This window comes from Haliotis cracherodii, unplaced genomic scaffold, assembly GCF_022045235.1.
Source record: "Haliotis cracherodii isolate W230 unplaced genomic scaffold, xgHalCrac1.p SCAF_4, whole genome shotgun sequence".
Taxonomy (NCBI): domain Eukaryota; kingdom Metazoa; phylum Mollusca; class Gastropoda; order Lepetellida; family Haliotidae; genus Haliotis; species Haliotis cracherodii.
Genome location: NW_027266297.1, coordinates 18,019,257 through 18,091,345, shown reverse-complemented (window position 1 = coordinate 18,091,345; position 72,089 = coordinate 18,019,257). Strand labels below are relative to the sequence as shown.

General features: G+C 38.6%; 1 protein-coding gene across 1 annotated transcript; it reads left to right on the top strand.

Annotated features, from left to right (window-relative positions):
* The first annotated feature begins 16,574 nt into the window (after nucleotides 1-16,574).
* LOC139480160 (orexin receptor type 2-like) lies at nucleotides 16,575-68,977 on the top strand. Its single transcript, XM_071263194.1, has 5 exons — nucleotides 16,575-17,089; nucleotides 36,358-36,727; nucleotides 63,007-63,145; nucleotides 65,222-65,346; nucleotides 68,582-68,977. Exons 1-5 carry the CDS (start codon nucleotides 16,715-16,717, stop codon nucleotides 68,755-68,757), a joined length of 1,185 nt encoding a protein of 394 aa, XP_071119295.1. The 5' UTR covers nucleotides 16,575-16,714; the 3' UTR covers nucleotides 68,758-68,977.
* The last annotated feature ends 3,112 nt before the right edge of the window (nucleotides 68,978-72,089 follow it).

Here is a 72,089-nt window from a genome sequence, read left to right as displayed (position 1 = left end):
ACAGACATAACGAGGACGTTGAAACCCAACCAGGGATAATGCTTCCTCAGGAATAATTGTCCGTGGATAATGAATTGTCCGTGGACAGTGACCAAGGGCATTGTGAACTAGGATGTACTGTCAGGAACAATGATTCTTTGTTTGCATTGTTCACCGGACATTGAAATTATAGGAAACTGGCAACTACGACACCGGTAGACGTGTGATGCTATCCAGATACACAATGTGATTTTACAGTGAGTGAGATTTAGTGCAGTAGATTCTTATGAGTTTAAAGATTCCAGTACGTGTGTTTTTTGTCCATGAGAAAGATGTACAAGTAGCGATAACTCTTCGGTCTTGTAGTATAATAACACGGTCTGAACTCGAACAATTCACTTGAAAAATAACGTTAGTCATTTCTTTCTCCGTGGCAGAATGAGTCCCCAGTACCCAATGCGTGCCGTCAGCGCCAAGTGAAGGGCCTGGCTGATTTTTTTTGTGATATCGTGTTTGGCTGGTACATTGCTGTTTTCTCATCCAATACTGCAGTGAGTTCTGTAACTCATGAACATACACTTCTTTGGGCACTATGATAATAATGCCTCTTCAAAAAGGTTTGATAAGAAATATACAGTGTACGAGACGTCACGATTAAAATAAAAATCAAATAAAGTACGTGGAACACTTACATTAATATTCATAAAAATAAACTGAGGATGCACGATCTATGATTGTGGGATCGAACCCCGGTTCGCCCTTTTGTTTCTGTGTTTGTCAACACCATGCCCGTACGCGTGCATGTCACCAGTGTCATTTCGGGCTTAACACCCAGACCAAGCAGACACGCCGTACAATAACTGCACAACTTGTCATATCGTTGTAAAGCAATGGAGACAAACTCAGGCAAACTGAAACGATTAAACCACTAACTGGTGTGACTGTAGGAATGTTGTATCGTTACACAGTCCTTGCATCGTCGTCACGTCTGATGTTGGGTCTGATGTTGTTTCTGATGTTGATCCTATGATAACTCTGTTGTTTGATTTGGTACTGAACTAATGTTTGATCGAATGTAGGATATTAGTCCAATGTTGAGCCAGCTTTTGTTAATCTGACGTCCTATATATTGACGTGATATTTTGCTGAACACGTGTTTGATCTAATGTTTGATCTGATGTTTTATGATATGCGATGTGGGAGGTGATGTCTGGTTTTATGTTGTATCTGATTGTGTATCGGAGAATGTATGTGACATTGAATGAGATGCGGGGTCTAATTGTGGATCCCAGGCTGTGACGAGACAACTCTTTAACCATAGAGTTACACCGCTGCTGTCGTGGACAGAATGCTATGTTAAATTGGAAACTAAATTATTTAAATTAAGTGTAAGCATTTTTTGTTTCGAGTGGCTAAAAACTCTATTTCATTTATTCTCAATTTTAAACCAAATGATTGCTACCTCTTACCATTTGACCGGACGAAGAAAAAAACAGTGGAGGCAATTATTCGCGTGCCTTTCAGTTGTTGGATCATTATTTCTTATTGACAACATACACATTTCCATGGGTGGAGAATATTGTCAACCTTTTCTGTTTTCTGTTCCAATGGTCTAATGCAAGCATCTCTCGTAATTATTAAAAGCTATTACGCCATTATTCATTGATACTTGCTTTTTCGTTTTATTCCTTAATAGGAAGTCCAGAAATAAAACAAATTTTGAGAAGCTTGTTTATTTTATTATTGTTCGTAATTAGAAAGGAAATTAGTTTATGCTGTGACAATGATCTCATTGACAAACAGATACTAGATGCCAATACACGAACACCTGTCGAGGATTCGAGGATCCTGGCTGCTACGGAACACACCTTGGCATGGGTCATGTAACTTACTTCACTTGGCAACACAGCAACCGAGCAGTACATAAACTGAGATAAGCTGTTGTATGTTTACTGTGAAGTTAATACGAAATACAACTTTTCCATTAGGCTAACATTCATCAGCGTATGAATGATAAATATTGAAGTTGACGGTATTGTATTGCTTTCACAAGACTCTATTCTTGAAATGGTCTGTTTCCTGGAGAAACCCGCGGGACTTTCCAAGCGCGAATACATAAAAAGCGTTGTCTATGATCATTTGTACACTTTTATCTATTCTTGAACTTTAGCATCTGCATTCAGCATTAAACTGACTGTTGCATATATTGGAAAAAGTCAGAGTCGTTGACTGCGTTCTCGTGATCGAATATCCTCGCTACGACCCATCCTATATGTATTGAACAAAAGTGAGAAATGCATAGGGTCACCTTACAATCACATATGAGCGATCGGCCAATTTATCAGTGATAACCAGCTGAGACATTGGAGCTTGTGATGTTCGTACAGTTCACACAGTTTGACTCTTTGAAGTTTTATGAACTTACAAAAAGTGCAAGTGAATTCTTAATTAAATGTGTTATTGATGGCAACTAGCACCTAATCTCAATTTAAAATAGACGGCTGTTTTTTTTTATCGCGGTCAGTGAAAGATGAGCGTTGCCTTTCCATATTCATAAGAAATCTCTGCTAAAAGCAGTTTATACGATTCCGACTATATCATGAGCGTGTGTACCCGTGAAGACCCGGGATAGATTAGGTCTTCAGCAATGCTTGCCATAAAAGGCGAATATGCTTGTCGTTAGAGGCGATCGGGTGGTCAGACTTGGTTGATGCATGTCAGAGTATTCCAATTGCGTGGATCGATTGTCTGATCCAGACTCAATTATTTACAGACCGTCGTCATATAGCTGGAATATTGCTGAGTGCGGCGTTAAACAACAACCAAACAAACAAACATGAGCATGCTTTTACGAAACTATTAAATAGAAATGATACAACCTAAAAACAAGCAAATCACAAGCCCCACAAAAAGCCATAAACAAAGATGTCAAGTGATGAAGGCACATATTAAAGATGTTACATCATTTCGAAAACAAGATGTAATTACTTTGCACGTAATTATTTGGGATAAATCATATAACAATATAAATATTCTGTAATGACACGAAATACCATATGTTTAAGGTGATCAGGAGAAGTGACGACTAATAATAGTCTATTGTACAATTTCGACGATCACTTCCTATCAAAAAGTAAATAGTAAACACTAAAGATGTTTGTGGAAATGTCACCCTATCCTGCCCAACCTGTGGCACCTGTCACAAAACAAATGCAAAGGCAAGGCAATTGTTAACCGAAAAAAACCATATCCCTTAAAAAACTCTTTTAAAAGTTTTCCTATAGCTATTGCATTACTATTGCATTGGACCCGTGAAGGTCACGGGTGGAATAGGTCTTCAGCAGCCCATGCTTGCCGTAAAAGGCGACTATGTTTGTCGTGAAAGGCGACTCACGGGAACGGGTGGTCAGACTCGCTGACTTGGTTGATGCATGTCATCGATCCCAACTGCTTGGATTGATGGTCATGATGGTCCAGACTCGATTATTTACAGACCGCCGTCATATAGTTGGAATATTGCTGAGTGCAGCGTTAAAAAACAAATAAACGAACAAACAAAGCATTGAATGTTGCAACACTGCTCAAACACCTTTGAGTCGTATAGCGCTCTTTGAAATATCCACAGAGAGACCCTGCCCGATTGTACTTCAAAACTTGTGAAAGACACGAATCGGTGGTTTTGCTAGAATATTGCTCAACATAATGGGAAAGTTGAAGTCATCCTTCTCGTCACACAGACTTGTGGGTAGTTTTTGGTCACTATGAAACAGATGAGGCGGTTTCACTGGTCTTCTTCATTTGTACCTCAGGTGGGGAAAGCAGTGGACGGGATTTGGCTATTTGAAGGTTATGGAACGATATCATCGCTATACCTAAAACTTAAGTTTTACTGTTTGGCCAAATCTGACTCTTATGCATAAGGAAAGATCAAGGAGTGTAGCACAATCGGTGCCAATTGAGATGCCTACTTCTTACCGAAATTACCTGTCCCAAAAGTTTCACATAGATGTTATCGTTGAGATATGTTTGACAAATTGTCCTGAGATTTGGAAGATAGAGATAACTTTATCTGTATCTACCACATTTAATGATAATTGACCCATCGATCAGGGAATGTTTGACAGAATCGTACTTGTTTTTTTCTGAGATTGCAAATTGTTTTTAAAGCAATTCCTTTCAGTTTTTAAGAACCCACATGGTTTTAATTCCCCTTGTCTCCTAAACTTCCTGTGAAAATAAAGACAGCTCTTTCTTGGTAATATCAAGGGTAATGGTTAATCTCTGAGATAGGGATTTGGTGGTACATTTGATTGACCCCACCATATATTTCTGCACCGTCTTTTATGGAGTTTTGGAATCCAGTAAAAAAAAAGAAATGACATGTTTAAGAGTCAAGCCAAAAGGTGATAGAACTGATGCGTAGTTTGGCAGATATCTCCCCCAGTTAACGTTTAGGATGTCACTTGTGCCAAGTCGTTTGACCAAACAATAAATGTAGTGATGCTTACATATAATGGTTACATTATTTGAGAAGTTGTTAGTGGGAACAACCACAAACCTTTCATGTAGGGGTGCCAGCCTTCTGACGACAACTGGCTGGGAAATAATTGGTGTATTCTAAATCTTTCCTCTTTTTCAGTTTGTGCGTTCTACAAATGAAACTATCACACACTGTTTGAATCCACCCTGAAACACATTCAACAGGTTCATCTTATCAATGACCCATTTTTGGCATATGTTTCGCCAGCATCAATAATAATCTTAAAGTTGTCATGCCAATTAGCGGCAAGCTGCTCACGATATTTCGGGCAATATTTGAATAACTGAGAAGTTTGTTTGTCAACAATAGAGAAGCCACCCGTCAGGATTCCGGTTTATAATAGGCCTCTAGCAACCTTGCCGACCGACTAAATTGATAGAATGGTCAAGCTCTCTGAGTTGGATGATTGCTTGTCATCGTACCCAACGGCGTGTGACGCTGCTCATTACATCAATCACTGGTCTAGATTATTTATTGGCCGCCGTCATAGCTGGAATAATGCTGAGTGAAGCGTTCAAAACAAAAACACCCTTCCGTGAAAGGTGTTAGTGCCCAAAGAACACAAAGACATGAACAATTTCAATAATAATGATTTCTGACAGTAATCCCAGAAGCATTTGGGAACGGTCAGAGACACTGAGGAATCATCAGTCTAATAGATGTTATTAACTTGTCACAGGAGGATAAGCAGACCTTTGATATATTTATCCGACGGAGGCGTAGGTACTAATAATGGATATAAATGTCATGTTCTTAGTGGTTAGAATTCCAGCACACAAGAACATATGCATGTATGGAGTACTGATATCGTGTTTGTAAGCATTCGGGTCATTCATAGCCATTTAGTATCATCAGGATGCGTAAAAGAATGATGCAGTGGTATTAAAACGGAATAATCGAGTTTATCCATCAACTGATAAATGAAGCATAAAATAATCAGTGTTTGAAACAAAGTATGGGAGAGATAAACTCCCATAGTTCTATGAGTTACGTTAATATGAAAATAATAGTAACTATTAGAGTAATGCTATTAGAATAGAGTATGGGAAAACCAGTAAAAAGTGATGGTTTAACTTTAATTGTGAGACGTTTATTCAACATAGCTTAGTGAAAGCATGAATAAGTTAACAAAGCTACCATCATAATACCGTCAATGTACACACACACGTATTCATCAGCCAAATCTGAAAGATTATGTTATGGTTCAAATATATTTCATAATGAAGTCTACGAATCTATAAAAGATGACACCCGATCCCATTAGTCGCCTTTTACGACAAGCATCGTCAACTTTTACGACAACCATTGTCACCTTTTAAGTCAAGCATGGGTTGCTGAAGACCTAATGAATACGGATGAGAGCGTCAATTTTTAACATGTTTAAAATTTTATTTTACCCAGAGTTATAGATTAATACAGTACATCGTCAAAATCATATTTCGTATGGCATAGAATGACACAATACACTCTTTAAAAATTTAAAGGGTTGGAAACAAACATTGTCAAATTTCAAACCGAAACGATTGCGGCACAAAATCAGACTCAGACATAGCATGTCTCAACAAAGAGCAATGAATCAAATGCTGAGAATAAAAGTGACCATTGTTTGATAAAGTTATTTTTGTCATCCATTTTTATAGCAATAAATTTGTCGATTGATTATATGTTTTTAAGTAGTTTTAAAAGTATATCTATTTTCGGTTTGGTTCCTTTGATTCCACTTACATGAATATGGCTTTTTCCGAATAATAGTATATAACTGATTAAAGTATTAGAGTAGTTAGAACCAAACCAAATAAGATATTTTGTCAATTTGAATGACACTATTTCAAAACCTATATCGAAATAGCGTTATTTGAATTTGCCTTCTCATATTTTTAATATTTATCTAATTTTGGAAGTACATGTATATGTATCAGTTATAACATGTATCAATCATTTTTGTGTGATTTCACTTCATGTAAGATCAGTCAAACGGACATATACACATACATCTACACGTAATTCTTAATACTTACATTTTGACTTGTGTTGTACTTAATTTTCACTGACAAAGTGTCACAGAGGTGTGAAGATAAAAACATTCTTTGAAGCAAAACATCAGACATGAGGAAGGGAAAACACCGTCAGAAATTTAAGTATTTGTTATGCATTCTGGATATAATGCACGTGAAATTGATATGTTTGACTTGTTTTCGGTATATTAGAAGATAAATATATTTACAGTCATCAAACATACTCTTGCCCCGTTCATTTATCAACAATAAATATCAGATCTAGAATCAGAGCCTCGTTATGTGTGCAACGAGAGTTGACTCCAATTATTCATTGATTACCACGTGGACCCCCAAATAGATCGCCAGTTCCAGCTGTGAGAGGCGCGTGAACCAGATAGGAAAGTTAGGTTCAGTGACTATATATTTGTATGTCCATATTTATAGATAGGAAAGTTAGGTTCAGTGACTATATATTTGTATGTCAATATTTATTGATAGGAAAGTTAGGTTCAGTGACTATATATTTGTATGTCCATATTTATTGATAGGAAAGTTCGGTTCAGTGACTATATATTTGTATGTCCATATTTATTGATAGGAAAGTGAGGTTCAGTGACTATATATTTGTATGTCCATATTTATTGATAGGAAAGTTCGGTTCAGTGACTATATATTTGCGTGTTCCAACCTAACATGAGATTTGTCATCATTTGCTTCATTTATAATTCCAAATCTATAAAACATATAATGGTTTTACATATTTTATAAATTAATTAATTACTACATTGCCTATCACATACATGTAAAATTAACGACGAAAAGCAATCAGTTATATATGTTTTGCGTCTATTTTAGTGTAAAACAGTATAATCTGTTTCATGTAACGAAAGGTATGTCTCGAGATGTTGTCACATTACCAGAGTGACACTAAACTGAAACACTTGATATAGTTTGAAATTTTATCTCACTAATAGCTATGATACCTATTTTGAACCTAAATGGCCATCGCGTTGACCAAGTGGACCGGGAACATCGCAGCAATAGCTTGCAACGTAGCCCAATTACTATTTGATTGGTCCAGCGAAGCATCGCCTATCCCAGGGGTAAAGCATGTTCTACGTTTAAGTTTCCGCATCCCCACTAGGAGGGCATGTTAATATGGGTCTAAACCACACTTGTCCTTCGTCCCGTCAGCTGATATAGTTATTCATTATTCAAATGTTATTCAATTGTCCATTGATAATCTTGTCACTATAATGTTATTAGAACGTCCAGCAGGGAAGACCTTAGACAGGGAAACACATTTGACTGGTTCGTAATGGCCACAGGGATTTGATTGTGAGAACATAGTAGTTTGGGATAATGTGTGATGCACCCACGAAGGCTCACAGGAGAATCAAGCAGTGCATTACATGCATATGACAATGTGAGGAATGATCAATTACTTGGAATGGAAGACATGAAATTGCACATGGATGCTGTTATACGTTGGTGTACTGCAGAAATTACAGTTTGAACGCATATCTGTCCGTATGAAGAAATATTAAATCCATTGGTTAGTAGGTGAACTACAAATCCGTGCCTCTTGATAGAATACATATAGAGAGGCATTCATTTTTACTTTTAAAAATAAAAGCGACGCAACCCTTTCCATATTTATAAAAATCACCGCCAAAATCAGTCGATTGTACGTTTCCAACCACATTGTGTTAATGAATCACTATAAAAAAAACCCTCTTTTTTCAGTTTGTGCATTCTATCAATGACAACATCACACAATGATTTAACCCTCTCTGAAAGATATCTAAAAAAAATAATAAAGAGGAATTGATATACCGAAAGCTTACGTCTAGATCTGCAACATACTTAAATGAAAAGAAATCACTTACTCGTTTGTGATGTATCATCAAAGGCTATGACTACCGATCCATCTCAATCTTCAGTAAACTTTGATCTTTCAAAATGAATATAATTGCGCAACGTGGGGACTAAATAAGAGCATAATATGTAGTGGACTGATTTGTGCGTTAGTATAGAATTACATGGCACAGATATTAGGAAGGGTGATGAGTGACTGTTACAGCAGGACCGAGGAGTATTCAGTCTGATAATTTGGCATCGAATGATTTAACAATAACACACCGTGATTGTTATTGGATTCAACTTATATAGGAACTCAAAAATGCCTTAAGGAACAGCAAAATAATTCCAATGACATTATTGAAATAGGAAACCTCTTTTAGCTTAAAGCTTGGATGAGAATATGAGCCACAAATCAAAGTTAACTAAACAAATTTTATACGAAGAAACTGTACTCTTACAAAGGTAATTTCGGTTGGATGTTATCACTTTCCAGCAATGTGAATGTAATTGGCCAAATAATGAATTACAAACAACACGACTAAACATTAGTAACTGCCAAGAAGACGATGATTTGACTGACTGCAATCGTTATTCTTTTTGAGCAGATAAAGGTTGCCTGTTCTGCATATCCATGTATAGTTACATTTAGCCAGGTCATGCCATATAATAAGTGGATATTTACAATTCAAACAAGAAAATAAACCAAACTCTCTTCACTGCCTCAAGGGTTAGGGCCCAGAATTGATCTCATTGCCACCCGATTGGTCAATTAATCATTATTCTATTTACATAATGTACGTTTTAATAAGTTTCATGTGATTAATTCAAACACCCTCAATCAGAATAATATAATATCTGAATATAATTTCAGATAATCTGCATCCTTCGCACCCAATGCTTTTCTATCAAGTCAACTTTTCTATCAATGAAGTCAAGTCTTTAAAAGGTTTCTTTTACCGTTTTTTGTAATGCTAGCAATTTATCATTTCATGTACAGCGTTGTTTGTTCAGATGAAGAACTACCCTTATATAGGGATTGTCTCAGATGTTCATGTAGGATACTCGAAGAAGAATATTCACACATATGAGGTCATTGGTTCGGAAGCTCTTTCCGAGAACTGTGTGTTCAGTTTGCCAGAAATACGTCACTCCGAACCAGAACTTGGGAATTAGTTTAAGAGACAGTCGGTAGTCTAAACAGAAGTTGTCAATTCACTCTCAGAGAAACTCACCACTTGGAAATAAGAGTGTTAAATGAATCCAGAAAAGGATCACTATGTAGCAGAACTGTGCATCTGACCAGTAGAATAGGCCATTTTTCTCAACAAGTACCATAATATGTGACTCAAGAATTACAAGACAAAGCTGCGTGAATCGCAGTCACTGCTCTATAATTTCTTCTTTGGAAGTTATACCATTTGAAGTCTTTTAAAAACCCTTCTAATTTCCATACATTCAATTCTAAAGGGAAATGGTATAGTATGTTTTAAGACTAATCTATCTTGAACATGATTTGAGTAGACTTAGTCACATAATTTCTTAAGATTATTATCATCTTGATGGAAAATGTTCATCTGTGATGGCTTATTTGCATATACTACCTTATTATTTATCATTACAAACTATGCAATGAGAACATATGTAAATTGGAGAGAACCATGTGTTTTTACACCGCACATGCATCGTCATGGGGTAAATGTCGAAGCAATCTGCATTCTCTATTGTTACTAGTTGTATGATTACGCCTTTGCCTTCCTGTGATTCCATGAATATTTTCGTCACAGCACAGTTTTCCCCAAGCGAAAAAAACAAGCTTTTTTGTTTTCGTAAAAAAATATCATTTGCAAGACACATTAAATGAAATCTTAACCCGACAAGATCTTTGATATGGTTTGGATTAAAGCCAATAAACTATCCGACAAAGAATGGAAAAGTCGTGTAACTTTATTTGCTACAGCTAAAATACAGGATGAAATCCAAACATTCATTTCTCAGCTAATGCATCTATCGATCTATTCACATTTGAGGTTTAAATTGTGATGCGATTACACCTTGATATGCTTTCGCACATTTAGAAGTGTTGGTGGACATTCATGGTATGGAAATTAAATCAATAGAAAGCTACAACCATTATCGGCGCCAGACCACACAGTTGTGTGTGGTGCCATGGGCCACAACACGGATTATGAAGCCTCGTTCTAGTGACATATATGTAGGAATTCTTATGATTTTAGTCCATTCGTCCTCGGATCCATTCAATACGGATCCGCAAAATGTCGATAAGAAGTTCATTGATACACGTTTTTGAGTTCATACAACCAACAAACAAACACCTTACCATAGTGGACATTATATTGTTTGTTTATTATCATTTACTTCTATTGTAAAACATAATTATTGTGGCTCAACTTGTTGTCCTTGACCTTTCAGATTCTCTATTGATTGTTTCGCAGGCTGAAATAGCATGATCAAACCCATAACACTCTCCATTTATTCTTTTGAACACACTACTATTTGGTTGTCAATATGTTTTTGTGCAGCAGAGGCACCTCTTAGTCTTTGGATAAAACTGTAATTTTCCATAGGTTAATAGTTTAACGGGGGCGGTGGGGTAGCCTAGTGGTTAAAGCGTCCGCTCGTCACGCCGAAGACCCGGGTTCGATTCCCGACATGGGTACAACGTGTGAAGACCATTTCTGGTGACCCCCGCCGTGATATTGGTGGAATATTGCTAAAAGCGGCGTAAAACCATACTCACTCACTCACTCCTCGTCACGCCGAAGGCCCGGGTTCGATTCCCACCATGGGTACAATGTGTGGAGCCCATTCTGGACACTTGTCAACGACTATTTTGGTATAGTTTGGAGGACTTTGATTGAAGAATGGTTAGGTGCAAGGTTCTGGGTCGTGATAAATTCATTCGAAATGTTAGCAGTGAATTCATCATACAAAAGCTGGTCCTGACGTGATAAAAATGCGTGTGTGTCTTACATACACACGCTTTTATCCCCATATATAGCGTCCAGCTAACTTCCAGGAGGTTCTCGGCAGTGCTGTAAAGCTCTGTACAACGCACGACGAGTCTCGCCGTTTCCGGATGTTACCACACCACCCAAACATCTAATTACAGTAACTAACTGGCGACTGCTGACATCAAGTAGTACTGACGACTAATCAAAATACAATACAATGAGAGTCAACCGAATCTCTACAGAAGCAATGTAACAGTTACAATCATTGTTAAACTATAACTACACTGCCATATAACAGAATGCCTACAGAGTTATATAAACAAATTATTGCACCAGTGTTTTTTCTCAATTACTACCTTCATCCATGATTTATAGTCTTGCCCGTCACTATGATTAGGCTAAGACGATTTAAAATGTCATTTGATATGTGTAATTCATGTCACAGTTTAAGACATACAATAACACAGTCTCGGTCATTACGAGAACTGGTCCGTCTTGGCCAAATGTCCGACAGTAGTTAGAGACCAGAGGAGTATTCAATTTGGCTGGGAAATGGTCTTTTGGTGTTGATAGCCTCTGCTCAATATCACTGAAGGTCCTCTTGTGGAGTTGGGGGCGGGCACCATGGATCATCTAAGCCAACTTGTATGTCTCGGTCTTTTTCCACATCTGCAGCCGGGAGCATTTTTCATGTAGACAGACAGACTTTGGATGGCAGCTGGCTGGGACAGAATGGGTATATTTAAATTCTGTCTCTTCTTCTTTTCAGTTGGTATATACTACCAATGGCAACATTGAAAGGCATTCTATTTTTGTCCATTTTGGGGCTTATTTTTCGGCAGCTTCCATAATATTTGTAAACGTCTTGATCCCATATTGTTGTTACTTTAAGTGATAAGAGGTTCCCTTCTGCCTTAGCAACTTTGGCTGACCTGCCCAGCTTTGGGATTCATATGAGTAGGGTACACATATCTATTGTCATGTTTAGCATTGATAAAATTGCTGTTTTGGTATTGATACAATTTCTTTTTTCGTATTGATATGATTTGATTTCTGATTTCTAGAATTTGACAAAATGACTCATTGTTTAGACACGTTCGAGTAGCTGACCATCGTCATAAATAAAGTTTCTTTGGCTTTCGGTATTGTATCTTTTGGCTTAAGGAGATCTACAACAGATAGCGGATTCAACTGCAATTCTGGTTTTAACGGAGCTCTGGCTGATGCATTGACTTGAAATTCCAGTCAGTCTCCTTGGGATTTAAGGACCGCAGTCGGGGTGGAGGTTAATTTTGATATGTTTAATGATAAGGACAATAAGTTATACATACCTGACCCTTAAAAATGTAAATTATCGTGACTTAAATTAATTTGTGAATAATGGTAAGGAAAGGATTGAAAAGAATGATACGTTAATAATGAATACGTACAAAAATATGATGGATAAAACAGAAAGGTAATGTGTAAATATGAAATAAAACTGACATAAACAAAGGCTAAAAGTAAATAGATAAACTGTAAATAGGTATTTAGGGAATAACATATGATTAGTAAGTAAAGTTAATCAGTTGAGATGATATTTAAAATACAGCATCGGTCAAAATATTAACTACATGTACGTGGCATTCCAATTGATAAGAAGCTTTTATATGAAGCTATAAATTTCCAACTCAACTTGAATAAACTGAATAAAAAAATATTTCTCACATCATTTCCTACTCAAACCAGGCCCTTAATTATCATGAAACATTGGATATCCAACAGTAGAAGCATATACTGCACGGTCAGTTAATTGGCCTTGGTGGACTCCAGCGGTTGGAACAGCACATTCCTGGGCAGGGAAGCGTAACACAATCACTGCACTAAATCAAAATACTCTGTACTAATGGTCAGAGTAGGCATGAGAAGATACGGCAATACAGCATTTTGAGTGTGTGCTGGCACGTCGCGTTCGTTTCACTCGGTACTTGAAACCTTTTGTGATATAATCACGAGGACCCAACCACCACGACTGTTGGGATTCCACATTCACAAGTGCATTGCAATGAAGATGTTTGGCGTTTCCAGTATTCATATCCTATCTCATAGATTATTTGTTAACTGGTTACTGAATTGAACACATGTTCTCTTCCCATGTATATGCATCAACTCTGCATCTGTTTTTTCACCTGCAGTGTGGTGGCAAAGTGAGGATAACTGGGAACTGAGTTTCTAACTAATGAGGTATAACATCACAACGACCGCTCTTTCTGTCACAGAAAGTTTAATTTGGCATGCAACCATTCACATGCGATTGCACATTTCAAGATATTTATTACATTGTCAATTAAGACCCCCTTCTTAATATACTCTAAATGATAATTAATAACAATTCCAAAGCTCTTAAAAACGTTTTACTCCATAGGTAGGACTTCAGTAGCAGAATTGGTAGCATTTTGTTATAATACAGCTTTCCCATAATCGGGAAGAATGGTTCAGGAGTGACAGCTTGTAAACTGCCACACAGGTGGAAGATTCTCGACAAAACTTAAAATTACCCAAATGACGTTGACGCTACTAGCATGTCCCAGATGTGTTTATTGGGGAAAGGGTTTGGCTCATTGCTTGTCATGGTATTCTTTGGATTTTTTGCTACTGGAGGCGAGCATTGACGATTCGTGCACGGGTATTGTCGTCCAGAAAGACGAAACGTCGACCCACACTCCAGGCTAACGGGGATGTCGAATCGTATGACCCGTAGGTCGTACTCCAGTAGCCTGATGACATTTTGCAGCAATTTAATTCGCTGATTGAGCTGGTTGACATAAACATTATTGCATAAACATTATTGCGTCATCAATAAAAAAAATTCTGATACTTGTATTTTTAGATATATCAGCGGGTATCATGTTATAAGGATTATTTTTGTAAAAATAAGATCTGAGCGAAGGTACAGTCATAGGGAATTGCAATATTGAATACAAACCCATTGTTGAACCCGTCAATAAACATCATATGAGTTCATTGTGCGAATAAATGAAACGTTCCAAGACAACAGATGCTATCGCAGGAGCTTTCTAAAGCTCACTACATGTTGGTCCATGGTAAGGGCCTTAAAAAGTTTTCCAGATAAAGTCGAGCTCTTCCGATCTTATGCATAGCGACATCCTAAGCGTTAAGCATTCTTTTATGGAAGTATATTTCAGTAGTTTCAATTTTCATAACACTGTAGATTCATGTGTTCTCTGTGTAGATTCTATCCTTTTTTGTAAATGTAATTTGATCATTCATTTCTCAGTCTTGCCCAGTTTGACCAACACCTCCCCCAGCCCCAACCCCAACCCCAAGCTATTGGCATTGCACCTGATCTGATCTATCAGAATTTAGCAGATTCTGAAATAGGCAAATGATATACGTGTATGTGAAGGCATAAAAGCAATAACATGTGGCACATCCTGAAACAGTCTTCATACTGGTGATAGGTTTTCTTTATGACTGAAACGTTCAATATCTGCATCAATACATCAAAGCATGTAATCATCTTGCACCTTTTAAGGGATGTTGGTCAGGATCAATATTCCTATTAAGAGCTTCTTATCTGTTGTTGTGTCGTAAGCACTACAGGCTGTTAAACCATATAATGAGGAGTTGAAAGACAAAACCTTGAACACTTCCCGTTGCTTTTTATATACCACTCAACACTGAACAAAGATCTCCATGTATCTTCATACAAACAATGAATATTAAAATTTAATCACAAATACAAATGTTTGGAGATTATTAATGTGTAAAAGTGACTCCATAAAAGTACAGACAATATGCTACCAAAGGCTGATATCAAAGGCAGGGATTGGTATAAGAAAGGGAGTGTGTATAAGGAAAACTTCGAAAGATAACTATATCGTTAAACGTGTTGTTAAACATCCGTCAGATAGCATCAAGTGAACGACGCTTTAATTTACATATTTAGGAATGGTATGATTCAATTTCAGGTTTACATAATTGGTTTGGGCACGGGTTGCCTTGTCAAAGGCGCCGCAATTCTCTGTGCAGAGTCGTGTCCCTTGGGCACGCCATGAACTAATGATCGCGGGTTCGAATTCCGGTTTTCCCCGATTATGTGTCTAGGTCAGCACCATACCCATCCTCATGGGTTTCAACAATGTGGTATACGTCTAATGCTGCATCTCTTCGGGGTTTTCCTCCTACATTAAGCTGACCCGCCGTTAAAAAAATGGAATATAAAGCGGCGTTACACTCAACTCAATCACATATTTGGGAAATAGTGTGATTATCAGCAGTTTTGTAGGTACAACTGCAAAGGCACCAGCTGTAAATAGTTTTTGAATATAAATGTTTCAAGTATAATTGTCATAATCACTGGTTGCTTCAGTAACGTATCATGTCGGCATAGGTCATATCGCTGATAATAAGTAGTACAATACAAAAACAGATTTCTATCTCAAAGCACGGTACAGGCTGTTGTCCACATAATACATGCTGACCTTTCGATATTGTAAATGTGTAGCTGTGCATGATATGTCATCTAAACGACTTCAAATATATTCTATTGACATTCATATGATGCAGCATATTTACTGATATAAAGTTTTGCCGTTTACTGTGGAGCCTTTTGCAAGGCCTTTGTGAATATACATGTTCCCCCAAAATATATATATCTTTATTTCTCAAGAATGTACATAACCTTTCTATTAACCCAGCAATTCTTAAAAAACTTGGTTACCAGAGAAAAATGCTTCTCAGCAATTTGTGAACACCTTCATTTTTGCAGAGAAAAGCTGTTTTACATTCGCCCTAAGACCTGACAATATGTTGATGACTGACACTTACATAAAGACACTTTTACCACACTCTTACTATCTGCAAAATCAGTTGTACAGCCCAAGTGATCATTGACTAAAGCAAATTAAACGGACACAAACACTTATGAAGCATTTGTCAGTTCCTAACACCCTCGCATCTCATCAGCCGACCCCGCAACCAATCAATCGAGTAAGCGTTATTCCGCCTGCGCTATCCAGGTAATTATGTGAATATTTATCATAGCGCGTTGTTCCCAGCACACGAAGCGGAGTCGAGGCAGTTCCACGGACGGAGGGTCACAGACCGTTGCTGACAGGCGAAGTGTATGGACCAGTCTAAGCTATCGGGAGTTATCTGCTGCAAGCTTCCGATTTAACCACTGACAGAAGCGAGCGTTCGAACAGGCTACGGAATCAAGCCTTTGTGATTAAGCTATCAGCCGCCGTTTCTGGAAATGTTTGCTTTTTGAAATTACTAACATATTTTCCTTTCAATTTTCGCTTTGAAAGCCGAGCATTCATCTTTTGAGCATTCATCTGAAGAAGCGACCTATTTTAAAAATGAATAGCTCAAATATATCTACGAATGGTACAGTGACGCGCTGTTATGAGCTGAGTGGTTCAAAGTTCTGTATGGGCAAAGATGAATTTATAAATTCAATTCTGAAGGAACACATTTTTCCTACAACGACTGAATGGGTGTTTGTGTTCCTCCACATCATTGTGTTTTTGGTGGGTGTTCTTGGCAACTTCTTGGTGTGTTTCGTTGTATGCAGGAGCAAACACATGCAGACAGTGACTAACTTGTTCATTGTGAATCTGGCTGTTGCAGACTTCCTTGTGTTTATTACATGTGAACCTCCAACTGTACTACAGAACATTACAGAGACATGGTTCCTTGGGGAGACACTCTGCAAGATCGTAATATTTTCACAGGTATGGAATGAATGATGTGAATGTTATTTTGCAAATATGTTTTACTCGAATACCGAGTCAACTGTAGATAATGAAGAACATTTGTCTGCCATCAAAAACCTATTTTCTTCACGTGCTAACTTATTTTCTTCTGGGGCGGTCGGGTAGCCTAGCAGTTAAAGCGTTCGCTCGTCACGCCGAACACCCGGGTTCCATTCCCGACATTTGTTACAATGTGTGAAGCCAATTTCTGGTGTCCCCCGCCGTGATATTGCTGGAATATTGTTAATAGCGTCGTAAAACCATACTCACCCTCTTTACGTGGATTTGTCAAATGATTGTCAATCTCGATTGTTTGAAAATCTTCTCATGAGAAAGTCCAATAGATTGAAAACATGTCACAAATGTCAGGAAGGAAAAGACAAAAAAATTCAAGTAAAATATTTAGGCCAAGACGAAATATATTGAGTGAGTATGGTTTTACGCCGCCATTAGCAATATATTCCCGCAAAATGTATTAAATGTCTAGGATACCACCGACAAATATGGTTACGGAACACTATAATTTTCTAGATGAACACAACTACTTGTGTTCACAACACATTATTGAAAGAAGCAGTGGAAGTAATTGAATAAGTATTGCCGTGGAACTGTACTTCAAAATGAGTATCTCACCTTGTACACAAAAAACAAATATCCTTTGTCAGAAAATGTATCGTTGTAAATTTCTTATTTCGTTTTTACTCGACTTAAGGAATACGCGTCAAAACGTACTTGAAATGTACTCATGTCAAAAGGTGACATTATTTCTTAAATTGTTAACGAAAGGCATTTCTACTCTTTAAAAACACCCGAAGGTGACACAATGACACAATGTTAAGTAAGGGTGTATTTACTTTCAGACAGATATTCAAATCTTTCGCGTTTTTCGTATAAAGTGGGCAAGGTTTATTCTCACGCGATTTGTAATCAGTTGTCTCCTTCACTCACGACGCCACCGTGACTAATATTGCCGCTGCATTGGTGTCTTTCTGCCTACTGGCGTTGACGTCAAACTTCCACCATCGTCCGCAACCTTTACATGAATAGCAGGTTTACACATTCACAAACCATTTATTTATCATCAACAGCTCTTGTCACTCTCACTGTCCGACAATACATTTCTTCATAAGCATACATTTAAGGTACATTGGTTTTTGTTGACTGCCAAATGAGAGTGAAAATATGAAGTGATTTGTTAAAAAGTGAGGTTAAGTGGGGTTTAAGGTTTACGATCAAGATTATTGAACTTATATAGCGACGTATATGCGCGTGTGTGTGGCTGCTTGTACGAATCTGGATTTATGGAAGTTTTCTATTGCAAGCCCACTGAGATACGATGCCGCACTATAACATAGATACCTCACCCAGACACCGTATACTGATTCCGAGCCGTCCAGTCCTTGTTTTATCATCTTAATGCCGAACACCAGGCAGGGTAACATAAGTACGACCTTCAACGTCTTTTGGTATGACGCGGCCATAGGATGGAACGGTTGCCATTCCGCTCTTCTGACAGACCCTCTATCAACTAGGCCACGGCTGCGGTTCAATGCTAATGTAAAATTGCGGCTATGGAGAAAGTGGGAGAATGGAAAGCGTGAATGTTCATGTCAGTTGTTTAGGATAAGATATAGAGGATTGGGATAAAGAACCAATGTGCATATGCCAGTTTTTCACAATCTACAATCGTAGGGACCAAATGATAGGTTGTCAATTCAGTCTTAGAACAGAAGTAGAATATAATATAATACTGTGGTTTCAACAAGGTTCTAATTGTAAGCTTTTTATTTCAATGGTCATCCACAATTCTAATCAATTATGTGACATGCTAATCCGTGACTTTGTATTGTTTACAACACGTCTGTATAGTAAATCTGAAACAAAGTGTGAATAACAGTGGATTTATTGCGACGAAAGAGAGACACTTTCATTCAGAACGACGAAACCCGTGCTATCATCATTTTTAAATGTCAGGTCTGAAAGTTCGCGTATCTGACAGATCTGTAACGACAGGCGCCAAAGGCTAGAGCTGTCTCATTTTATTGGTTGTATTTCCTCCAATCCAATTAACTTGTTAATAAAAACACCAATTCATGATTTACGAAAAAGTACAAAGAATAACGCATTATTTTTCCCGTTCACCGCGCTTACCTGAATATCCAAAATGGACCATCAATAACGTGTATTTGAGAAATATTTCAATATTTCTGCTTAAGGACTGACGTTAATGAATGAATGAGTGAGTGAATGAATGAATGAATGAATGAGTGAATGAATCTACGTCACTCAGTTATTTTCATAACAATAACTTACACAGTCTATGTGGAGTGTTGCTTTCAACAGCTACGAAACCTCATGTACTTATGATTTACTGTTTGCTCAGGGGAATTCCCCGCGAAGAATAAGTGGATAAAGATTTATTAAATGAAATAACTACACACGAGGAAGAAGTATGGAAACATAAATTATCACGTAGAGATGACCTGTTTCGATATTCTAAAATCCATACAACGCTTTTTTCATGTGTTATACAGCGTTGTTTTGTTAGATCCAGAATTGAGAGAAGAAATACAGTATGTAATAAGGATTGGATCCAGAGGCAAAATATCTAAGGACTGTACAAAAGGTAACACTTTTGCTAATGATTATTATAACCATGTCATCTAAAACTGTGAATGTGTACTTTCAGAGAGAGATATGTAATCTTTTGCACGCTTATTGATCAAATTCTCTAAGCATTTATATAAAACAAAAATTATCCTGAACAACTTGTGGTAATATTACCAATAGGTATCACTGTTTATAGCCTGTATATATGCGGGACACCATTCCCACCTTGGTGATGTAAATGTTTGATTATTTTGTCATTTAATTACTTAATTTTGATGTTTTGAGAATCTTCATTCATTCATTCATTCATTCATTCATTCATTCATTAATTCATCTATCCATCCATCCATTCATTAATTCATTCATCAGGCAATAAATGGGTTTCGTATGCATTCAAAAACTGAATAACGTTTAGACACTATCTCTTGCTAGGGTATTTCGCTTGCTAGGAGCACATATGCTCTTTATGTTTGTAAATGATAGGATATACTTGATCTATGAATTGGTGCAACATGGTCCTGTCCACAGCGCGGGTCCAAAATCAGGCGTTAACCAAGTAAAGCAATGTTGGTTGCGCATGGATGGTTGGGTTGGTGATTTGATGGGTGGATGGTTGGATAGGGCCTCAGTTCTACCGCACAATGAACCACGTGTTGCATGTGGTGTCTCTTTAGGTAGGTGACTAGGTTCGCAATAATCTGTTCTCCTGGCAGTGAATTGGCTGTCAGGTAGGATGAGTTGGTATCGGTTAACCTTCTAGCGACTCATAAGGCAGCTTGGGTTGTATACTCACCAGTGAGCTGAGAGTGAGATTGGAGTACACACTAATCCATTGACCAGGTTAATAATGACATGCTTCGAGCATGCTTAAGATAGGATGGATTTAGCGCGTTATATGTGTAAATATATCAACTGGATAAGATGCAGCATATTTAGAGGTGTTTGGGTTGGGGAGTCCGCATATTCCTTTTGATACAGGGCTAACTTATAGAATATTCGGGATGCAGAAGTTTCGTACGCAAGAAAATAGTAGTTGGTGCGTAATATACCGCTTTTATTAAAAATCGGGGGCACGGGGGACCCAGTCAGCAATTGCCTGTGCAGAGTTGCTTCCCTTGGGCACGCCAGAAACCTATGATTGAATCCCGGTTCGCCCGATTATGATCCAAGATATGTCAGCATCAAAGTAGTAAACGTCAGAAACCTGTGTAAAGTCGGGCTTTCCTCCCACATTCAGCTGACACGCCGTGGTATAACTGAAACGCTTTTCACCGCTTCTAATTGACATTGAGGATATAAAATCGTTTAACGTCGTGGGAAGAACTCGGGTTGTTTCCTGTAAATACCAAAACTACTCTCGCAAACATGTCCCCGCCCCCCCCCCCCCCACACACACACACATTGAAGAGTATAGTACATACTTGATTGAGTACATACTTGCATGTGTATACATGTGATGTCAATATGAAATTACTCTTGCACTGTATATGTATGTGGTCATAAGCGTTGACGTTGTATCTATAAAAGGGCGGTGGTTCGATTCCCGGCCACGTCATGCCAAAATACTTTGAACAGATGGTGCTTAGAATTGATGGAATAAAATAACGACTAGCGGTCTCGAAGTCAGTATAATGTGTTTGAGTTGCATTCAATATCAAGATGCATAGAATCTCATTGTGATAGTTGTATGAAACCGGATGTATAAGTCCGGACCGCACGCACGCACGCACGCACGCACGCACACACGCACACACGCACGCGTGACTTTACAGCCCACTTTTTCTCGCCATAATAGGCATACTGCTGCAAAGGAGTAGTAAACAGGACGTAATAGCTAATAACAAAATGTGTATTAGCAAGCAATAGAATGTCTATGATGCATATAAGCAGGAGATATAGGGGCATGATGGATACTTACGTTTGCCTATGGTTTTGTTTGATTGTCGGACACAACGTCTGCCCTGCGGAGAAAACAGAGATATATCATAGAATCTCAATCAACAGCGTCATAAACTGATGAAGGTAGCATCCGCAAAACTAATTTCTCTCAGAAACCAACTACTAGTCTGTGAAAAGATTGGGGAATGATTGGTAACCATCCTATTCAATCATTTGTTAATGAACCTGAGGAAGTTCGTCTTACAGGAGGATTGATGACTTATTTGTTTTCATGAACACTATTCTAATTAACTACGATGATGAAAGATGTTCCGAGGTGACCTGTAAACACCCAGCGCTTGTGTTATCATTCCTTATCATGGTGTTACGTTGAAGTGTCTTTCAGTGTTGCAGTGCCTCGGTGTATATACTGGGCAGTCGAACTAAAGTCTTCTGAGATCCGTCTTCTATATATTTCCAGTTGCAAAGACACAGTCTTTAACAATTATATGTATAAGTTTTTACGTTTAACATTAATCAGCCATCTTATGCGTTGCTGGCTGCTGTCTTTGCTTGGAGATACTGGTTACTCTGGCCATTTGAAGAATTGTGTTATTTTCATGCAACTATGATACGGTTGCAATATAGGAAGTATATGGTATTCAAAGTTAAGGAAAAATAAAATGTCAGTCTGTTTCATATGCTCTCGAAAGAATCGGATAAATGTGTAACTCTTATATTTTACTGGATATATTCATTCCAGAAAAGAAATAACTTTAATATCAAAGTGTGAATTTTATTTAGTTTATTATTGAAAATAATCATAATAACATTTGCAGATATTTATGTCCGCCATTTTGAAATTCAAAATGGCGGCTCATTAAAGAAGACCCGGATGGGGTCTTGATCTTAATTGAAGGGGAGTATGTGAAAGAGTATTTGTGCAAAGTTTCATGCTTTTGTCGCGATTTGAAAAAAACCCCAACTAAAATGAGGGCTTATCCGCTGGGCTATATGGATTATTGCAGCGTGAGATTTATGAGAAATATGGTACTCAATATTTGTTGGTACTAGGCATGGGCTAAAGGTTATTTTCTTTGCTTGCATTGAGGAATTCCACAAGTCTCATGTCAGTTGCACTGTAATTAAAAACATCCTTCGGATTCTTGTAGAATATAATTATCAACGTGACATCGTGATGCTTTACACTTAATGGTATCATTCAATATGTTCAATATGTTAGGTTAACACTCACGTATATATACCATGGTCATGTGACCATGTGAAACAAGATATCTCTCATAAACTCCAACGATCCCGGGACGTGTTAACACGTGTAACTCCACATATTAGACGGAAAATTCCACCTGCAGTGCATAATTTCTCTAAGATTCCTTATCACCATGATAAAATACATGCCGTCTGCAATATGTCCTATTAACAACGGAAGGACATATATCCTTATATCAAGTTAATTAACTATGTGTTAATGATATTCTTCATGGTGTTATCAACATGTTAACATTGTCTCTATAAATCAGTCAGTGACATGTCAGAGACGTTTTACCTCGTATTTCTCAAGTATGTGAATGCGAATAAAACAATGATACATTGTTCCTTTGGCATATAATTCACCACTCCAGGGATGATTTCAATAGTGTGGATAGCAAGCTGACATACAGGCGTCTGAGAGTCTTATGTTGTCCATTGCAATTGCATTCATCTGTGTCAAATAACTTACAAAAACAAGTTTGTAAGTGTCTGGTAAGAGTTCTCTTAATTTACTACTGTTTGCATTAAAGCACGGATCACCATGCACAATGGCATCATTCTGTAGACGATTCTCGTTCGTGTAGCAATTATATGTAAATTTCTTTTGCAAGGAGCGATGTGAATACAGCCTCTCGGCACGAAACGATACAAAAGTATTGCTAGCATAACTACAACAGTGCATTGTGTCCACAATTGAACGCCCTGTACGTTTCAAAGCTATAGCTAGGTCCCAATATTGGTCATTTCAGCCCTCCCGTAAGTCGCCATTTGTTTTAATAATGGCAGTTTTCTCGCCATTCTTCTAAACCCAACGGCACTATGTTTGTGCACACATTCAACATCAGCAAAATTATCTGAAATCTATATTATGTTCAGGAGGTATTACTGCAGGCCGAATACCTGTTGCTTGTTTCTCTGCGTAATTTGACATATGCATTTATATCTAGGGCTGTGAAAGTATTAGATAAAGAAGTATTTTCTCATCATTTCTTCATTTCATATTCATGAGTTATATAAATCGTCAGTTAATAAATAATCCTAAAATTATAGCATTGTACGTGTGGATAAATATGAAACGTCAACGCCAGTGACTAACCAGTCTCGATTATCCGCCGAAACAAATTGTACTAGACGCTAAAGCAAAACTAGCCAAGAAAATTATATGAATGGATCAGTAATCTCACCAGATACAGCCACATAAGACAGGTAACACCAAGTAAGACGTACAATCAGTGAAGCTTGATAAGTTCTAATAAGCTTGATGAAAAACCCTAGAGTTTAACATATCATATATTACAGTTTGACAAACGTTATAGCCAGGAGATGAGCCGTGTTCATATGCATTACGATTCTACTTCCCAAATCAAGGATACGCTATGGATGACCATGGGCGTGGTGCTGACAAGCCAAGTGTAACTACCAGGGCCTATTTGAGAGTCGAGATACGGGTTCAGTATGCTGGCATGCTCAAGAACTGTAACTCTGCACAGCGAATGTTGACGCCTTAGATAGCTGAACCCTGATATAGTGCATTTGTATTCATATTGCAATGACCGCAATAACCCAGCTGTACAGTGTTTCCTTCTTCTGGATATATACTGAACAACAAAAGTTCCTGTGACATTGAATAAGATTTAATGCAAAGTTATGTTTTTTACCAAATCTGAAACAATTTCGGTTTGCAACAGATAAAAAACTCCTGTTAGTGTTCAAGTGTTATAATTTGTCATACTGACTTCAGAAAATGCGTGATTTCATAAAAAAAACCCATGAACATGCCAAAATGTTAATTTACGAATCAATAGCGTGTGTGTCCACCTCTGGTTGCGATGCAAGCAACACATCTTCTTCTCATGGAATGGACCAGGCGTCACACAAAGTCCTGTGGGATATCGGTCCATATCTGCTGGAGCATGTTTCGAAGTTCCTGGAGTGTCTATGGAACACGTGGTTGACGTCGAAGGCGCCGATCCATCTTATCCCACATGTGCTCGATTGGTGAGAGATCAGGGGAGCGAGCCGGCCAGGCGATGACATTTACGTTGTTTTGTTGTAGAGAATCCTGAACAAGTCGGGCGTTGTCATGCTGAAAGGTAATGCCTGGGCCATGACGACGCAAAAACGGTAGAACAACAGGGCCGATGATCTCGTCGCGGTAGCGCTGTTCAATGAGATTTCCCTCTACCACTATCAAACGGGTCCTCTGTCTTGCTGTAATCCCACCCCATACCATAACACTGCCGTCCCCGAACCGATCTCCTTCCATGACACAATGATTGACGTCACGTTCACCTCGACGTCCATCGCTGTGGCTGAGGTGAACACGAGACTCGTCAGTGAATAGAACTTGTCCCCACTGCATGACCGTCCAGCGTAGATGCTGTCTGCACCACTGTAAACGTGCTTGAAGGTGGTTTTCTGTCAAAATGGGTCGTCGCGCGGGTCTTCTGGCGATAATCCCTACACATCTGAGGCGACGACGTAGGGTTTGTGAAGATATTCGTCGAAGGCCAGGGATGCTTCTTGCAGTCACTGTTGCTGGCTGGAATCGATTTCGTAGGTGTGTTGTTCGAATCCAGTTGTCTAGTCGATTATTGGTTACGCGTAGCCTTCCACTCCGAGGATGGTCTCTGACTGCATTCGTCTGTTGCCAACGTTGCCATAAACACCAAATGGTGGACGTTAAATTGTCTTGCAACGTCACGTTGACTCGATCCTGTTTCAAGCATACTAATGGCTCGCAGACGCTCATTTTCGGACAGGCGTGGCATATCGTAATGTTGAATAATTGCGTAATTTTGGTGTTTTTCGGAGTGGTTGTTGTCAGCACGATGCTAAACAATGCATATGGAATCCCGTTAACGCACATGTTTTTATACCAATTCTTGAGTAGTGAAATGCATGGGTCTTGCATAAATGTCAACTTTTGCATGGAATGCATGCTTTTCTGTAGCAGTTGCGTTTTTGTGACTTGACACCATACGTGTACTACAATATTGAAAACCATACTTTACTTGTTTGAAAAATACACTAAGATATTGGTGTCACAGGAACTTTTGTTGTTGAGTATATAAGATAGCTACGCGATAAATCGTAGAACGATGGAAAACGAAGCGTGATTTATTTCACGATAAAACATTGCTCTATCATGACTTCATTTCTGGAGATTGGAATATGCGCTCGCAAATAGATGCCGTCATATATTGGACGACGTGTGTTTGAGAGGGAAGTGTCAAGTAAGCTGTTCCCTGTACATGTAGCTGTAGGTAAACGCAGTGGCCGAACGATCACATCCGAGAGTGGGAGAGATATGACAATCGGTATTTGGAGAAAAGGGACAGACGATCGACGTGAGAATTGTGAGAATATGCGGGTAATAATAAACTTAACCCACCTTTCGAAATATGGACTTGTCCGACATTTCCGAGGTCGTGTTCTTTTCGGGACTATTCATTATTAAAATCTGAGTAAATATTTTTAAAGCATGTATATTTTATCAACATCCTTAAAGAGGCTGTACATAATGTTGATATCTCATATAGGAAATAAACGACGGAAGCCTCTGAAATCAATGGTGCACATAGATATGTTTATGATCGTGACATGTTGAACACTTGTGGAAATGTAACATGTCCCGTTACTTTCCCTAGATGCAGTACACTAAATGCATCGTACTTTGGATAGGAAGCCATCTGTACAATGTAGTTGTAAAGAGAGAACTGACGTATACAAAGAGAACTTAATATTAGAATGCCACGAAACATTATCATGGCATTTACATTTGAGCGCGACATACACTTGTAGGTGATATTCTACGAGGGGTAAATGTGGTTGTATGCGTCCCGGAGGCGAGTGGTATACAACTTAACCAGGTACGCATAACACCACATGTACCTGAGTGATACTGCTAGGATTTATCTTGATGACATGTTTCAATCTGCCACTGTAATAGAATTAAAACAAATTGAACATTGGTGGAATGCAGCTGTTCGATTGAGCTGAGGTTAACCTGTGACGTAAATTTCATTGACTCGTAAACAACGTGCAACCTTTAAATTTGCGTCGCAGCGGGATTAAGGGATTATTCTCCAGCTCAAGTTTTTAATTCCTTCCTAGGCGGGTTACGACGTATTTTATCAAGCTCACGTAAACCAATCCGATCTCAACATTCTGACATGGAGGTAAGATAATATCGTTTGTAATCATTACTGCGGGACTGAGCTTAATCACTTGTCCTATATTTGTCTTGAGATAATAACTATCATGACCGTCACCATAAAATGTCAGGGACATCTATATCACATAAGGTAATCAGGATTATGTCAGCTTGGACGTGAATGGTATTACATGCGTGTATATTATGGAGAATTAATACTATAGGTATATCACTGAACCACGACAAACACAAATAAACAATCACTCTCGTTTTACCCCATTAGAAGTTCTAAGGGAGCCTATTAATGCGAACCATCACATCCATTGTACTTATGTTTGGTACGATATGTACTTAACGCTATATATTACATTTACCATATAAAATTGTGATAACTGAAAATGATGATGCTGATATGGACTATAGCTATATGGCTTAAGTTTATACATTAAACAGTCTGCTACATGTGTATACAACACAGAACGTGGTGTCATTATGCCGTATTCCAAATGGCCGAACGCTCTATTCAAACTCGCTTTCCTTTCAAACTCAAGATACAATTTGCATTTTGATATTTCGAATTAGTATATATATATATATATATATATATATATATATATATATATATATATATATCCGTAGAAAGCCCATGTCGACCATGTTCATTCCAACAAAACACCACTTAATCCTCTAATGCGCTGTATCTTTAAAGATACGAGCAGTTTGAATGACATGCTTCTTAACAGAATGTTAACGTTCAGTATGTAAAAGTCGACGAAGGATAATCCTAAGCTATCAACACGCGACATCATTTGAGACATGCATCATATTCCATCTCCGTCAAAGAAGAGCTTTATGTCTTTCTTGGGTTTACGCTATAATGCGTGATGCTTACGACAGGGATAAACCAAGATTACAACTGGAGAATTATAGCTTCAAGGGTAGGTGAGTGAGTGAGTGAGTAAGGTTTTACGCCGCTTTTAGCAATATTCCAGCAATATCACGGCGGGGGACACCAGAAATGGGCTTCACACATTGTACCCATGTCGGGAATCGAACCAGGGTCTTCGGCGTGACGAGCGAACGCTTTAACCACTAGGCTACCCGACCGCCCTCAAGGGTAGGTGAGATGTTCGTCGTATGATGTTGTAAGCCTACCATGGTCGAGAGGCCCTCAACAACAGTTATGCCATGCTTGATAGGTAATCAAGAACAATGGGGGGCTTGTGGAAGTTACAAAGCGTCTTATTTGAACACATTCTGTCCAAACATATAATGCGAGGCTTTATGATTCAAACTATTTGTATACTGGGACTTCAAAGTGGTTTGAATCATTTACGTCATTTCAATCGACGGTTAAGCAGGACAGTATAACACAATACACCTACAATCTATATTGCTTGACAATAACAGTTCACTTCAATTGTTATCGGAATATGCATTGCAGCGGTCAGGCCGCGTACATAGGGCACGTTTTGTCTGAAGTATTCGTGTCAGATAGGATTTCCGCATAGGAAGACGTGCCTGCAACAGCTGTCGTTTGTAGTGGCGTTTCTAATGTATTTAGGAGATTGTCGGTTCGCGTTAGGGAACGGCAGGGTGTACACATACCATCAAGCACACAGACGTTTTTAATCATCTCCCGACTCAAGCGTCACTCGGACACGATTAACCCTGAATGTATGACAAAGAAGAATGTGGTCATTATACATTAGTTAATGTCTTTTTCATTTCAATATCGCTGTAGGAAGCGTAGCAGGTATAATGTAATTACCTACCAGGAACGTGTGTGCCTATCATCAACAGCGAAGAATGAGCGAATCAGTACAAAACTTAATGCAATTTGTGTGTATTTCAAACATTTTGTAATTAAAAATCACCTTGTCTTATAAACACAGTATTCGTGTCGATACTGAGTCAATCACACGTTTTTTTCTTACATGTATGTGTGACACTTGTGAAAGATACGCATAAAGACGTTCCAATTCATCAATATAGATATATTATCATTTGACTTTGCATTCAACAACTATCATGACAAGATACGTGAAAAACTGGTTAAGAAAGACCCACGAATGCTCATCCAAAATAACTGACTTAACCATTAACGCCATTCATAAAACGAGGCACTTATTATTGATTAGAAGAAACACACTGTTATGTTAGAGGGACGATAAACGATGAGAATTAGAACCTTGACGGACAAAGTGCCTGCGGACGTAAGAATATCGAAATAGTGAAAAGCCAAATAAGATCTAGGCCAACACATGTTTCTCTTTATGACGTCCGTGTACTCCAATGAGACCTTGGTCAATAACGTAATAACAATCAAGTTGTCTTTTGAAGAATGGAACCTATCTGAGAAACGCTTGGCTCAATGTATGTTGAAAATTAGCGCATCTAGCTTTTTGGGTCCTGCAAAGTGGGCAATAATCAGTACGAGGCTTTGATATTGTGCCACCAGGTGTTTTTGTTCACCAAAAGGGTCAGCTGAGTGTGTCGAAAATGCTTACGTTGGCGAGTAGTTTCAGGTAAGTGTTGGGGCACTTACAAACTTATTTCTTTTTTCAATGCACACAGTTATACGATATAAATACCTGATACTCCCAATGTGGAATGGGATCTCTATCTGAGAACGAACATAACAGAATAACTATCAATTTGAGATACTGATACCAACAATGCGTAAATATACAAGACAAAACCCTTTCCATATGAATTTACGATAGGGCCATAAGCATGTGTTTAAGAATTGCTATCAAATAGTGACCACACCCCAGTGTTCACGACAAGGTGAGCGTAACCTGCCCTACCGATTGCGCCCGTCACACACGAAGGCAAGTCAATTGTTCAGCTGTCACGGGAAAATATGTTACAAGTCAATGTGGGGAAATGCATTGGCCATCATATGATGAAATCAAATACAAATGTATGAGGGCATAAGCTAATGCGTGTGTGATCTTGACTGTCACCGAGTTGAACTAGGATAATACTGGTATTCCTTCCAATAGTTAATAGGGTGATAATGATTCAAAAGCTTCACCACGACCTCCCGTATCATGTTAAACTTATCAAAGGTCAAGCATATCACAGCGACATATCAGTATTTTAAAAATATAATGTATGTAATACTCTTTTCATGATTGACATTGATCTTTTGTGGAAAAAAGGTTTAAAAAGCTTACATTTTTGTGGTTGAACTTATCAAGGCAGTATTTTGAGATTTCGTTGCTTCTGTGAGGATAAAGTGGGTATTTGATTGGCTTGGTCTGAAGGTCATGGATATGATAATGTACGAACGTTTCCCGCCCACCACAACATATCAATAATTTTTCTTGCAACTGTATGTAGGGAATATACTTGCCCTATAACAGGCGATGCTCTTCTTGATAGAGTCTTCGTCAAAGGTCACTTGGGGTTTCGTAATTCTATATAAATCCTGTTGTGAACGTGAAAGGCATCACTCTTTATGAACGTAATTACAAGCCAATTTTCAATCAGTAATGATTAATCATTAATACCTCGCACTTTATCATCACGTGTCATGTCAAAGCTAAGGCTACTGGAATTCACATTTCACTTAGGGCGGGTTGCTGTTCTTTACTGATTGAGGTCGAAGCTCAGGTTGTTGAATTACGATTTCTTTGAACCTCACATGATTGGAAAATGATGGGGACTCCTCCGTTGCCTCTTCTAATGCAAGGGCCCTACTTAGCTGAATATATATTATTCAGACTAACTTTACAATAGCACGCGGAAGCGACCATGTGTCGTAATGCTGAATACTTTTACATTCCACAGTATTTTCGCTTCTGTTGATAACTGAGCTTTTATTCTTTTGACACTTTTTTTGCTTTTAAAATGCCAACGGAGACGCAATTTCTTGCTTGATAAGATAACATGAGAAGTAATGTCCGCGATGGTTCTATAATTGTTATTTCTTGAGTGTTGGTAAGTAACATAACAGATAGAATATGAAAGACAATGTCTTGCAAACGTGTTTAACGTTTAACGTCTACGGAGACATCTTCCAAGGTTACATTATCAGAAAGAGGTCAGTGTGCCATCTAAAAGAGGCAAGTTCATTTATTACAATTAGTAGAGCCCAGAAAATTGCCCCAGCATGCCTGTTGGAACACGGATGCTTATTGTAAGTGCTTATTTACTCGCGCGTCTAACACATTGCAATTTGCTGAAGTATAACTATTCAGTGAAACGTTATGGATGTACGCGCCAAGGGGCAATGTCTCAGTACGTTTGCCTTACTTCGTTAAGTATTCTGGGATTTCTTTCCATCAGTATTTTAAAGACGTTCCCTGCTGTTATAAACGTTAATGATTAAAAGTGTTTAAAGACAACCGGCTGGTCACAGCAGCTAATTTTGAAGAGTGCCCCAATGCCCAGACTGCGCATTAAGAGTATACCAGCCTACGCCGGGGCATGAACATATTCTATCATATTATGTGTTTCTGCACTGCTACTATTGGATACACTAAGGTTGCTTTAAAATCGTGGAATACTGTTTCACAAAATACCGTGGAAAACAACATTCTTTCACTGAATTTGTAAGGAGGCTAAAATTATTGTCATACAAAGTTTTGGGTTTGTTGAGGCATAATGTAGGATGGTGTTGCTGGAATGATTTTCGAATTCATGTTGCAGTGAGGGCAAAAAAGCGACAAAACCGTTTCCATATCCAATAGAAATTTCTGCGTAATGCAGCGTCGATAGTACGATTCCGACTTCATCATGGACATGTGTTTATGAATCACTAGTAAATAGTGATGATAACAGGTGTTCGCGAAAAGCTGAGCCTATCCTGCCTCACCGATAGCACCCGTCAAAAACACATGCAAAGGCAAGTCGATTGTTTACCTGAAAAAACACGGGAACATATGGTACAAGTCAAAATTTGGAATTCAGCGGCATTGGACATATTTCTTGTCATTTTTACGTCAAATATGGAAATGTCCTGTACATGTCTTCCATAAAACATTTTCAAAGCTTCACTCAGGCCTTGAATGGTATAATCTTGATAAAACAACATCTAAGCAAGAGTCGTCTGACTCTCTTTAAAATCTTGGTAAGTTATAGGACCACCGGATGTGTGTATGATTTTGTTTTTAGGAAAAAACCCAGTAAGAAAGAAAGAGTCGGACAATTTACTGATAGGAAATCCAGCATATCCTATGAAAAGTTTGTTATCCCAGTATTTGTTTCGTCAAAAATTTAATTATCTCAAATATGTCGGACCTAATTAGCCCATGGAGACTTATTCATCTTTTATAATGTCATTTGTTAAAGACATTTAGACCAAGTTTTACCATGTAACATAGTATTCATACCTATTCAGTTGAAGTTCACGTACGTGTATATATTTCAGGTGTCATTTGAAGTACATTTTGCTAATTTCTGAGAACCAAGTGGCAATTTGAATCATTACGTTCTATGTATTATGTCTTTATCACAAACACAAAAGTGCTGGCCCGTGATATCGTACCCGGACTGCATGGAACCTTGCTGATAATTTCAACCACTGGTATGTCTGGTCCAGACTCGATTATGTACCGGCCGCCGTCATACAACTGGATTATATATGAGGTTAATGCGTACAGCGTTATTCCCACATGACCTGCTTATCGCACGAGGAGATAGTGTAACTATCGGAAGATGAGGTTGTGCCACAGTAAACGGTCATAAACTGCGATTACAAACATTTCGGAGGTTCCAAAAATGAAATGAAATGCATTTATATGATCGTATTCAGATAACGTTGTGCGCGACAAACTTGTTGGCTTTTGGTGTTGCAGCGTTTCATTTCTACTTGTACATGACCTGAATCATTTGCTGGTATATGCATCAGAATCGTATGCACTCATGTCTAAAACATGGCATGATATAGATGCTCTTTTGAAAACTTCAAAAGGTTTCCAGTTCATACGTTTACAACATGATATATATAGAATTACGAAACCCCAAGTGCCCTTTGCCATTGATAAAGAGCAACGAAACTCTATCAAGAGTGGCATCACCTCTTAAATGTATATTTCCCACATTCAATTTCAAAGAAGAAAAGAAGATAAGATGTGGTGGGCGGGAAAAGTTCGAAGCCGATCCTTATCAAGTCCATGACCTTCAGAGTCAGTCAATCAAACACCCACAATATTCTCACCGCAGCTCAGAAATCTCAAAATAGGTCTTTGATCATCTTAATCACATATGTCTGTTTTCTAAACATAGATCTTAATGAAGGAATGTTAAACTTTGACGGAAGGTTATATTTATCAGTTATTTCAAATAGCTACATCCCCGCTGGATTACCGGAGTAAAATCTTCAGAAGGCTACGCTCTATCAATATGGATTGGATAGTCTTAGAGTTGCGGGGGTGCACAAAGACATGGATTGTTGATCATACTTTCAGTTACTGGTTTGTCTGGTCCAGACCCGAATATTTACCATGATATGCACGTATCAGGACGATTGCTTAATCAACATTAACTCAATTGAAGACCAGGGGGCAGGATACATTCACCTTTTCACCTGGTATCAACACTATTTGATTATGATTCATAAACACATGCTTGATAGAAACGGAATCCGAAACGCAAACTGACATTGAATGTTACGCACATTTACATAGTTATAAAAAAATTATATTTGCGTTGGTATATCCATTGATGCGTGTGTACAAGAATAATGTTCCTTATTTTGAGCAAGTTTAAAAAGCTTACTTCTGCTTCACTTGTATCTGAAGAGCAGTAGTACACCTAATTTCCCTGCGTAATTAAGTCCCAGATTACCTGCTCTTCAAACAGCCCAGATCACTTAATATCTGTGACCACTGGGCCACCGCTCCTCCCTAGTATAGGTCAATTTCATTAAACAGGACTGCTTTCGGAGTACACCATTACTTTCATATTGAGACATCAGACTGACGATCAATTCTTAAACATTACCACTATACACCAAGTAAAAGATATGGTACAATCTACGAGGGCTGGTCAAAAAGTTCTAAGCCTGACTAACTTTCAACTATGGGCTACAACAAAATGAACTAGTCATTGTTGCACATTGTTTGAGTAGTTCATTGCAAGTGTATTTGGTTGAGGTTGTTTGTATTTTAGTGACAGCCAGTTGAACGTGATGGTACCGAGCAGTCATCAAGGTTCAGACTTTAGAGAAAATTACTCTCCAAGAAATTCATGACCGCGTTTCACAAGTGTATGGGGATAAGTGCCTTGATGATAACCCTAGGTCTGGACGTCCCTCATCTTCCATCAATGAAGATTCAATCAAGGAATAAAACCCGTACACTGCCATATAGACGTTTTACCATTGCTGAATTTGAGGAAGACACAGGTCTAAGCCATGGATCCATTGAAACTTTTATTCAATGGGTGCCAAAGTTTCTAAGTTCTGATATTAAGGAAATTGAACTAACATTCCCAGAGAAAATTTAAAGCTAACTGAGAAGGATTTTGTCAAATTTAAAAAAGAGATTAGTAACGGGTGATGAAACATTGGTCTATCACTATGAACTCGAGTCAAAACGTCAATACATGGAATGGCACCATTCCACTTCTCCGCCACATAAGAAATTCAAGTCTTCAAGATCAGTGAAAAAAGTTATGGCCGCTGTATTCTAAGGTGCATGGGGTGTGATCCCTGTTGATTACTTAGAAAGTCAAAAGACGATTACTGCTGCCTACTATGCTGATTTGCTTTATGAGAGATTCTATCAAAGAAAAGCGGCGAGGAATGCTGACTGCTGGAGTTCTACTTTTTCATGACAATACTTCTTCTTACACCTTTCCACTTGCAAATGCTGCTGTGCGACTATGTGGATTCGAAGAGCTGCCTCATCCTCCATTCTTGCCACAGCTGACACCAGGTGATTTCCGCCTGTTTCCTAAACTTAAAGAACACCTTCGTGGAAAGCGCTTTAACGACAATGATTACCTCAAAGCCGCCGTGAATGCTTCTTTGAGATAATGTTGAAAAATAAAATTAAAAACACTTTCACAATTGTTGATTTTGTTTGTTAGGCTTAGAACTTTTTGACCAGCCCTCGTACATCTACTGGGGACGAAGTATTGTAAAGGTGTAACGGAAGAGATTAATATAAACAAATAGTGAACTAACAATGTTCATGAAAAGGTATTTCTGAATAGGACATGTATATAAGTATAAGATATCTGTTACTAGTGTATGACACTTCAATAATAGCGTTACAGTTGATTCTTGTATATTTGTATTTGAGGCGTGGCTTTCCCGGCTTGAACACAGCCCTGAAAAGTATTTTCGTTAAATCACGACGTCAGATGAATACATTTTTTGAATCCGACGTCCAATGGTTTGCTTATTTTAGATTTGTTTACTGACTATAGACACCTGTCTATCGATGGGAACTTCTCCAAAACTAAAACAGTAATGAGAACGTTTTGCAGTGTCGATCTCACTTTCGCCCTGGGAAACAAAATTAGAATCTCGTATGATTTGCCTTATTCAATATTCATGGAAATAAATTATTTCTCAGTATAGACAAGCGACTGCGTTAAGATTTTCAACTATCTAGAATCAAACTGGTCCAAAATGTCGCAGGCATATTGAGAGATAATCTTACCTGCGCTTGTGAATCAACAGAACAGGTCTGTACATTATCCTCTATAGCTTAAGCGTAACTCGATGGTGAATATAATTGAATTTTTTCATGACTGAAACATTTTCATACTCATTAGACAAATACTATTTTATGAACACGAAGGTATAACTAACCTCGTGTGTCTGTCGTGGCGTCGAAACTACGTCGTCAGTGGATCATATTTTGTCTTTTAACCTTCTGTCATGAATAACGATGTTTTATGCAAAGTTTAATATAAAAAGAATAATATCACTATTCATTCATTAAACAGCCAGGCTTCCATGTGAAAGATTTCCAACTATTCCTTGTATTTGTTTTGCAATTATGTTACTAACGTCAACTAAACATTTGTACGAACATTTATGAAATATTCCGTCCGGGTTTGAATTTTAACATGAATATTTTATATTATACATGCTCTGTACATGATCAGATAAAACTATGGCTCCCTCATATAAGGCGTGAGACACATTTTAACTTAAAAGAATGTGGCATGCAAAATATATGTGCTTCTGCTGGAGTCAATGACATTATCTTGTATGTCTAGGACACGTCTTTCACACATATCTCCATATCTCGCAAAAAGAGTCCTCTCAGATGATAATCATAGTTAAGATGTATTTAATAAAGTCAATTATGCTGTCCGCAAAGAAGTAGATTGTTTCATCCTTTATGTTTTCCTTTATTTTCAGACTCTAACTGTCTGCGTGTCAGTCCTGACACTTTGCTGTATTGCTGTGGAGAGGTATTATGCCATCTGCCGACCACTCAGTTCGGACATAACCTTCAGGAAAGTATCTATAACAATGGTTGTCATCTGGATCGCTGGATCTCTGGTAGCACTGCCCAATCTGATTTTTATGGAGATCACGAAGACGTATGAGGACATCGACAATTATCTGGTGTACAATCGCATGAGTTGGTCGTACACAACCGATGTGGCCTACCAAGTATTCTTGGCATTGGCGAACTACGTGGTGCCATTAATCCTCATGACCATTGTATATTCTATCGTATCCTATACTCTCTGGAGTGCCAAGGCTCCTGGTGCTGAAAATCTAGGTAGGTTTGCAATTGAGATTGTTCAATCATGCATGAAGTAATCTTTAATAACATGGTCGATTACTTGATCGCTTAACCAATAGATGTCATGTCTGTGAGATGTGATCATGAGACAGAATATTTAACGTCTCTGATTATCAAGCAGAGTAAATATCTTTACAAATGACTTTCAGGGAGTCTGCATCTTTTGTTGTTTGTGGATTACCCGTTGATGACATAGACATTATAAAGCCCTTACACGCATAAATGCCGGACAACGTGCATAGCTGAAACATCAAAAAGGCACGCATCTCTTTTCAGGGATTTGTGTATTCATATTATTATTTGGAGAAGTGTAATTACAACGTATGATTTGAAAAATACACGTTTTGAGATATAATATACTCTGCGAGTAAAATATACAGTGAGTTTTGTGTGTCAGCAGGACCGTGTATACAATTTAGCACATACTTATTCACCTTACCCTCGCCGATTGGTTGAAATGACACACAGGCAGCATGAACAACAGTGGTCACCTGATTCCTACTGTTACAATGGATCGGTCCTGAAGCACCGGCAACCCGAAACACCACGGCGACAAATCAATCATTTTAGGGACATTTAGATGAATTTGAAGACATTATGGGGCAATTTAATTTATTTGTGAGCATAAATTAGCCCTAATTACTTTTGAACGGAGATATGACAATACCTAAAGTGTGGCTAAAAGTTAATGACAGTTTTGAAGTTTCAAGCAATGTCACTGACATTTACACGAGTTTTTGCGTTTTGTTTCCCTTGCTTTCAAGCCTGTACTAACACGACACACCAAACCCACTCACTGACATGTGTGAAAGCAACCAAACTGATGTTCAGGCGAACATTTAAAGACCTCAGTCCCTTCAGTTTGATGTTTGATGTTGTAAAGCGCATATCCCCGTCCTGTATGTTTCCACTGCCGTCAGCGTTTCCACAAGCCTAACAAAAGATGCTGATAAGGCAGGAGACCTTTCGTCCTTTTAATCAAATATGTTTTCTTGCCTGCAGATCCAATAACCTATCATGACAACTCCAGATGTCTAGAGTGTTAGAGTTAATTACGTTTGACATTCTTTTAAAAGTCTTATGACGAATGTTTTTAATTTGGCATTTTGCAAGCCCAGAAGGTGTGCTGGACAAGATTAGACAATGTTTTCTTCGGGACCCGAAGGTAGGGGTTTAATGAAGATCTTGGAAAATAGCTGTATCATTCATTTCAAACTCATCTGATTTCATTTGGGAGAATATTAACAGCAAATGAAGACACGAGTGAAGCTGACTGGAAATAATTGATTTCAGATGGTATTAAAACTTTATTTTAAGTTTAAAAGTGTCAGTCCTATCAATATCAGCAGAAGATATGTTCTAAACGACAGACTTGATCACAACACCAACAACGTCATGATATATTAAAATATACATTCTGCGTAATACACAGCGACAGACAATAACAGACATAGATCTAGTGTCGCACACAGAGGCACATACATACACACAAACACAAATACAATGAGGTACAGAGACACACACAAACACACATGGACACACATATGAGGACACACACAACGATAGACAATAACCGACACACAAAGTCGCACAGAGACACATTCACACGCAAACAGAGACATTTAGATATAATGACACACTCACACACATACACACATGGACACACATATGCGGACACACACAACGACAGACATTAACCGACACACAAAGTCGCACAGAGACACATTCACACGCAAACAGAGACATTCAGATAAGACACACACATACACACACGGACACACATATGCGGACACACACAACGACAGACAATAACACACATGAAGTCACATACAGAGACACATACACACACAGCCACTAAGAAACAGATACAAACGCATACCCACACGGACACACATAGGCGGACACACTACACACAACCCCCACACGCTCACACACATACACACCCACATACATACGGGTACACACTGTCAGACACACACATAAACAGACACTAACATACAGACACACACGCTCGGACGCACACACGCACGCATATTCTGGCAAGGCTGAAGTACTTATGCTAAAGGAGGCCGTGACCACCAGTGCTCATCATCACAGGGAACGTATGCCCTACAGTTGTGAACAATAACATGAAAACAGATGGAGTACATAGTATCGCCTGTTGTGACAGCTGGACTGATACGAACCTACGCATAATCCGGAATAATGTGTCAGTCGGTTGGAACCGACACATAATCCGGTTCGCTTTGTTTTTTGCAAGCCGACTTGCGTTTAGTCGATAACAGATTTGACACAGTTTGACCTACACTGAATTTCCCGATATCTAGTCCCCACAATATTTTCTTAAAGTAGAAAAGGAAAACCTTAACAAAATAAAGTCAGGAAACGATTCACATGTTACTTTGTGTAGTGCCTAACGGCGAACAATAGTCTCATATTTATGTACGGATTAAACACCTTTGCTTCCTTTTAACGATTGGGTTGCCTGGTGTTACGTGTTAGCTCGTACAATGAGTGATGCGAAATAAAATCAATCATTCAAAGACACGGTGTCTCATGCTTGCTTAAATGTCATGACCTCAATGGAAGTAATGTTCATTATGTCTTCTTGAATTACATGTACATACAAGGCTCGATCGTCATGCTTGTTCTTCCTTGATCATTAAAAAGCTCGAAGACACGCAACCAAACAAATGGAAAGACATGTGTTTGCAAGAGATAAAGGATGTTCGGGAGTAATAGCTCCAAACATTTCTGTAAAAGGCCAGTTATCCAATCCCTTCACATCGCCACTTTAAGCAATCTTCTGAAGTGCAGAATTAGGGAAATCACCACTTTTGATCGTTTTGATGAGATTTTAACCATGCCACGCCGAAGTGAGAATTACAGATGGCGCGCTGTAGGAATGCTTCAGTCCGATACCACGCAGCACGACGTTGCACATCACGTCAACGTCTACAGGAACACCATGTGAAACAACGACGTCAGAGACACAGGTTCCAGATTGCAACTCTCACTCTTACCATCTCTGCCAACAGAGGCGTATCTGCTAGGACAGTCCTACGACGTCGACGCATCTGCGGCATCCAGCCAGAAGGCCAGTCCTGACGGCACAACATCAACGTCCAGCGGTGTGGAGAACGCTTGCGGTGGACAGCACGTTTGTAGAGAAGGGTCCTCCCTACAGATGAGTCACATTGCCTTCATCACCGTTCCGATGGCAGGTCACGTGTCTTCAGGCGTCGAGTTGATGGTTACATCACACCATGATTCTTGAATGCGATCGTTTTGGAGGTGGCGGCGTCATGATCTGGACGGAGGTGAAGGTAATAACAGCAAACGAAGGACTCCATTGAATTTGATTGATGGGAATTTGCATTTTGCGAGATACCGGAATGACATTTGGCAAACGACAGTCTAAACGTTTTTGCAACGGGATCGGCCTTGGAGTAACTTGCAAGCACGATAACGCCAGACCACCTGTTGCTGGGGTTATGCAGCAGTGTCTGGCACAGGACAAAGTTAATATGCCACCGTGGCCTGCAATCCTGTGATCTGTCACCACTCGAACATGTCTTGGATGAAATGGAACGACGTCTTTCATATCCTCAAAAGGTTGAAGAAATTTCGACTTGTCCCTCCTCCGATACAGAACGCCATTACACAGGCCTTTCTTCAATCCTTAGTGGCTTCAATGAGGCCTGCATCAATGCACAAGATTAACACACTCGCTATGAACGTGCCTCTTAAACCCCTCATTTGCATGTGACAGGAGCGCTCTTTATGTGGACTATTACCCATTAACATACCTTCAGACATTGGTCCTTTCACGTTGTATAATTCCACCCACAGCAGTAAAATGGTTTTACCGATTCTCTTCTTTTATACGTAACACAAATATATGCCTTTGAGTATATTTCAAACGACTGCATTCATAATCATTTTGTTTCAAGAGGAAAACATGCTTTAACTTGATTGGTACGAATCAACTGATGAAAATAAATTGTAGTATTACGTGTATTTGAGACTAAACGTTAAACACAGTCTTGTTATCGAGTCATAGGTGTCCGATTTTCACAAAGTGTTATTAACGCGGTTCGTAGTGAATTCCCCAAGACCATCTCCTTCTTAATGAGGTGGCATACACATGTATACAGCCCCGTCACAGCCAATACCTCTGTGCATGGATAAAATGCCCATGAAGCCTTCTCTTTACAGTCCAGTGTCTTGATGGATGTTCGAAGTGGATCACTAAAGGCCGTTATCGCCCGGTGATATACAGCTTCTGTTCGTAGAGTACTTGGAACTATGCAGGTCGTAAAAGGGATATGAAACTCTATGTAGTCTGCTTCATTATCCTGATGCAGTAAACGTTAACAATTCATTGTGAGTTATGATTTGTTTCACGAATCTTAACATAAAGAATAGGGTGGATGCGTGTCGGGTTGTGGTGCCATTTATATGGTAGAAACTTGCTTATGGTCGGTATATATTTTAGCTCTTTTAAGTGAAGGATTAAGCAAAATCATTGATACACAGTTGACACCTTTATGTGTTGTGTTTATGATATAGTGACATCATCATCATCATTTATTGTATTCAGGCTATAGGCCCATATACATACACTAATATTATATTTAGACAATTTTGTACAAGTTTAAACATGCAGACTTATATATACAATTTTGTGAAAAATGAATCGCATCACAACACAAGAGGAGATGAAAGCATTTGATTAATAAAGGCAAATAACCTCAAGAATAATAAACATCATTTGTACAAAGACGGTTGCGAAGTCGTAAACCATAATTAATGTATAGGATAGTATTCTTTTGTTGCTCGTTAGATATTTCATCAAAACGGAGGAGCTTGATTAGTGTATTGATGTTTTGGGGTAAACCTTGGAAATATTTTGACATGTAAGAATATGTTTAATTGTGTTTTTGATAACTGTATTAACTAGTGCTTAATGTTATGATCCATACATTTGCCATAATTGTCATTGGTATTTGATAGGCATGTTATATGTCAAAATGCTAGACTATATCGCAAGCTCCGACGTTCATACAGTTTGGCCCTCACTCTATGAAGGTTCTGACATAAAGTGAAAGTCAATTCGTAAATTAGTTTTTAATCTTATGATAAATAGTGTTACAAATGAGATAAATATAGTTTGATTATTTGATATTCAATAATGGGATAGGTGAAAGAACTTCGAACTCGATAATTACTCATGTATTAATAGACAAGAAAGAAAGACATTGATGTCATGATGATTGCTTCTGTTGGATAAATTAGGTAAAACGTTTAAATTAACAACTGTCTAGAATCCAAGGCTCAAAGCTACAGTCGGTGATTAAACCTCATGTTTTTACTTTTGTCGTGATTATCTTATCTCAATGACTTACCTATTGTGACCTTGAGACTTACATGCTCACCCGTTTCATTGTGATTGGTGAGTGTGTGTATTCTCTTTTGTATTGTGTGAGTATACATTCCCTTTGGGTCATTGCAATCTTATAGGAACATGTACATGTATATGTGTCTAAACATATCCCCTCTTGAACAGATGGGACTATGTGCACGGAGGGGTCTCACGGGAATCGAGTCCATTGTCAGACAGGGTATAAATGTGATATGGCTGACTTTCACAGAATGGATGTTTACGAGAAACATGACAATTAAAGCATTCAATCTAAGGCTGACATCAAGGACCCTGGGTTGATTGCCTCCTGTCACTTAACAGTCCGTCGTTGGAAACGATCTGCCACACATTTCCATTTCTAGTAGATATTGTACATCGAAGACATGTTCAGACTACATGTTGTGTATACCTATACCAGTTCGAGTATGAAAATAAAAGACGTGCTTCCTTTTGAATTGATATATTTAATATTGTATGGGCGTATGGCAAGGATGATAAACACCATCATTTTGCATCGCACCTTTGGGAAATTTGTATCTAGGAAGTCAACTGGGATTTCATCCACCATTCAAATTCCAACAATAAATGAATAATTTTTGATTAACTTGATTTTTATGCTTCGAGTGTAAACCCTGTACTACTGATGGGTCGACTTCATGATCCGCAGAATCAAGGCGGAACACTATGGGAGAATCTGCTATGACGTACATGTGTTTTGAACTGAAAATGAAAGGTCCCCATCACCTTCATTCCATATCAATCTTCGCAAACGCATTATGCCTGATTTAGCTATGAATGATACCGTAATGGAGCAGGAAACGAGTCACAAGAAATACAAGTTACACAACTAATTAAAAAATCTGCGTTGTCATTGCATAGTTGAAATTTGATCAGAATGAGAGCGAAGGTAATCAGCTAGAGGTTTACCTTTTAGACTACTTTTAAGGGCAAAATACTTATTTGCGACTGTCTCACTTAACAATTAAGGGTACCTCAGAAAGTAACCCTTTGGAATTATAGGTATCCAGACGGAATGTATCATTTTTGTATTGCTTTGGAAAATTTGTTCTGTGGAATCTAAAATTTTACCCGAAGTGTGAAACCAAAACTGGAGATGACTTTGATTAATATTAAAACATTTAACCACTCTTATAAAAGATGGCCAGTGGGAGTGAGGGTCAGAGGTCTTATCTTACAACGCTTGTGTTCTAAATTTTGTTATCCGACACAGAGCCGCAAAACGTTAAGGTGGTATACTTATTGACTAATCACGAGGGCAATATCATGTTTTGTTGAGCCAAGAAACTGATACTGTCAATATTGCCTACTAGGGATTTTGTCAGTATCAGTTTCTTGGGTCAATAAACCATGATACTGCCCGAATTGTGTTCAATAATTGTTTTATTACAGAATTGTAAAAAACAACAGCACAAAAATACATAACAATAATTGCATAAGATGCTACGGAAAGGTGATGATTCACAACAAGCCTTGCGTTACGCTTTGTCTTATTGGCTGAAAATATTTCTTTCCCTTTGAGTGAATTGGCTTAATCACGCAGGGCAATACCACTTTTGATCGCTGCACGGCCAGATGGGTCTCGGGGAAATACCGTGTTCTGAGGAGGTCATTTGACCCTTTCTCAACCAATAAGAATTCAGATATAATTTGTGAATGTAACAATAAAGGTTCATCTCTCTAAGAGGTTGTCTAATTTAAGTTAAGGGGGTTAAATCATGAGAAAAGACGCCGACTTTCATGTCCAATGGAAGGACAGAAAAAGGTGTCTCTCGACTGTCATGAAGTCTTATATGGGAAATGGCGTTTAACACACCATCATTTCCGTCACTTTAAACTGAATAATGGATACATGGAAGTTTACGCAATGCCGTGGTACCATCCATCCTTTTACAGGTACTTAAGAAGAAACAACTAAATAGCATATTTATTTTCCTTAAGTGTCTGATATGAAGTAAATAAGATAATAGATACTTGATGTTTTCTTTATTAACTAGAAAGACCTCACGGGCACGCTTTGTCCGAAGAGGTCCCATTACGTCAAGCTTGTCGGAAATTTGTTGGGATCGGGTGACCAGAGTCTTCTGACATTTCTGATCTTTGTTCATACTTTCATTCACTAATATGTTTCCGATCAAGAGTCGAGTGGTTACAGGCCATCTGTATGTACATAAAGCCTGTTAATTTGCTGACTGTGGCATTAAACAACAAAACACTTTTGGCAATTAGGTTAGCGTATCTTGCCCCTCCTGTGACACCCGTCTCATGACTGTGGCATGTAGGATCGGGTGACCAGAGTCTTCTGACATTTCTGATCTTTGTTCATACTTTCATTCACTAATATGTTTCCGATCAAGAGTCGAGTGGTTACAGGCCATCTGTATGTACTTAAAGCCTGTTAATTTGCTGACTGTGGCATTAAACAACAAAACACTTTTGGCAATTAGGTTAGCGTATCTTGCCCCTCCTGTGACACCCGTCTCAAATACATGCAAAGGCAAATGCACTATAATATTTACATTTTGTTTGCAGTATTCCATGTGACATAAATACGGGCACATTATTTACCCATTGGTTGCAATTTTATCAAGAATGGATAGTTTGCAGGTTTTGGTATAGGTCACACACAAAATAATGTCACATGAAAGGTCAGTACGTTAACCGAAAAAACACATCAGTGTCATTAACATTTTGACTTGGCTTTATAACCTGAAGGCAGGTTCATTCATCTTTTGAACTGGATTCCAAAGCACCAAAGCAAAGAGAGAGATATATTGCTGGGTCGAGCAAATGTACTAAACAATCTTTGTTTCAAAGATTAACCATAATCCTTCATACAATCAAGTAAGGAATTATTACGAAATGGATTATCAAAAATTCAAAGGATACACTTGACGTTTTGCAATCCCAGAAAAGAACCAAGTTCCCTTCTGTCAAACATTTGATTGTTCAACTTTGTAACCATTATTCCACATGTAAAACTAAAGGAAATGCTTTATTCCTTGATCATAGATACAGTTACATAACCAACTTCTGAGGTACATTATTATTTGTCCGACCCGTGAAGATTCCGGGGGAGAATAGGTCTTCAACAACCCATGCTTGCCGTAAAAGGTGACTCACGGGATCGGGTGGTCAGGCTCGCTGACTTGGTTGATGCATGTCATCGATCCCAATTAAGTGGATCGATGCTCATGATATTAATCACTGGATTGTCTGGTCCAGACTCGATTATTTACAGACCGCCGTCATATACCTGGAATATTGGTGAGTTCGGCGTTAAACATCAAACCAACCAACCAACCAACTATTTGTCCAAAATGCCATCTGAAGATTATTGAGAAAACAATATGTGAAACGCTGGAGTTCCTCATTGAAAACATCGATGTTAAATTTTGGCAAGAAGTAGGCATCCCTATGGACACCACTTGTACTTTCCATCTTTCTGATTTGTTTCTTTATGCATATGAATCCTATTTTCCACTCGGATTGGCAAAGTCAAAACAGGATAATTTGGGAAAGAAGTTTCAAACTTAAGCTTCTGATATATCGGTTATCTGATATCGTTGAATAACCATTAAATTGCCAATTCCCTTCCACTGATTTCTCCACCTGAACTAGAAATAAACTAGAAATTAAGGAGACCTGTTTCGTCTTCAGATCTATGCATAAAGATTCAGAGTGAAAAACATGTATGCCAAGTATGGATGACTTTCTAATAGTAAACGTTCCCTTTATTTTGAGCAATATTCCAGCAGCTGCAGCCTTTGGTTGCTACATTTCACACTGTTAGTTAGAATCGAGCATCCTCTTTCTATGCAGATTTCAAAGAGCGTCATACCAATAGTTGTTTAATAAAGGGAACAACATTCATGGCATAAGGAAAGCTATATAAAAGGTTTCATGGTAGACATGTTGAGGACATTTCCAAATTTGACGTATCAGTGACCAAAATGAACAATTGACTTGCCTTGTCATGTGTTTATGACAGGTGCCACCGCGAACACCTGGTATCATCACTATTTTTTAATGATTCATAAACACACACTCGTGATGCAGTCGGACAATGGATTTCTTGTGGTTATGGAAAGGCTTTTCTTTCCTGAATTTGAAGAGATACTGACCTTGATGTAAGGGAAGTTTGTTATGAAGTGTATGATCTTCCGGTGAAGCATATGGGCTTTTGAGAAAGAAAATGGATAAAAATGTTTTCGATGGCACAAACATTTTACTCCAGTCAATCTATTGTTTAGGCCACCTCAGTGAGTGTCCAGTGAGAGTCTAATCAACAGGGAGCAAATATCGTGTAATTAGTAAGAATAAAGTGGCATATATATTGGTTATCTGTCCTCTAGAGAATAAAACATTTACGTCTATCTCTCAGATATTCATTGTTTTCCTAAAAAAACGCAACAAAATTGATTATTTTTGTTCCTCATTAACCCCACTTTACGTTTTTGGACTTATGATAATAATGAAAACTAAAGACAGATATACTGACACTTTTTTTGTAACAAATGGTTGGGTAAGTATAACAAAACACTCTCTTGGGAGAAATCTTGGACAACCCCGGTCACGAGTGTAAGCACTAAGCAATCTATGCATTTATTCCGAATGATTTTCTAGACTCGGGACCGTCCACAAAAAAGGGTTGATATGTCACGACCACATTTACACTAACATCTTATAGACTTCCCACATGCGCTCCGGATAACATGGGGCCACGAATCACACATGAGCCCCATTTCGATGACACGTAAATTGAAAGAGTGTGTTATGTTTTTTTGGATTAAGGGTCGAGCCTATTCACACGGGATTTTATTGACACAATGACGAATGTACGTCAATATATCGCCGTGCCATGTATTAAGACGAAGCCCGTATAAACGACCTCAGGCTTTTAGGCAAACCTATTGAATGACGTATCTTATGAGCACGACGAGGTGATAGAACAAAAAATCTTATCAATGTGACATTCAACTCGAACACAATGTAAATAATAACGACAAAAAACATTTTCATAATCATAAGAAATATATATTAAAAGCAGACTCCATTGTACGATTTATACCGTATCAATAACATGAACTAACGTGTGTTTATGAATAACTTTCAAATAGTGATGATACCGCACCAATGGCTGGAGCTGCTGGGATACTAGTATTTCTCAACACAGAGGGAAAGTTGACTATTGGAAAGTTGAAGTTTGTTATATTTGTTGTCACAGGCTGTTTCAGTGGTCCCTTGTATTTCTAGTGCGGGTTGGTACGAGTGGAATAAGTGGAAGGGAACTGCCCATTTGACCATTATTGTACGGTATCAGATCATCGATATACATCTACATGAAGCCTAAATAACATTTCTTGGCCAAATTCCCTTGTTTTGATTTTGCCAATCTAAGCACAAATTCCAATTCATATGAGTAAAGAAACAGATCGGCAAGAAGGGGGCGCTATTGGTGCCCATTGGGATGCCCACTTCAATTTGAAAGTCCAAATAGGATCCTATGAACAGAGATTCGTCGGTAGAGCAAGATAACTAGGCTTACTCCTTTAGCCAATACATGGTTTGTGTCACAAACAGTAATTCAAGAGTGTCTAACAATGCCAGGAACGGGAATTCGATGTAAAATGTTAAGACATGTAAACTTTGAGACAAGTACAGTTTTGTCAAACCTATTACAAGTACAGTACTGAGCACAAGATCACGATGTCCCCCGAGCAATTATAACGTGGCAAGTTCGACTGAAATTGACAATTGATTCGCAGCCAGAATGCAGTTCTGCTGTGTCATTTAATAGAATTTGAACAAATACGAATATATTTTATTCTTAAAACAACATTGCTGCGAGTGTGATATAATGTGAATCTTGAAACTTAATCAATAATTGATATTTTGTACTTAGATTTGAGAGTGTCATTTATTGGGCTCTGTCTATTTATCACCTGCCTTTTTAAACTTAAAGGCGTTTATAATTTGTTTGTGGAAGGAAAAGTGTTAATTCGAACACAAACTTGTATATCGGTTCAGAGTGCCAATAGAAGTTACCAACCAATAAGCTGATTGTCGTTTCAGGACTCTGTATTCGCATTTCGTTTGTGGCAGCTGCTAACATTGGAATTGCATTTATCACACCGTATTTACTTTCATTCATGGTGAAATCGATGCAGTCTGACAGGGGCTTGTCCGATGGACATAACCTACTGAAAAAATGACCATATAACAACGCGTCAAACACAGCGAGCCTCTAGCTTGAATAAGAAACTGTATCTATAACATTAAGCAAAGCTCAATCATGGGCTGACTCGAACTGGTCAGCATACTGCATAACACTTGTGTAGACTGTTCTTCGTCGTAATCCTATTTACCCAATATCGTCTTGTATATATATATATAGGGTCCACAGACTGTAGGTATAATTACCGTGGATATAGCTGCGCCAGGTTCCGTCATAGATTCCTTCTTCTAACTAATGCTTTACAGCTGGGAAAAGACCCACTCTTTTTAATTTCTGTCTTACACTGGCCATGAACTTCACATCGAGTACCATAAGTTCACAATAGATATACAATGTAACCATAATCGACAATGGCCTCTAATAGTAACGTTAACATACTATGCACCTCGGGGATGCGATATTGCAATATATATGAGTTATATGTCACATGTAACAATGTCCGGTAATGAAATACACATTTAGTGACAGTGCTCATTGTCCGTAAAATTGACATATGGTAATATTCAGTGCTCACACATGAATTACCTCCCAGCAATGAAGCCGTATTTGAAATGTCTGGACCATTGTGCAGCCTGTGCCTCTGGTGCGATACCATGGACGGGCCGCCCTAATCATTAAATCGGACACTTGTTTCTTTGTCTATTACTTTCTAAAAGATGAGGTGCCATGTATGATTTATGACCAGCCTGACTTTGGCTGACAGCTTGAGAATTATTTTGTTTAAAATTATGAATCATAACGTACATTTCATACGCACTGGTAATAGTCTGAAATGGAAATAATATATTTCATTCATGTTTAACGTCTTGTTGGCCATTATCATTACCATATTGTTTAGGCCGAGACATTAAACCTGCACCCATTTTTGTAGCGAAACGGATATAATTCTTAAACGTTTTTCTTTACATAAGCAGCAGAATCTCTGCAGTTGTACATAGCAGACCTAATTCAAAATAAACTTATCGTTTTTATGGGTTTCAACAAGATCAGTGAATGCACTGTCGTGTCACATGATTTTCTAGTCCATCGATCACTTGATTTTCAAGTTTGTTTAAAGGCCCCCGTCGCATGGCAGGAGTGCCACTGTGCGGCGTCAGGCAATTAATACTTATATTTTACGCAAATTGTGTGAATGGCGGGTGAACCGGTGGAGCAGAACATGCTGACCCTTTTCCTGAAAACATGTGTACATGTGCTATTGTACAAAGCGCACTTAGCGCTAAGGTGATCGTAACTCCCATACCTTAACGTAGACTTACAACAGTCGTAGTGCTAAGGTTGTTTTGTACAACGGCACCCTGGTGTCACTGATTATCAGTGGTCCACATACTTTTTGAAAGCGACTTAGCCCTTTATGCCACATGGAATCTGTTGGCGGATATTGAAAAAAAATTATTTATAATAATATTTATTGATGCCAAAGAGCCGATTCGGCTACATTTAAAATATTAGTTAAATCAATGTTTATTGAGACTTATTTCGAATCATTCTCACCATAAACGACCTCTTTACGTAAGTATCACGAAAGAATAATAATAGAATGTTATACGTTCAAAAACAAGTCAACGTAAGGAGTTACGTCCCTAATGTAGGGGTTTGTCGTGTCGGGTATAAAGAGTCCTCATGTGCGGTTGTATCGGACAGCAACCCCTAAACCCCCCTCTTGGGTTGCACACACCACTTTCGCCCCTTTCGGAAACACATTAAATGGGATCAGTCGGAAAGCGCACGTTAAATCTCCAAAGTAAGTAAGTAAGTAAGGTTGTATCGGTGTATTTCTGTAATTATGTGTGGTTGCCAGAGACAGCCCATAATGGCAGGTTTTCACTTTATTCACATGATCCACTTACATTGATCAATAACTAATTTTGAGACACCAAGTATCATCTAATTCATGGTTCAAAGTAATAAGCCAAGGGTCGTAAATAAATTATACAATGTGAAAACACGGACGCCAGCTAGTCACGTTCGTAATGCCGTCATAAATAAATCATAGCAATTTGCAAACGTGTTTCATGTTGGCATCGTATGGCAATCACAATACTTTGGGATATTTGGTATTGGATACAAGGAATACCGGAGCCATTCACGTTTAGACTGCCTCTGCTTGCACAAAAGGGTATCTGGAGAATGGAGTTCTGCAGTAATGTGTGATCTAGTAACATCCAGTAACATGCCTTACAAAAAAGCGATTTCAATATAAACTTCACATCCATAACAGTTGGTTTTCTTTATAATACTTTACATTTCGGGATTGTTTTACTGGAATTGAATGAATGGCAACTTCTCCTTAAGTTTGTTTCTGGCAATATGTATGCCAGTGAGGCTGATGTGTTTGTGATTTGTTGCAGTGAGGCTGTTAACAAATAATATTTTATGCAAGTTTTGTAAGTGGCGGGTGCGACCGGTTGGGCAGGACATGCTTACCCTTTTCGCGAACACCTGGTGTCATCAGGGATTTTCAGGGATCCATTAATATAATATCACCTCTATTTTGTCTTTTACTCCCTATGGAATCTGTTTCGGCAGATAACCGAGATTGGGGTTCTCTGGCTTTTACGTTTATTATCATATTGATGATAACACGGGTTCGAATATTAGTTTTTCACTCAGTCATGACATTTGTTGTGTCACTAAAGTAGGGTCATGTCCCGTTTGTCTCCTCATAGGTGGTGTGTGCGAAGATTTCCATGCGCATACTGCAAAGTTCTATTTACCACTTTGTTTTGCTAGTTTCATTTCAAGTTAAAAAAGAAGCTTGTTAACATTATATTAAGGTGTTTCTTAAGAGGTCTCTATTAACTTGCTTCTAATTCAAGTTAATGTAACATCACATGTAATGCTCTAGATGAGCTTAATGTCAAAGGTGGTCTCCACAAGATGACTCTAATTATATATATGTATGGTATTGTACGAAAACAGACCGCGTGGTAGTTCCATTAAGGGCTTGCTGCGTTGTTTGATCAGGGTTACAAAATTCAAGGCATTAGTAAAGCTTTCAAAAAGTTTAAAAGTAGACACGCGAAGGTCATTTCCAAATTTGACGCATTACTGACCAAAACGATGTCCGTTGCCATTCCCTATTTTAACTTGTACATGTACAATATGTACTCGTGTTTATTGCATGTGCTTGTGACGGGTGCCACCTGTGGGACGTGATGCGTGAACCTTTTCGCGGACACCTGGTATCATTATATTTGATAGTGATTCATAAACGCATGCCTATGATGCTTATGATGATATAGTCGGAATCGAGCTATTAACCCTGCTTTAAGCATCTTGATTAATTATGGAAAGGGTTTTGTCGCTTTTATTATGATCAATATAAAAAACCCCATAAAAACAAAATAAAACATGAAGAGTTTATACAAAAAATAACTCTTGATACACAACAGCAAAAGACGAGACCTTTACTCCAAGTCATGATTTTTTCTGTTTACTTTCTCATTTTCGTCAACTGAACTGAATATAGGCGTCAACCTCCTTTAGCCTTCACGCCAAGATATAACTGACTTATTGCTGACAGCAGCGATAATCCTAACTCATATGGATGACAGGTCGTTGTCTAATATATCTGACACTCGACTGTTTGAATTTCGTCTGGATTATACATTATGTTTCTAATGTCAGCCATTCCGACGTCGCTAGAATGTGGTCCTCAAAGCACATACGAGTTAAGTACACACTATTAGGTGGATTGATGTATTTACACAGCTTATTGAGAACACATACTGCTAGTGTGGAAGCTTTCCTTTGCTTAGCAAATAAACCTTTGATAAAAGGTAACTGCTATTGGCAAGACTAAACACGTTTGATGTACGGAGAGCGGATTTGATTACAAGAAAGAATTATCCTAAAGAAGCATCGTCACGTACTTTCTTGATATATTTACACAGGGTCATATTCGTGATGTTCAATGGTAAAAGGTTGTCCGAAATAGCACCGATACCAATATCTCATGTGCCACATCTATCGGGTCTGTACCATTTACGTTATTGCTTGTTAGGTAATAACGACGCAAAATGAAGCCTAAGTGCTTCCTTGAACACTTGTGATAACGCGATTGCACTTAGAAGTGCGCCGTGTCTCTATACGTAGCATCAGTAACAGGGAACAGTCCCCGTATAAGTAGGTGAGTTTGTATCAGCGCCGAGACCGTGGGTAATGATATGCCATAAAGCTTCTCGTATTATCAGCTCAAGAAACGCGACACAGTAATCATGATATGCAGTGTATGGAAATTATGAGCAACGATTCACAGAACCAACCGATCCATTCTTGTCGGCACATACTTCTTGGGGCCAAATTCATCCTTGAATTCCAGACGAGGAGCTGCGAAAAGAAACATCACAGAACGTGAACATGACTTATTGATATACAGTCGAACCTCGTCATCTCTAACACCGATATCTCGAATGTTATCTCGAATTTACCGATATCTCGAACTCGTTCTCCTTTCCCGACCACCTTACTTTATAAATGCTCATGCCTCTTTACCTCGAATTTCCGGATATCTCGAAGTTACAACACGGCCCCGCTAGGTTAGTGGTAACAGATTTCGACTGTACATCCTAAAATTATATAAGTAAGTTTTTTCGAAAGTTAAACGTCAAAATGCATGGCCAATATTAATATTGCAATATCACAGTTACAGCTCGGAATTAGAATGTCCTCGGGAAAACGCTTTTTATTGATTATGGAAATAATTCAAACGTTACAGCTTCAATGCATTTCCGAGGAGAGTGTAAGAGTATAAAGACCCGGATGTGGTGATATTGTGTTTTGCTTTTCACCATTGCGTTTCCACCTGATGACATAATTATAGTTGTTGTATTGAAAAGAAGCAAAGCCGCAGGCAACTCATGCGTTTCATAATAATAACTTAATTTCGATAAACGATGGTTTCTCGTGTATGCAGTTTTGCACAATTTGTAATAATAAATTAAGTCAATGACAATTACAAGGATGCTTGGGTTTCCAAAAAGAAAGATGAAGATCCTGATAATTGTCCACTGAACTCGTCATGTAATTACTCTTAAATGCTAACGCAGCTGCACAACGAGCAGAGAAAAAATGAGTAAATGAATAAGAACTCGCTGAAGGAGATGAGAGAAGATTATTTCCAAAGAACATCAGGTACAGAATATACTTTAACTTGAACATATTCACGCCATACATTCTATGCAGAAAACAGAAACCTTGAACAAACTTGCAACGGTCATCACGCAAGAAAGAAACGACATTCTCACTCATGTATAAATGTATGGTGGACTTGTTCAGTATATGGTGTAACATCTTCAAGATTGTTCTAGTTAAGTATGTGAATGTCCCCAAACTTCATACACTGACAAAACACACATACGACAGTAGAAGTCAAAATATTTAGGATCAGCGACTGTTCTTCACACATGTTTATCAAAATCATTGGCTATTATAGTATACGACACAAAGGTGTTAATACCTTACCATTTACAGTTTTATTTTAATCCTAGGAACAAAGAATTAACAAAAAGTCGGTAATATTACGCCAACAACATCGCTGTCTCGGAAAAGTTCTTGAAAGCAAGTTTCCAGTTCTATTAATTGAGGCGAGCTTTTCAGCCAATCGTACATCAATCGTGCGAACATATCTATTTGTTATCATATAATCAAAATGAGGCATCATTTATAGAACTCTGGATGAAATAGTATCATCTGTTGGTCCTTAGGTATATTAAGGTGAAATTGATATCCGTGAAATTTGATATGCTATTATGTGATCCCGCCTTCAGCTGGAATCTTTCACGTCAAAGACACGACGAAGACGTCGGATTATACACTAAAAGATTAGGTATCCAGCTTTCCTAAGTATCGGTGTTACGTGGGCATGGTATATACCGTGATCACGAATTAAAAACAATACAAACGTTCACTTAAGTTTCCTTTGATCAATCATGCCGAATGCCAAGACCAGCTGGAGACTTCAAAATTGCCTACCCCGACGGGCATCCATTCTGATACGTGCGAGTGAGCGAGAGAGGAGGTATATATTTTGCGCCATTTTTGGCACCAGTCCAGCCATATCACCGCAGGGGTACAAGAAATGGGCTTCACACATTGAAAAATATGAACAAATGTTGATTGTCATGCTATAATAGGTAGTGGAAATTGTTATTTTGGTTATAGCCGTGGAATCTACGAGTAGACAAGATATCTTTGTATTTGCAATGTCATGTTATCTAATATGTCTAAATGTGCACGTACATGTGTATACTCACTGTTCATTCACGGGAGCATGTGCATATTAATGATAGGAAAACGTTGTCATATGTTCTGATATATGAAACGACCCGTTTCCATGCCAACTTCACGTGTAATTCAAACGGAATTGTGAGAAACATTTTAAGATGGCTGATTGAAAAAGAGATCAGTCCCTATCTACCCTATTTCATCAGCCAATAACTAAACTATACACTTGTCGGAGTTATACAGATGTTGTGTGTCAGACACACACATAAGCAATGGAACAACATGCCTCCATAGGAGAGTTCTTGGTACTGTTCGTCTATAGCTTCTCAACATCTTTGAAGAGCAAAGTCTGGCTACGTGTAAAATAAGATACGATAAGATACGACTTTATTATCCCAAAGGGTAATTCAGGTGGCACTGTTCATCAGCACTAAAATTTAAAAAAAATATGACATTAAAATATGTACATAAAAAATAAGACACTTACTGATATAAACACAGACAAACAAAGTAGAAAATTGGACGTTATCACAGTGACGGGACTTGAATTTTCAAACAAAAGAATGTATATGTATGTACTATATCTGTATAATAGTAATTGAAAACTTAACAAAGGGGATAACGGCAGGATAATGGCAGCTTTCAGTATTAACAATTTTACATATTTTAGATTTATTTTGAAAAGACGTGGACATTAAAAAATAAGAGAGTATTGTAAGTATTATCAAGTTCAAAATGCCTAAGACGCAGTAAGAACAACAATCGCCTCTGGCTCCCTTTATAAATATGCTCCGTGTTGACATTTCGAATCAACAACGGTGCCAAGATAGTTATACTGTTCAACGAAATCAACATTTTGTTATCAATAGCTACAGGCCTTATTTTTCTAAAATCTATAATAATGTTCTTTAAATCTTTTTTTTTCAAAATTGGGAGCGATAATCAATTTCGGACTGCTTTATGAATCCGGCCAGCGCTGCGTCATCTGCAAACTTAACGGTTAAACAATTGTTAAATTTTCTGATAAAGCCATTTATGTAAAAAATATATAAAATAGGAGCTAGCACACAACCTTGAGGAGCACAGATGACTTGATATCATTTACAGTCATAAACTGTGGTTTGGTTACAAGAAAAATGTTACCCTTGTAATAATTGTTGAATTGTTGACATGTTAGATGTTTGCATAAGCAGATGAGGCTGTATTGGAGTAAAAACAGAGGAGAAGTCGACAAACAAGATTCGCACAAATGAACCGGAAGTTTCAAGATGTTTATAGATATTGTTTAACAGTATGAGTATGACATCCTCTACTCCTCTCACGGCTTTGTAGGCAAACTGAAGTTGGTCAAGTAAATGTTCTAGCTGTCTTAAAAGTAATGTTTTAGTGATACTTTCCAGGTATTCAATAGGTACGGCGTCAAGGCAACGGGTCGGTCATCGTTATTAACAGAAGGATTTGGGAGTTTTGGAACAGGGATAACATTAGATGTCCTCCAAAGTAACATTTGTATCGACAGAAATTTGAAATATTCTTTTGAAAATATGACAGAGTCGATCATGATATTCCCTGAACACCACACCGCATAGATTATCAGGACCAGTAGCTTTGCGGACATATATTTTAGGAAAAATTAAAACTCATAACCGGACGTTATACAACATTTCTACATGAACTTACACCTTTCAAATGGAAGTTTTCCATAGAAGTGTTGAAACGCATTCTCGCATAAAACAATTCCTCAGCAGCAATTGCTATTCATAAGACATTATTGCATGAAACTCCCCCGACCAACATTTCATTTAAAACAATCCTCATATATGTCTGGCTGTTATAGTGACTCCCGCACAAGGGCACTCCCTGAAACGTAATAATTATTCTAATTATAACGTCGGCTCAGCGCTCATGGCACTGCCACAGGACACAGTTGGGATATTCTTGGCATATTGTTTTCTATAAATTGTTATATTCTCGCCACCTGCTTCCAGGAACTCCAAATCAATTCCAAAAGTATCTTCTCGTGTTACTTTTATTTCGGTACCTCGTTACCGGATTTAACATGGCCCGCTTCTTCCCACATTGATACTGCAGCAATAGGTGGAATCCATGAATGTGCAAGATTATGTACATGTATATTTACTTTCATCAATACTTAATCAAGAAGTTAACGCGAATTTTGTTATATATTTAGATATCAACTTTGAAAACGTCTGCAATCAAGTACCATCACATCAGTTTTGAAAATTGATGTATTCTAAAGTTAAAATTTATTTACGAATGTCTGTCTTTGGAGGTAGACATGTATGTTAATGAGTAACGTTTAGGCTGAATGCTGCCCTCTATGACATACACGGTAAGAATCCTTCATCCGACGGTTTGTGTCGTTCCAGATACCACTTTGTCGTTTTCAAATCAATGGCAACAATGAATTAATCAACGCAGATTGAGATTAATGAAACGTTGTTACCAAATTGATTTTAGATCCACGTTTTACGTATGTGTGTACATGTACGTCATAATGTTTAATTTTATTATCAAACTGATGTGCAACGACCTCGCGGTCGTAACAAGATTATGATGTGCCATAACTGACAAGATAATGATGCGCCATAGCTGATACCTTTTAGATGCTAAGGACACTTTGCCATCTGATGTGAAAGCGGATATAAAACACTATTTACATGAACTGTCATGTTTTAAAATCCCAAAGGGCTCATTTCCATACAATATGGAATGCGACTAAACGTGGAAGTTATAAAAAGTAGCATGATCGACAACATAATTTTGTTTGAAATTAGGAGTTCAAATTTTGCTGTGGACCTGTCGACGGTCGAGAGATGAATGGCGTCTTATCGACATCTTAACAAGATTTTTAGCTCAAAGGTTAAAAAAAGGTTACCGAGCCTCGTATATACACTGCATGACAGATAGCACTGAAAATGAAACGTCTGTAAAACGAGTATATATATTGCAACAATCGTGTACATTCTATATATTCCTAGAAGGCCTGAGTACTATTTTGCTAATTAATATTCTATTCCTTATAGGTAATAGAAGTGGTTTATGTTCACGTGCTCCCTGTCGGAACATAAAAATAAACTAGCTATGTATAAAACATATACCAACATTATTGTCTTCAGAGGTTTGTGAAACAGAACACAAACTTTCAAAGTTTTCTTATATACTTTTTTCTGATTTTCATTATTCTGTAGCCAAATTATGCAAAGAACGTTTTCAGTATGGTAAGTATATCAGTTTGACGTATTCTAAGATGTGTAAGCATATAAACATATATGCATTATTATACTCTTCTAGTAAAACACTTGTGTCATTACATCTACATATAAATATGCTTACTGTTGTTGGTGAATTCAGTACTTCTTTCATCTTTGCTATTTGTCCTAGCAAGGGTAGGGTGCATCCTCTGGTACAATATACTTACATAGATAACAATGACAAATACACGTAAGTCGTTTAATTCTTGATGTATTCCTCAAACACCGAGCTGATAATACGATAATCTAAAATAGAAGAAAGTCATTTAACAAGGGTGTACATGTAAGTTCTACCTTCAGTGTGGTACACCAAGGTCATTTTCTCAAAACTAGTGTTTGCTTGCGGTGGTATTGTAGTGTTTGCTTATATAACAAAGATACGTTTGTCTTGTTCATTCGCTAATGACGAGGGAGTCAAACTTATGAGGCACTGTATATTATAACCGAATCGCACTATCAGATGAAGCATGGTTTCGGTAAAACCGGTTCAGCTTTACCGTTGAAGCCATTCGAAAGAAACTATTTTTTTTAAATTTGTAGTTGAGTCTCTATATTGAGCTATCATTTGCGAAATGTTGCAAGTGCCATATGGGTATTTTCGACTGTGCAGTGTGTTGGTATTTCGTGCACAATGTGTTTTCTTAGTTGTATTGCATTTCTTTCCTCCTCTTCACTTCTGTGTATCTATAAAACCATGAGATTCTCTTCTGTAACAATACGTTCTAGTGACTGAGTGATAGCGTTGTGTCTAATTCCGCTTCCAATAGTACTTCAATAATGTATTAGGGCATGTCAGGTCAAGTAAGTATGAGAATTTATGTGACACATTCACAGGGTTACACGTTTACCCTAGAACACAGTTATGGTGCTGAGATATCAGGAATCAATATTGGAGACCCTGTGGCGATTTCGGTGAAGGCCTTATTATCTCATGCTTGTCATACGGGTGAGGAGGGGGTGATTTTGTTTTGTTTGTTGTTTAACGCCGCACTCCAGCTATATGACGGCAATTTGAGTCTGAACTATTTCACTTAAATGTCGCTGTGCTTGCACGCGCGCGTGTGTAGCTGCTTTTACTAGTCGTGGTTTATCTGGTCAGTTTAAGGGTCACATTGTATTATAGCTGGAATACTACTGGCTGCGACAGGAAACAACATACATTCACTCATAAATGTCAGGATGTTAAATTTAGGTACATTTTTCACAAAACGTGGTGACTATATATATAGATACACCCATATCTTTAAATGTTCAGGAAAGTTTGTTAAAAGTTGGGGCAAATGCCGTCTGGAGTTTGCTTGGAGAGCAGTGCGTGCAATGCTGGGCTTTGGGGATGGGGCATTTGTGCTTGGGTGGGTGTCCCCGTTGGCACCAGGTGTACTCCGCTCGGATTGGCAAAGTCAAAGCAACATACTAGTAATTTGGCCAAGAAGCTGGACTTCAGCTTCAGATATCGTTCAACATTGGTCAAATAGCCATTTTCCTTCCACTGATTTACTCACCCGGGCGAGACAAAATGGGGAGACCAGTGGTCCAGCTCGTGTGTTTCTTGTTTGGATCTTTGCTCAGTGATAAGAAGTGACAAAAGATTATCCACAGCATTGTATGACATAAGCGATTACTTCGATTTTTCCTTTGTGTCAAGCGGTGAGATACACCCGAGCGTGCTCTTTTCCCCGAAGTTTTCAGAGAGCTTCAAACGATTCTTGAACAAGTACTGTTTATTCAGGATTACAACAGTTTAGCCTAAGTAAACATTTCAAAATGTTTGGCGATAGGCATGCGGAGGACGTTTTCAAATTAGACACATTCCTAATGATAAAAGTGGTGTCTTGTGCGAATCTCTGTTTGATTGTGTCGTATGTTCCCTTGTTGTTTTTTCGAAAGGCAGTTTAGTTGGTTTGACTTTGCGTGTGTTCGTGACGGCTACCGCCGGTGGGTCTGGGTGCTTAAACCCATTCCCGGACGCCTGGTGTCGTCACTGTTTGATGATTCATGGACGCATGATTATTGTATATTCGGAGTCTGCTCTCGGCGGAGATTTCTTGAAGGACACTGTCGCTTTTCCTAAGATGCATTTGAGGAATGGCACCCTGGTCCCATTAGGTATCGGTTCGGTCAGAATCAACTGTACTCCAATTATCTGCTTCCATTTAGAGAATGATTCCCGTTAGAATCACTTGTCAACAACCAAAGTATATTCAGTGACTTGTTGTCCCTTTACGGGTTCAGGGTAAGTCGACACGCCATCCTTGTCTGCTTCAGACTAAAGATATTAGTAGACAAGTTCCTATGAGGCAGACATATGAATATTCATTAGATCATTAAAGTGATCAGAAGTGAGAGGTTAAATGGCCAGTTTACTGTAATGGTACAAATATTGATTAATAATCCCTTGTGTGCATGCATGTCACGTTTAAATAACGATGCGAGATTACCATAAATAATTATTTTTGGAAACTCATTAAATATTGATAATGCACTAATTTGTATTTATGACTTGTATCACAGTGTTATCATGTATGTACGAAAGCGTAGTAGGGCCACATTGAATATTTTTTTGTCTAAGTATCTCCTACGTAGGACTTATTATCTTCTACGTAGGACTTAATATCTTCTACGTAGGACTTACTATCTCCTACGTAGGACAAAGTATCTCATACGTAGGACTTAGTATCTCCTACGTAGGACTTACTATATCCTGCGTAGGACTAAGTATCTCCTACGTAGGACTTACTATCTCCTACGTAGGACTTAGTATCTCTTACGTAGGAGATAGGAAGTTCTACGTAGGAGATAATAAGTCCTACGTAGGATATACTAAGTCGTACGTAGGACATAGTGATTCTAGGCCATACTAAGTCCTGCGTAAGAGATAGTAAGTCCTACGTAGGAGATAGACAGTCCTACGTAGGAGATAGAAAGTCCTACGTAGGAGATAGTTAGTCCTAGTTAGTTTTCTTCCTGGCTTAGTTTGTTTGGTGGTTTGTTGTTTAACGCCGCACTCAGCAATAATCCAGCTATATATAGGGGGTCTTAAATAATCGAGTCTGGACCAGACAAATCCAGTGATTGACATCATGAGCATCGATCCACGCAACTGGGATACGATGACATGCTTTCAACCAAGTCAGCGAGTCTGACCACCCGATCCTGTTAGTCGCCTCTTACGCTACGCAAATGGGATACGATGATATACACAAATGGGATACGATGATATACATTAGCTTAGTCAGCGATCCTGACCAGCGGATCCCGTTAGTCGCCTCTTACGACAAGCATGTGTTGCTTAATTCTAACCCGGATCATCATGAGTGAACTGGCTAAGTAGCATTACAAGTACAAAGTAAGTGGATGACAAATCACAAAGCTTTGACTTTCTTGCTGTTTGTTGTTTAATGAAAAGATGACATTCACCATTAATATTTTCATTTTGAAGCGACTTACCCTCTGTTGTCTTTTGGCATATGATATTGTGAACGCTCCCATGTATCCCCAATGGGTATATGCGTTAGCTTTGTACAGTACATGTCAGCTTGTTTCACTTGCTTACTGTGGAAGTTAACGTGTTTACTACTAGCAAGCCGCCAACACAGGTAAAAACCGAGATTGAGAGTATTCGAGGCGGTCGGGTAGCCTAAAGGTGAAAGCGTTCGCCGAAGACCCGGTTTCGATTCCTGACATGGGTACAATGTGTGAAGCCCATTTCTCGTGTCCCCCCGCCGCGGAATTTCTGGAATATTGCTAAAAGCGGCTTAAAACGATACTCACTCACTCTTAGTTGTATTCAGATAAAAAAGGTCAAGCAATATAAATTTTCGCATATCCGTATATGATATACCATCATAGAAAACAGGCTTACAACAAAAGCAATTATATTCGTTCACTGGTTCATCAACCATCTTTGCTTTTCGAACGCATGTGTCATCATTGTAAGCATTCAGTGATTATCTTTATGACTTTGTCGCTCCTATGTTGTTTCGACACACGGGTATGAATAAATACTTGCTTTGTGCGTGGTGGTTATCAGTGGTGCTTGAACGGCCGGTTCCTATTCCTGTTAGAAGGACACAACATCAGTTAATCTTTAATAATGCCACTGGGAATAGTTTAACGATGTATTCACATTTCTTGTGTCAAACCGACTCTTAAATTCACTTTGTAACTTTCATGCATGGCCACCGTGGTACCTCTTGATAGATCATATAGCTATTATCATTACTCAATGTCAGTAAAGCTATTCATCTAATCCATTCTTGGCACACTTTATCGCAGCATTGATGTCTTTAGCTTGGCATTGCATAGCTCCAGCTGGTGGTGCAGGTTCTGAGCAGCTATCTTAAAGGTGTATTAAATAAACTAAATTCATGATTTGTTACCCAGAAAATATATAAGTACTCATTGTAGCCCGCCTATTATGCTTTTTCGCCGGCAGCGTCATACCAAAAGATTTTATATAAAGGTTAACCTGTCTTGCGTTCGGCATTAAAGGGGATGATACGAAGACTGGTGTCAAAGGCTCGGAGTCAGTATTCCGTGGGGTATTCCTGTCAAAATATGGCAAGGTATCTCAGGGGGATAGCGACGTAAAGCGACGTCATTAGTCCAGACTAGCACAAGCACGCACACAAACACTCGCACGCACGCATGCGCACGGACACATACACCATGTAGGTGCAATAGTTTTAGACACGACGTGAAACCTCATTTCACCGTTTGCTCTTCGGACAGTATCACCAGGGCACACCAAAAAGTTGCTTCACATATATACTATACCTTATCTTACCTGGATTAACAAGACAATTACAAGACAAACCATCTGTCCAATAGAGCAATGAAATCCGCCAGCTGTTACCTGATGTCACAAACAAATCTATTGCCAAATCTTATTGCACTGTTGTATCAGAAAAAAGTCGCACTTCTTTATCAGCCAAAATAAGATGACTTTCAATTTCATTCTGAAAAAAAATGATATGGGCAAAACATATGGCATTTACCAAAGCCTGCAGATGTATGTATTTACCTTTGATATAGTGTTGACATTAATTGACGTTTTTTCTTCTGTTTGCAGGTCGTTCAAACTCTAAAGCTATACACAATTCTGCTGATTCACAGCTCATAGCAAGAAGGAAAGTTGCGAAGATGTTAATGGCAATAGTCGGGATCTTCTTCGTGTGCTATCTGCCTCTCAATTTGTTGTTCGTTGCCAGGTAATATACAAACATTATCGAATACAAATATTCTTAAGGAATCTTATCGTTCTATTGCAATCTTTGAAGCTTACACGGTGCATTGTAATATATGTGTGTATGGTTGTTTGTTTGTTGTTTAACGCGACACTCAGCAATGTTCCATTTATATGACAGCGATCTGTAAATAATTGACTCTCTGGACCAGACAATGCAGTGATATGTATCGATCTGTCGCAAATGCAATACAATAACATGCATCAACCATGTCAACGAGCCTTGACCACCCGATCCCGTTAGTCGCCTCCTACGACAAGCACAGTCGCCTCTTACGACAAGCATAGTCGCCTTTCACAGCAAGCATGGGTTGATGAAGATCTATTCTAACCCGGATCTTCACGTATTGTATCTGTATCTGTACATGTATGCATGTGCCTGATTTTGTGTTTTACGCCTCACACAGCAATGATCTAGTTTTCCAGCTATATGACGGCGTCTATAAATATTCGGGTCTCGACCAGGCAATCCAGTGATTGCTCTTTTGATCAACGAACCACGCAGTTTGGGTACGATGAAACGTCATCCACCGAACCTGACCACACATTCTAACCCCGCATCTCCATGTAGCGCATCAACATTTATGAAATTTGGTCTTAGAGAGAGTCTAGAACTATGAGATGACGTAATACCCTCTTTACGAATGGGAAAAAATCCAGTTCAAACCATGTGTAGATCAAGACAATTGGAATATTGCTCGAAATGAAGGGAAAATTGACTATTGGAAAGTCATCCCTATTGTCATATAGTCCTGTGGAGAGTGTTTTGTCACTCCGAAGCTTTATGCATAGATTTAAATATGAAACAGATGAGGCTGTCTCACTGGTTTCCTTTATATCTAGCTCAGGTGGGTAAATCAGTGGAAAGGAATTGGCTGTTAGATTATTATAGAACGATATCAGAACATCGATATACCTGAAGCTAAACTTCTTGGCCAAATTACCTTGTTTTGACTTTGCCAATACAAGCAGAAAATCCTTTTCGTATGCATAAATATACAGATCAGCAAGAAGGGGAGCACACGTGGTGCCCATGGGGATGCCTACTTCTTGCCTAAATGTCTTACCCCAAAAGTTTACGTAGATGTTATCAATGAGCAATTGTTTTCTCAATAAACTTCAGATGGCATTTGCTTTAATTTTTTACAAATTGTTCCGAACCTCTGAATGAGATACGTAACTGTATCTTTGGTCACCACGTGTGAATATAAAGAAAATCACTCCTTGATTGTCTTCTAGACAGTGATTTGGCGCTACATTTACTGGACCCAACAGTATATCTTTCTTTAAGCGGATTTTATGGAGCTTTGGAATCCAGTACAAAAGAGATATGGACAATTTTCCATGTTTAAGATGTTTTTCGACCCGTGAAGATTCTGGGTAGAATAGGTCTTCAGGAACCCATGCGTGCCGTAAAAGGCAACGATGCTTGTCGTAAGAGGCGACGAACGGGATCTGGTGGTCAGGCTCGCTGACTTGGTTGGTTCTTGTCATCGATCCCAATTGTGTGGATCGATGCTCATGGTATAAATCACTGGATTTTCTGGTCCAGACTAGATTATTTATAGGTGGAATATTGCCGAGTGTGGCGTTAAACAACACACCAACAAACCAACTTTAGGTTTTAGAACACTGAATTGCCTGTGCATGTGTTTATGACAAGCGCATCCGGTGAGACGGGTTACGGTCACCTTTTGCGACCATCTGGTATCATCACTGTTTGATGTATTACACTTTCCTGTTATAACACTTTTATTTCAATTTATTCAAGTGAGTCTCATTTCAGTAATATCGCATGTATTGTGTGAAAAGCCGATTGCCAGCTTTAACGCGCCATTGAGCTCATATCTGTATTCACTGTTTGAGAACTTTTCTAAGGAAGAATATTGATTTCAATCAAGAGTGTAATATTTGTCAAGCGTTTGCGTCAACAGCAAAGATCGTTATAAATCGTCTTAAACTTGTCAAATTTCAAAAGTATCTTCTCGAAAAGGAAATCTTGTTATGACAATTTTTAATCAGTTCAATCCGTCTCTTTCAGATTTACTACTCTGCTTGGGAAAGCCCAAGAAAACTCGAAGCTTCTCCCCGGCATCTTTCTCTTCTCTCATTGGTTGTGCTACTTCAACAGTGCCATCAACCCGGTCATTTACAATTTCATGAGTGGTGAGGACAAATCGTAATATCTTCTGTACACACATAGCGACGTATGGCGACGTAAACCCATAAGTTAAAACACTGCCAGTTGAAACGGGATAATCGAAAAGTGTACCATTCCCGAAAGGAAATACACTATCTATAACATGAATAATACTAGTGACATGTATCGAAAACTGCTTGTTGTTGAACTCAAAGAACACATACGTTTACATCGACTCCATGATAACATTTCAAACATGCAAGTTGAAACAAGATAATCGAAAAAGAGAGCCATTTCCCGACAGGAAATACACAATCTGTACTGAATTATATTGGTGACAGGTACATCGATATCTGCCGAGTTTGAACCCTAAGGAACAGAACAATTTACATCATCTCCATTTATCATTCAAAATATGTGTAAATTGCATCCTCCTCCACACAACATTGACCGCCTCTTTCCAGTTACTGTAACTTTTATATTCGGACAATACATAGGTATGCGGAACTTACCCATGGCGTCAATATCCTTCTCGTAGTGACTATTAAACCTCCATCAAGAATTGCAATGAAAGTTACGAGTGACTGACCACGTTTGCTGACAAACAAAGGGCCATAATCGGGGCGAATCTGGTGTTCAAAGCCTCGGCCATCGGACCCTGGCATCGAGGCGACTCTGCATAGCAATTTGCGTCGCCTGTGACCACTAAGATACACGGAGCCTCTCAATGTCGAATCGAGATTGTGTCATAAAAGCCTCCCATCTGACGTTTCATGAAACAACCATTTAGGGACAAGATTCCCAATGAATTATACAAATAACAGATAATGTACACCGATGTGTCTGATATACATGTATTTCTTTGAGGTATGACTGAACAATGTTCATTTTTGGATAAACTGAAGAAAGTCCAAATACCTTTCGTCCATTCGTTTCATCCTCTCATACAACTATCTGTCGGAGGCAGGTTGGTTAAAAGAAGTCGTTGTAATACTTTGTTGAAATCTCGAGCTTTTTAAAATGTTTATTGATGTCCGTTCCATTACAATGACTATCCCACATAAATGCGTTCACCAATGTTGTTCCAATAAGAGTTCTGCTTTAAGAGAAACTACTCCCCCGCACAGACTGATGTTACACATAAACAAATCCGTACTGAATTTGTAGATATGAATCGACAAGGCACCGCAGGTATTTGGTTTGCTGCTCAATTATTTGGGATTGTGGATCCTCTTCAATTGTTTCCAAAATTAGGCCAATTAGACGCTTTAGTGACAACGAGACCTCTTGACGAAAGCGACGGACACTACCATGGGGGCGCTTGGTCCGTCTGGGAGACTTCAGTTCTAACGTGGCTCATTTGAACACAATGATAGACGCTCAAGCGCTGATAAGTGGTTATACAGCACGTTCCATTTAAACGACAATGATACTGGCAGTCTCGCAAGATACCATATGACTTACATTTATATGTGCCATCGATCTCACGAACCAGCATGCAATGATCTTGGAAATGGGAAGGTGGGGATGGAAACACGCTCCCTACAGTAGTTTGGTTTAGGATTTTCAAAGGTAATATATTGTCTCGAAATATTCTTGAAAAAAATTAATTGTGCTTGAGACAGTTGACAGAAGAAGAAATTGTCTGCCATTAACATTACGGTGCTGCAAGGTGGTTTTGTTGGGGTTATTTGTTTTGAATTAAAAAAGTATCTGGTTTTGCAGCTATAGCTTTTACATATGACAAATGCCTTAAGCGTTCCATATTAACATAGGCTAATGAAATTAAATCCGTGTCCATATGACCTGACAGTGTATGCAACAACAATATTGATTCTGTATAGGTCAGTTATATCAGGCCAAAGAGAAAGAAAGTAACGGTTTCTTTACTTGGCCTTGGTGAACTGCTGCGAGGCATTCTTAACTTGTTTTTGAAATATGCCAAATATCGTTTCCGTCACTCCTAGGTGGTTTGACAATTTGTGTCAAAAGAAACCCCAAAACATTGTTTTATCATGACGTCATTTCTTGAGATTCGAACATTAGTTCGCAACATGAAGACCTCGTAAATTGGACGACGTTATATTTTAGATCGTAGTAAGTTGTTCCCTACAAAGGCAATTGAGTGAGTGAGTTGGGTTTAACGCCGCTTTTAACAGTATTCCAGTTATATCACGGCGTATCAGCTTAGTTGGAGGAAAGCCCGAAGTGATGCAGGTCACAGACGTTCACCACTTCGGTGAAACCCACGAGCACATATATGGTGCTGACAAACCTAGAAACATAATTGGGGCGAACCGGGATTCGAACCGACAATCATAGGTTTCTGGCGTCCCTACTCTGCACAGCGAATCGCGGCGCCTTAGACGACTGGGCCACCCGTGCCCCCACAAAGGCAATGGCCGTACGAACGCATCAAAAAATGGGCGAGCTATGGCAATCTGTATTTTGTTGAAAGGTAGAGAGAATTGTGAGAATATTAAAGAAATACCAAACATTACTCCCTGTTCATAAAATGGACCTGTCCGACATTTCTGAGATTTACTTGTATTTAGGGAGTCATCATTACTGAAATACAGGGATTTTAAAGCTTGCTTTTTTGATTAAAATCCTTAGGGAGGTTGTAAATAATGTTGATATCTCATATAAGAAATAAACGACGGTCGTTGTTTATCGTACAATAAAACAGTGTAACAATAATATACCACTTGGGTCTGTGCCCATCATGGTTTATTCTCCTTGCAGTATTTTATTGTACGATAAACAACTCCCCTCGTCGTTTTTACTTTATCACTGCACATGTCATGCTTGCTTGTTCGTTGGCCTCGTCTGTATAAAACTCCACAGAATCGGAATTAAAAAGCATAACCATCACATGCTTGTTCACATCAATTATGTCCCCTCCATTTGTTCAAGAGGTTCCGAGTATGGTTTTCATTATGGCCGTTACTACAGCCGCATTATAAGAATGATATTCAGGTCATATAATCACGTGTGAATCCCCTTTCTGGCGACCCTCGCCGTGATATTGCTGGAATATTGCTAAAGGGGCGTAGAACCAAACTCACTCACTCATTCTAATAATCAGCCATTTCAAAGAGTAATGGAATTTAATATAATTAGAAGTAAGACTCAACACATATATTCCGTTGCTTTTGCGATATTTTGAACTTTGATATTGAACATGTCCAACCCCATTCAGTTGCAGCAATGTCAGATCAATATACTCATACACAAGTATTAACTTTTATTTCCTTTCAGTGAAATTTCGAGAAGAGTTCCGTCGCGTATTTTCCTGTCAGCCCCCTCCTAAAAGTGGTCGCCTCTTTCCATCCACAACCTGGACGTCCTCGGTAAACAGCGGAACGCATTGCTCTGACAAACTGATCGCCAAATCAACTTACAGGTCAACGAAGAACAAAGCTGCCAATGTGTGAATGTCACAGGTTTGACCAATGCTGCCCCAAAGTACTTGACCATGGTCAAGAAAAATCGGGCCTTTGAGACACTTATCCCTCGGTGATTACAAATCCAGGATAACATGGTGGTGCCTCGGGAGGACAGAGAGTTCCCTGTTCTATGGACCTGGGAGAATTTCGATAACGGGTTGCAGTAAACCCCGAGATTTCGGGTTGTACTTGTTCTGAAACCAGTCTACGTCGCTAGACCTCCTTGAGTGGCATCTCGAAATCCAAAGGGACACATTGGGTGATGGATTGAAGCATCAAGGTTACAGATTTGCTGAAGCATACAAACATCAACTGATTGCTGCTTGTTTCAACAATGTGCAAATCAGTGATGCTAAATACCCTTTGAGAATAAGGCTTATGTACTGACGAACATTTTTGTCGTATAATCACAGGATATATATAGGGAGTTGTTTTCCGCCTACGTAACAGAACTTACAGGTTGTGAAACTGCCCAAAATTATATCATCGGACTACATGTAGTCGATCACAATTGGTAAAGGTGCTTATTGAGATTGTGCAGTCTGGTTTGGAGTATTTTGCACGTCCCCAGACGATGTAATATTCAGACCATCAGACATATTCAGCAAAGCCCTGAGAACAAACTGATGTCTTAATGTTATTTTACATGTTTCCTTTAAACGTTCACCGAAGAGTTATAAATATTTTCTGGGCCAATTGGACATTTAATTCCTCTATTTTCATTAAGACCTGGATACATCATTTCTTAACTTCAACCGAAGCAAAATTACCCTGTTAAGTGTTTCTCGGGAACCTTGGAGGGCATTGATCCCTAATTATAGATTTTACGTAGCAAATCAATTTCTAATTTAGGTCTGCCCTTGTGTGTACTGCAAGACGTCCCTAAAGGTATGGAGGCTTCGACAACTGAACCTTCTAATAGGTACCGATTACACTGACGTTGCTTTGTGTGCACAAGCATCTCGCACACATCGTGTTGCCGGCATTTATTGACTTCTTGACAATTTGATTTGAAATATTTAACCTCATTTGGAATAGAGATTTCATCATGTTCCAGGAATTTGCTAATGTTACCGTGTTTGTTTTTGGTAAGCGAAGCTGCGTCGACATTGAAAATATACCATAAAGAAAAGCTTTAATGTGAAGTTTAGCTCTGTCTTTGTCAATATGAACTCATGAGCGTTTATCGTCCTAAACCAGAGGTTTGCATGTCATCTTTGTGCTTAAATGTCCTTTGATGGGTTTCTTCATATGTAAATATGTACACGAACGCTTGCCCCGACCCTGATGTATTACACAGTAGTAATTGATACGTTAATTTGGACACGTGCACCTTGTTTTCTGCTACGCCTATGATATATGCTGTTGGAAAGACTGACCAGCGAGACCTTGAGAACATGATACATAGATATCAAATTGTGCCAGAATATGGGTTTGCAATATTTTGCACGATTTTCGGAATATATTATTTGATATAGAGGGTCATTTTCGTTCAATTATCATCTAATAAATGTACGTTTGACATCAATGTTTCGAATCATTCCCGTTATTATATCAATCTGTGCTTTTATCGTGGTTGTAGTCATATGATCAGATTTTCCGCTTTAATGTTCCTGTTGACAGAATCCCACAATCAATGAACGTGGTACACATTGACCGACACTAAACATGCTTCTAGTTGTATGGTGCACCTAAAAAATAAAAAAAACCTTTTGCGTCATGAAAGTAAGTTATCCTTGAGTAGTTTTGCTTCTTATTAGGATTTATTGTACATGAAGAACATTGTTATGTCATTTCTTTCATCGTGGCAAGAATTAAGATACCTAAACAGGGTCTGGTAAGTGAGACAGCATGGCCCCTATTTAGCATATTTATCGATCAATTTTTGCCACGATGGCTGCAACGTTTCAGATCGAAGAGGTTTGTGAAATATGTTGCAAAATCAGTCCGATATTAGCCTTGTGATAAGATAACATTTATTTCAAAGGTAAAATACAGATACGACATATGTAAGTCGTCTTGACGTTAATTTATTATTCATTTGAGACCATGTTTGGCTAGTTTTGACTGTCAGTTAGAATTGTTGCAAGTCATGAATTTTGGAAGTTTTATTTCATGATCGTCCTGGAAGAGTGAGAGAGTGAGTTTGGTTTTACGCCGCTTTTAGCAATATTCCAGCAATATCACGGCGGGGGACACCAGAAATGGGCTTCACTCATTGTACCAATGTCGGGTCTTCGGCCTGACGAACTAACGCTTAGACCACAAGGCTACCCGACCGCCCCTCGTCCTGGAAGAAATAAGACATGCTCGGAAATGTCTTTGTTCTAACTCCGTGCCTGTTACCTGTTGTCGTTCGCCTGTTGTCATAGTTATAGGTGTATATGTAGCTTGATGTGATGCTCCAATAGCGTACCCAAGGGCGTTAGATTTCAGTGACGTGTTTCTCATGGATCGACCGACGGTTTACACTGTCGATGTATTTGTTATTATTACCGTTAACTCAAACTCGACTTTGGAAATGTGCGGAATAAGAAAGAAATTAAGGCTGGAAACGACAATGTCTACTACACTGTTCTCAGCTACTGTGAAGAAATTGTAAATTACTAGGAAATTTATTTTTGATCCTGACAGACCGTACTTTTCATATTTTATAATCTGAGGGTTACGTGCAAACACACCGCCTCCTTAGCAAATATTTTATTTCAAATAAGCAAATGCATGAAACTCACGGTATGCGAATTGAGTCATGTTCATTTTATTGAGTAGAGTATAAGTAAGAATTACAGTCAATAACGTTTTCTTTATGCTACACCTGGTGTGCAACATACATCTACATGGAACCACGAAACAAAGAGAGAATCTTAAATGATTTCCGTAAATGTCACATATGTCAAAGTGGTACTTGTATGCTCTTTCGTGATGATTTTGCCACGTAAAACCTGATCATGCGTCCCTCCATCGTGTGGCCTTTAACAATGACGTCACACACCAATAGCCTCGATTTCAACAAATCACATGTTTAGCAAAGCGTCAGTTTCAAGCTTTTTTTAAGGGTTGCATATTAGAACATTTAAACACTAGATACACAATGTAAGTTGAAATGGCCAATGATTTACGTCAGACGATGTTGTTGTACATACCCACAGCAGCAATAATATATCATATCGTTAAAGCTATAGAGTATTCAATGTAGGGAATTCGATGCACAAGGTAATACGTAAAAGATGGGGTGAGGTGAAATGGGGTTTAACGTCGCGTCCAAGATTATTGCACTTATATAGCGACGTGCATGCACATGTGTGTGTGGCTGCTTGAAC

Excerpts from the sequence above, each read along its gene's own strand:
- LOC139480160 (XM_071263194.1), top strand. The coding sequence starts at position 16,715 with ATGAATAGCTCAAATATATCTACGAATGGTACAGTGACGCGCTGTTAT. Across the intron at positions 17,090-36,357 it reads AGATCGTAATATTTTCACAG|ACTCTAACTGTCTGCGTGTC; the intron begins GTATGGAATGAA and ends CTTTATTTTCAG. Across the intron at positions 36,728-63,006 it reads TCCTGGTGCTGAAAATCTAG|GTCGTTCAAACTCTAAAGCT; the intron begins GTAGGTTTGCAA and ends TTCTGTTTGCAG.